This window comes from Pelecanus crispus, chromosome 3 (assembly GCF_030463565.1).
Source record: "Pelecanus crispus isolate bPelCri1 chromosome 3, bPelCri1.pri, whole genome shotgun sequence".
In the NCBI taxonomy this organism is placed as follows: Eukaryota; Metazoa; Chordata; class Aves; order Pelecaniformes; family Pelecanidae; genus Pelecanus; species Pelecanus crispus.
The window spans coordinates 2,436,219-2,506,365 of record NC_134645.1 but is presented as its reverse complement, the minus strand read 5'-3'; the positions used below and the strand labels follow the sequence as shown (position 1 = coordinate 2,506,365).

The 70,147-nt window shown below is 41.0% G+C and overlaps 3 protein-coding genes across 7 annotated transcripts in view; 2 read left to right on the top strand and 1 right to left on the bottom strand.

The window, feature by feature from the left end:
* PNPT1 (polyribonucleotide nucleotidyltransferase 1) overlaps window positions 1-11,351 on the top strand; it is a 22,083-nt gene extending 10,732 nt beyond the window's left edge. Inside the window, exons 16-29 of one of the 2 annotated variants that reach the window (XM_075707373.1) lie at window positions 33-99; window positions 194-283; window positions 1,167-1,220; window positions 1,327-1,433; window positions 2,116-2,187; window positions 2,285-2,348; window positions 4,959-5,042; window positions 5,534-5,617; window positions 7,657-7,763; window positions 7,849-7,904; window positions 8,465-8,543; window positions 8,979-9,026; window positions 9,402-9,560; window positions 10,355-11,351. In XM_075707373.1, the coding sequence (XP_075563488.1) occupies window positions 33-99; window positions 194-283; window positions 1,167-1,220; window positions 1,327-1,433; window positions 2,116-2,187; window positions 2,285-2,348; window positions 4,959-5,042; window positions 5,534-5,617; window positions 7,657-7,763; window positions 7,849-7,904; window positions 8,465-8,543; window positions 8,979-9,026; window positions 9,402-9,557 (1,068 nt within the window). In that variant the 3' untranslated portion in view covers window positions 9,558-9,560; window positions 10,355-11,351. Of the gene's footprint in view, window positions 1-32; window positions 100-193; window positions 284-1,166; window positions 1,221-1,326; window positions 1,434-2,115; window positions 2,188-2,284; window positions 2,349-4,958; window positions 5,043-5,533; window positions 5,618-7,656; window positions 7,764-7,848; window positions 7,905-8,464; window positions 8,544-8,978; window positions 9,027-9,401; window positions 9,562-10,354 lie in introns of those variants that run through there. The other variant, XM_075707374.1, reaches the window with a different exon arrangement.
* Window positions 11,352-15,878: 4,527 nt separating this feature from the next.
* On the top strand, window positions 15,879-41,140 carry PPP4R3B (protein phosphatase 4 regulatory subunit 3B). 4 transcript variants are annotated; one of them, XM_075706804.1, is made up of 16 exons: window positions 15,879-16,020; window positions 17,154-17,209; window positions 23,425-23,523; window positions 25,143-25,763; window positions 29,211-29,288; window positions 30,113-30,229; window positions 31,424-31,540; window positions 31,922-32,053; window positions 32,550-32,652; window positions 33,715-33,756; window positions 34,455-34,613; window positions 35,310-35,479; window positions 36,630-36,769; window positions 37,241-37,425; window positions 37,897-38,099; window positions 38,935-41,140. In XM_075706804.1, the coding sequence occupies exons 1-16, from the start codon at window positions 15,879-15,881 to the stop codon at window positions 39,028-39,030; spliced, it is 2,460 nt and encodes an 819-aa protein (XP_075562919.1). In that variant the 3' UTR covers window positions 39,031-41,140. The 4 variants fall into 4 exon arrangements, with proteins under 4 accessions (XP_075562919.1, XP_075562921.1, XP_075562918.1 ...); XM_075706806.1 differs by having other exon boundaries at window positions 31,922-32,071; window positions 37,975-38,099; XM_075706803.1 differs by having other exon boundaries at window positions 31,922-32,071.
* A 1,357-nt stretch (window positions 41,141-42,497) lies between these two features.
* CFAP36 (cilia and flagella associated protein 36) lies at window positions 42,498-61,842 on the bottom strand. Its single transcript, XM_075708210.1, has 10 exons — window positions 61,725-61,842; window positions 56,576-56,640; window positions 55,545-55,646; window positions 54,521-54,635; window positions 53,445-53,532; window positions 52,435-52,486; window positions 50,401-50,527; window positions 45,419-45,588; window positions 44,799-44,954; window positions 42,498-42,584 (listed from the first exon to the last, which is right to left on the bottom strand). Exons 1-10 carry the CDS (start codon window positions 61,840-61,842, stop codon window positions 42,498-42,500), a joined length of 1,080 nt encoding a protein of 359 aa, XP_075564325.1.
* Window positions 61,843-70,147: the final 8,305 nt, after the last annotated feature.

The following is a 70,147-nucleotide window of genomic DNA, read 5'->3' as shown; positions in this document are numbered from 1 at the left end:
GATTTTCTATATACACATTTTTTACTTCATAGTTTCCTCCTTATGCAACTAATGAGATTGGCAAAGTTACTGGTATGAACAGAAGAGAACTTGGACATGGTAAGTTCAGACTAGAGAAGTCCCATGCTGTAAGTTTCAATATTTTGTCTGATTGTTATTACTTATGGATCACTTGGTGTTTGTTTTTAAACAGGTGCACTGGCAGAAAGAGCTTTAAAACCAATTATTCCCCAGGATTTCCCATTCACGATACGAGTTACTTCTGAAGTCTTAGAGTCAAATGGTATTATGACTTTCTTATTTTTAACCTAGTGCTAGAGACTAAATTTGGTTCTTAAAAAAAGCTCGAGTTTGACAAACTTGAGTTGTAGGCATTTTAGGTAATAGATTTCATTTTTAACGTTCTTAATCTTGATAGCTCTATTACCTGAAGTACTTTTAAAAAAAAAAAAAAAAGTGTATGGGCACGAACAATGGACGTTTCTTCCAATTTGTATAGCAGCATGGTATCAGTATGAGATGTAAATATAAATGCTGAGTTTAACAAAATGGTATTTGGGGGCATTTTTATGCTACAGAGTGAGGAAAATAAATCAGCATGTATTGAGACCCATTCTTCAGTGTTTAATCACAACTGCTACCCTCACTGACTTGGAGGTAACTTCTCCTGGCTGGCTGTATTTGTTCTTTCCCATCTCCCCATTTTGGGGGAGAGCTATCTATTTCGCCTTTCTGCACATTCCCCTGTGTGGCAAGGAGCTCCCTGAGGTCCACCTCCTATTTCCTAGCACTGCAGTGAGATTAGGTGGCTGGGAGAAGCGGGTAGCGGAGAAAGGGAAGGAGTCCCCTTTGCAGCTTCCTGCGAAACCCACAGATTCCTTGTCTAGAATATTTAATATTAATCGTGATGCTTGTTGAGCTTTTTTGGTGTCGGTATCATGAAAGATTCAAACTAGATGACCCATTTCTTGTTAAAAATACTTCTGCTACAGAAAATTTCTAATTGCAATTATTTAGTGTAGTATGTGTGGTGCTGCACAGTATTTTCTAGCTAGCAGCAAGTTAAGTTTCAGACTGTCACTGAAGAATATCACTAGCAAGTTTTGTTTCAGATACTTCCGACCAATGTTTAATACATTCTTTTCCCCTGCATTCTAACTCTGTAGGGTCCTCATCAATGGCTTCTGCATGTGGTGGAAGTTTGGCATTAATGGATGCAGGTACAAAAATATGGCACTTAAAACACATTATCATATGTCATTTATCCTTACAGGATTTTGAAATGACTAACAGTTATAAAAATGTGTTTTTATTTACCACTGTTAGGAGTTCCAGTATCAAGTGCAGTGGCAGGTGTAGCAATAGGTCTCATTACCAAATGCAGTCTGGAAAAAGGAGATATTGAGGACTATCGTTTGCTGACAGACATCCTGGTGAGTGTTTCTAGCATTGTTGGTTTTATTGCTGCTTGATTCTGTAAAATGCCTTTTGTGGCCTTCTTTTGTAACATTTTACCCAGTTAATTCTGGAACATATGCTACTGGAAATATTCAATAGTTTTATCTTCCCTGTTCTTTCTCCCAAACTCCTGCCTTATTTAAAAAAAAACCTATGAAATGTCCAGTCACGCTTCTTATTTTTTTGTAATTACTCAGGTTTGGTTTTTTTTAAGGTCTCATAAGCTCTCTCTTTCCAGTGAATTTTGTATTTTTTCTTGGGAGAAAGAGATTAATTCTTGAGTACTTCAATTTATTGAAAAACACAATATATTGGATGGAGAATGAGCACTTGGCAAAGTTGCTGGGGGGGATGCACATTATCATGCTGCTGTTACTTCTTCCTGTGGCAGCCACTGATAGTACAAAGTCAGCTATGGATATGTTGTTCAGAAACTAGTTCACGAAAGCTCTTAGTTTATTAGGAGAGAAAGGAAGAGTGTTAATCCTGAACAACTAAATAAGGCTGCAAGAAAAACATGCGAGTCGCAGAAGTAACTCCCAAGTCTGCAGAACTACTTTGTGGCTTATTGAAACATAGAATGTACTTTTAGTATAATGAGACTTGACACTGGGATAAAGTTACTCCAATTTGCTTTCTTTCTGTCTATGCTGGTAGGGAATTGAAGATTACTATGGTGATATGGATTTCAAGATGGCGGGGACTAATAAAGGAATAACTGCCTTGCAGGTATTGTAACACGAAATCTTCCTGAAATGGAACTCTGAGAACGTATATAAAAAAGCTTTCCTTACATATTGATGCAACTTAACTCTTTTCATATTAGGTTGATCTAAAACTGCCAGGAATACCAGTAAAAATTGTAATGGAAGCTATTCAGCAAGCTACAGGTAAGTCCTTATTTTGTATTTGTACCCATTTTATGGTTTTAAATTCTAAGTTTTATGAAACTAAATAATAGATTATTAAATTTTTTGTTCTCATTGTGGAAAAAAAGCTGCTGTCTTTAAAAAAACTGGTCTGGTTTGGCTGTTGTCTGTTACACTTCAAGATAGGCACTTCATACAAAATAAATAGCTTTTTGTGTCAGAGCAGAGTGTTCAATCTCCAAAAAGCCAGGCCTTTCCCACCACATTTAAGTTTCATGTTATTGTACATAGTGTTGGTGAGCATCTGCTGCTCCTGGAGGTTACTTCTTATTAAAACAGAGCAAAAATGGTGTGATACTAACAGTCACCAGTTTAGTGCAATGGGTAACTTGTTTTGAAAAATTGCAATAAAATTAATGGCATAGCAAAGTAGGGAGGGAGGGAACTTGTATGAGAGCGCAACATCAGGGTGGAGGAATATATTATGAAATATTTACATGCAGTATTCTGGATGTGACTGATGCAACTACAATATTACTAAGCCATGTGAGTTTATAAAATTTTTGTCATAGTGTATTAAAAACCGTATGTGGCTAGTTGGGGAAAAAAAGGTTTGCTCTTTGCTGTGCAATAGATCAGTGAGAAGGGTTGTTAAAAATAAGCTCCAAACTAACTTCAAAGTAACTTCAGACCAGTTTTTAAATGTGTCTTGAGCAGCGAGTTCTTAGAACTTAAGTAGAAGTCTGTGTCATCTCAGCGAGTTCATGGTTAAGATCTAGCAGCTCGATACCCTGTGAATAAAACTGGCTGGATGTCTGGCCCCAAAGAGTTGTGGTGAGCGGAGTTAAATCCAGCTGGCGGTCGGTCACAAGTGGTGTTCCCCAGGGCTCAGTGTTGGGGCCAGCTCTGATTGATATCTTGATCAATGATCTGGACGAGGGGATCGAGCATACCCTCAGTAAGTTTGCAGGCGACACCGAGTTGGGCAGGAATGTTGATCTGCTTGAGGGTAGGAAGGCTCTACAGAGGGACTGGACAGGCTGGATCGATGGGCTGAGGCCAGCTGTATGAGGTTCAGCAAATGCCGGGTCCTGCACTTGGGTCACAACAACCCCATGCAACGCTCCAGGCTTGGGGAAGAGTGGCTGGAAAGCTGCCTGGCAGGAAAGGATGAGGGGTGTTGGTGGACAGCCGGGTGAATATGAGCCAGCAGTGTGCCCAGGTGGCCAAGAAGGCCAACAGCATCCTGGCTTGTGTCAGGAATAGTGTGGCCAGCAGGAGCAGGGAGGTGATTGTCCCCCTGTACTGGGCGCTGGTGAGGCCGCACCTGGAATACTGTGTCCAGTTTTGGGTGCCTCACTACAGGAAGGACATTGGGGTGCTGGAGCGTGTCCAGAGAAGGGCAAGGAAGCTGGGGAAGGGTCTGGAGCACAGGGCTGGTGGGGAGCGGCTGAGGGAGCTGGGGGTGTTCAGCCTGGAGAAGAGGAGGCTGAGGGGAGACCTTATCGCTCTCTACCACTACCTGAAAGGAGGGTGTAGTGAGGTGGGTGTTGGTCTCTTTTCCCAAGTAACAAGCGATAGGACGAGAGGAAATGGCCTCAAGTTGGGAAAGGGTTGTCAAGCATTGGAACAGGCTGCCCAGGGAAGTGGTTGAGTCGCCGTCCCTGGAGGTATTTAAAAGATGTGTAGATGTGGTGCTTAGGGACATGGTTTAGTGGTGGACTTGGCAGTGCTAGGTGATGGTTGGACTGGATGATCTTAAAGGTCTTTTCCAACCTAAACAATTCTGTGATTCTCTAACACAGGTAATAAAGGCTGAAGTGCAGCTTTGTGCACCGAAACTCTGGATTGCTTTTGATTGGTGAAAGTTGGGCGAGGGAGGAGGCGTCTGTTGCTAGTTAAATATGTAAAGTGTTACCATAACACCAAAATGGTTTTGGACTAACACACAAACATCCTATTACATGACGTTTTTTAAATCCAACAGAACAATGTTACAAAAAGAACAGCAAACTATTTCTCATTTACCATAAATTCGGCTATATTTACTATCGAAATTTCCTGCTGTCTGTATTCTGACGTGTACAGCTAAAATATTCCTCAGCCATACGACAAACTGAAGTTACAAGCTTTAATAAGGATTTAACTAGTTGTAAGGGAAAACTTTCAACTTGATTGTAATAGCAAGATTTTAGTAAGAAAACCCTTACAAAAATGTAAGAACTTGTAATTCCTGTTCGATGGTGTGTCACTTCAAGCAGCTCAGCTAAAGTTCCAGGCCAGTGTATCACAACTTAACTAATCAAAGCTACACCCTGTTGCTCTTATCAGCACTCTGATTTATTTAAATAATATACCAAAACAGAACTGTATGTGATGTGCTAGGCTGCATAAAATCAATAAATGTGCTGAAGGTGTAAGTTTTGTATACACAGAGCAGAATGCTGTACTGCAACAAACATGCACTACCTGGAATGTGTTAAGTTACCATAATAAATTCTCAAGTTAGGCAGGAAGCAGATTTTATGAATGGATGTTTATCTACTTTATAACAAAAACTGTATAAATTTACTTTAATCTTATACCAAACTATTTTCTTTCCTCCTCCTTTCCCCCCTCTAACCCCCACAGCTGCAAAGAGGGAGATTTTACAGATTATGAACGAAACGCTGGCAAAACCCAGACCTAACAGAAAAGAAAGTGGACCAGTTGTAGGTAATGTTAGTTATATGTTGATAAGAATGCGTATCTTCTATAGTTAGCTTTTTAACAATAAGCTGCTGCTTAAACCAGCTCTTTTTAATGAATGTTTGTTATATGTTTCTGCCCCTGCCTCTTGGGGTTATTTTTTTTCTTTGGGTTTTTAGAGGTGAATTTTTGTTTTTTATTGCCATGTGGGGCAGCACTGTATTATTTCATTGCACACCAGAAAACAGAATTAAACTGAAGTTATGTGAAACTCTCACAAAATCAGAATGGATACCGATGTCAGTATTGGTATGGTTTAAGGTAATTTACACTCATCAAAGTATTTGTATTCTGTGTTTTCATTTATTTCAATTCTCAAATGTAATTACATCGATGTTCAGCAAATAATACAAGTAGCTATAGAAGATTAAAACCTAAATGAATGTGACTTATTTTTTGTGATAGCTTTCAAGATTATTATATTTAGCATTTCAAAGTATTTTTAAATGTTCTTTCAGAAACTATCCACGTTCCATTATCAAAAAGGTTAAGATTCATTGGTCCTGGGGCCTATAATTTGAAAAAACTTCAAGCACAGACTGGTAAGACATTCTTGCTTCCTGTGATAATTTATCCTAATGTGTTATTAGCTTCTCTTCTCTATATGAAAATTACTAGTGTGGAGTTTTAATTAGTGGATCTTGGTAGCACAGGTATTACTAGCACAGCTATTGCTGAATCTTAATGCTATCTTTATGCCCTTTCAGAAACTGTAAGTAACTAAACTGAAACTTCCCAAATTGTTCAGTAGACCGCCTCCATAAAACTGGCTTTTGTGCTGCAGCAGCCACAGCCTACTAAATAGGCAGGAAGAGCTATTAAGAGAAAAGGGTACTCTTTGATTTGTACTTTATGCTGCAGACTGTGAAACAGTATTTGGCTTTGTTTGCAGACTTGTACGTTTAGCTGTTCCGATGCTCAGCACAAACTGAGTCTGCACTCAGATGCATGTGTTTTGAAGAGCTAGGTGAAGCTCATTTCAGCTACACCAAGTTGTATAGATTTCCCCTGTAAAAGTGCTTGCAGTTTGTCTTGCAGCAGGAATTCCCAGAAGTTTGGTGTACATGTGATGGTATTTTTCAGGGCTTATGGAAGAGGCAATTAAAGGTTCATTTAGGGACAGTATCGCAGATAATGTTGAATGAAAGATGTGAAGTCAAGCAAGTCTGGTCGTGAATATGCAGAAGTGTAGATCAGACCTATGCAGCTTCTCTTCCTGTAACGTAAAGCTTTTTTTGCTGTGGTTACAAGGGAACACTGAGCTCTTTCCTACAGTGCTCACCAGCTGTTTTCCTAGGATTCTGTGAAGAGCTTGTATACACTATTAACATGCTGGCATATGTTAGAAATCCAACTCGCTATCACATTGTAGGAGCGACCTGTACTGGGGCTTAAACTGGTAGTGAGTAGCGTGACAAAACTTTCCTGACCTTGTTATATTTCTTGGAATAAATTAATTTTATTTATTTACACAGTGGTTTGTCCTGCCTGGCCTTAAGTGCCAAATTCAAAGTTGATGCCTTTTTCACTACCATTTCCTAAATGGGGCAATTGATGCTTTGGTTGAGAAGTGCAGACTGACAGGTCACTTAGAAGTAGGCCTATAGCTTGATGTTGTGGTTGCCCTCGGAAGTGAATGAATGGAATTCGCCAAGTGTTCAGTGTTTCTGAGATGCTACGCTACTAAAAACCTTTGTTCGGACGATTCAAAGCAGTGAAAGTAGACATAGCCCACCCTTACCATGTCTCCAACATGATGAAGGTAATATTCAACCAATAGTCAGCCATGGTAGCAGAGGTTTCTGCTGTGATATTGTTAAATACATCAGATTTCTCTTATGAGCGCTTCTTTGTAAATGCAAATTCTTTCCTTTATTGCCTAATATAGTAAAACTTGTTGACTACTTTGAGAAAGCTAACGTTTTAAAAAAGGCTGATGTCTGTAGTGTATCAAGTAGATGTTCTGCTTTAGCTGCTTTGGACTCGAAACTCTTTCAATGCTCTAGCTAGCTTGATGAGTGCTTCTCAGGGGTTTGGGGTGGAGAAAAGGAGGAAGAAAATCATACTTCTCTTTGGTTGCAAGCCTATGTAGTCTGTTGGCCAGAAAACTAGTCTAGAGGTGCAAAGAATTTTACCATGCAATCTTACTGTGTTCTGGCTCTGAAACACTTTAATTTCCATCAGCTATTAATGAAAGCTATAGTTTTATTAAAAAATCTCTTATGAAACTCATTTGTAGAAGCCGAGATTTATTCATAAAACCAAAATTATTTCAAGAATTTTTTCCTGGCATAAAAGGATTATAATAATAATTTTGCAAATGTGAATGGTGCCATATGGAGCACAAGTTTGTCCAGGTATTTGGCAAGCATATCTGTAACACGGTTGCTATTCAGTTGCATGTAAAGCTGTCCAATGCCTAATCTGAAGAAGAATATTTGAAATGATTAGGACTCTTGAGATCTTAATGAGTCTGTGCAAAATAATTTTGCTCTACGCAAGTCTTTACTGAGTGTAAATTTTCTGCTTGCTGAAACAGTAGCAACGTTCACCTAAATCCTCATTAAATTCTGTTTCCAAGGCGTAACTGTAAGTCAGCTGGATGAAGAGACGTATTCTGTGTTTGCCCCCACACCTAGTGCTATGCATGAAGCAAGAGAATTTATCCATGAAATCTGCAAAGACGATGTAAGGACAGACTTTTGTTGTTAGCTTTTTCAATTTGCATTTTGTGAATTTGTGACTTAGTGTTTTCTTTTTTTCCCCCCTACAGCAAGAAGTTAATTTGGAATTTGGTGCAGTTTATACAGCCACAATAACTGAAATAAGGTATGAAAAGTGCTGTGGGGTTGAAGTAGGAACTAGTTTTACATAGCTATATTCTTGATACCTAAATATGATGTAAAATAATTGATTTTTCTAAAGGATGCCAAACTTATGTTGGTGACATCGGCACCTGCATCATTCCTGATATTTTTTGTTGAAAATATTCTGTTTCTTAATAAGGCTGTTTATTTTTGCTGCTTTTGTTATTAGAATGTCTTTATAAATCGTAAAACTTAAGGACTTCTTTCATCTTTGTATCTGAAAGAGATGGTAGGAATTTGCTTTTTACTTTTTTGCAAGACAAATATTGGATTGAAATTACATGCACTTTTGGGATGTACTTATTTCAGGACCATATGTTTCAGTAATAAGTAACTTCCACTTTCAATTAAGGAAAAACGACTAGACATGTTATGGTTGATACAAGATTTTTAAAAAGGGAGGAGTAAAATCTTGTGTATGAAAAGTTTACTAATGCTTGCTTTGAGGTCAGTATGCAGTGTAAAACGTATACAGGCTTCTATCAATGTATTTTGAAATAACAACGCTGTTTTCTGTTGCAGAGATTCTGGAGTGATGGTAAAATTGTATCCAAACATGACACCAGTGTTACTTCATAATTCACAGCTTGATCAAAGAAAGGTAATACATGCTTAAACAAGTGTAAAGTAGACACCTGTATTTGTTTTTTATTGATTCTCACTAAACATAGTCTGCAATAGCTGTAATACACAGACTGTTGTTCTAGAGTCCATTTTCATGTTAAAAACTGCGCTAGATTAGTAGGAGCTTTTTCTTTAACCTCTGCTTGCCCTGTACTTAAAGCTGCAAACAATCTAACTATATGCCTGCTACAGTCCTACTGTTTCTGCTTCTGTGCACATCACCAAGTTCTTTCCATCGGCAATACTTTTTTCTATGTAACATTTAGAAACCTGTTTTTCGTAAGGTAGTGTTGAGCCACTATGATTGTCTGAAGGGTAGCATGAAGAATCGCTAAAAGAAGGAACTTTTGTAACTAACCTGACAAGGTTAATCACACTGAAATAATTTTTTCTGAAAAACACTGTGTTCTAGATTAAACATCCTAGTGCCCTGGGATTAGAAGTTGGACAAGAAATTCAGGTAATTTTTTTTAACTTTAAAATGCTAACAAACTGCTGTTCATATTTTAGAATTTGTGTGATTTTTTTTTGTTTGTTTCGTTTTGTTTTATTTTGTGTTTATGAAGAAAATATTTTGCCGTATCAGATTCCCTTTCTGTGCTGGTTAGAGGCCTGATCATTTCAGATTAGGTTTATTTAGTGTCATACTCTTGCTACCTAGACACCACATTAATTTAATAGAGCAATACAGGTTAAACAATGCCTATTGTTTATGGGTTTTCTAGCATCAAATTGGGGGGGAAAAAAAACCAAACCAAAACACCACCTTTTAAGGAAAGTGCTATTTCCAGCTCTTTAAGTTGGTCAGTCTGGAAGTGGTTTGTTTTCTTAACAGGTCAAATACTTTGGACGTGATCCGACTGATGGTAGAATGAGGCTTTCGCGTAAAATTCTACAGTCACCAGCCACAACTGTGCTTAAAACCCTAACTGACAAAAACAGTATTGTCCTGGGAGGTACCGTTCCACAGTCATCTACTTCATCCCAGTGACAGGTAAGGCCATTGGAACAACTTGAAATGACTCGGTACTGCACTTTCTTTACAACTGTTGTAAAGAATTATATCAATCTGGTTTTTATGTCGTACAGTTACCCTTCAGTGGTGTGCAAATACTGCTTGCCAGTTACGGTGCAGCATCTTTTAAGTTAGCAACTGCCCCTTCACGTGCTGCAGTTGTAAAGAGCTTGATATTGTAAAATTGGTTCAAATGCCTTGACAGTTTCAAGCATCCTAGACAGCCTACTTTCTCTAAAACAAACTTATTTGTTAATCTACATCATCTATGTAAGCATTCCCTCTTCTCTACCTTGCCACCATTTTTTTTTAAAGAAAAAAAAAAAATCAGGGCAGGCGAAGAGAATTAAAAATAAGCTGCTTTCTTGAAAGTTTTGAGTCAATTAGTGGAGACTTCTGAGCCAATCTCAGTCAATTAATGGAATACCCAAAGCTCTTCCCTAAAACCGGTTTCCCAGCATGTATTTGACTGTCAATAGACTTGTGCCTAAACTTTTCCCAAAACTGTTGTGTACTTTTTTTTCCTTAGGAAGCTACTAGAACAGGAAGGTGCCTGATTGTAAAATCAAGAGCAGTTACACAGTGAGATTGGCAAATGGAAATGCAACGCCCCAATGATAACTTAAGGCAATCTGTGGCAATCTTGTAGGAATGATTCACAACACTAGAAGAAATTAAAATTCACTGAAGAAATTTTTTTTCTTAAGAAATGTTTTTGAATTTCATGCCTTGATATGATTAGTTGGTTATAGAGTCTTTTCTGTCTCTTTCAGGAAGAAAGGCGTGAGAGTTTGTGGAAATACAAGCGGCCTTTGCTAGAATCTGTAGATGTCTTCGCAAGAATCTGCAGGTGGATGGTAGTGAATCGTATTTTTAAAATAGAGACACTATTTATGCTTAAAGGTGATGTAGAACTTCAAAGTCTTCAAATTGATTAAAAACTCTTTTAAAATAAAAACAGAAACAACCAATGCTCTTATCCTGTGTAGCAAGGGTGAGATGAGAAGCTAAGAACATGGAATTGTATAGACTGAAGAGCAGATTACATTTCAGTGCTTAAGATTCTTCTCGCTATCACCTCAAAATAAAAATGTAAAGATGAGAAGCAAGTATTTAACAATTATTTCCTGGGAGAAGGAATTATCCTGCATACCTGGTTGAGAGGCACACTTGGCCAAAGTTTTACTGGCTTTTCGGTGTACAGGATTGAAACGTTGAGCAAAACATAAAGACTTAGAAGTATCACCTTTAACATGATAGGCGCTGTTTCAGATAAATACATCGATAACTGTCATAGGGTTCAGAGTTGCTGAAATATCTGAGCAGAAGGGGGACAAAACAAAGAACCTGGCTGAAACATCATAGTTTATTATCTGGGTTCGTTAACACTGAATTTTAAAATACATAATTACAACATTAAGATTAAAATAATTGTTTTGGCATAAACAATTGATGTGATAAACCTTTGCCCTAAAACACCCTCATTAAGAGTGTCAGAGTTCCTCTATTGATTATGTTCCATCAGTGCTCTTTTAGTCTTCAAAACATTTCCCAGGGGCTCACGAGAACGACTTGTTTTTCTACTGTGAGGTACAAACTTTGAAAATCAAAGAGGTGTCCCTTCTGATGTTCACCAATTTGTATGTAGCCCTAATAAGAAAATCAGCTTCCCACCTGGTGGCAAGTGGGCTCTGAACCTCCTGAAAGAAAAGACAAAGCACTGGGGAGAGGAGAAATGTGAATGTACAGTAAAAATGGCTCATTCTTTTTTAATTTTAAGTTAAAATATTAAAGAAGAAAGAAATTACTGGCCCGCTTCTTTAGTTGTCTGTCTTTCATCATGTGAGATTGGAAAAAGTCTTCCTTAGCAATCTTTTCTTCTTCTTTGAGGACTGTATTCTGTTATTTCTTAGTAAGAATTCTAAAGTCCTTGCTCGTTATGACTTTATTGACTGATACCTGGTTCATTACATGTCCTGGATAGTGTTAATGAAATAAGAGGCAAATGTTAAAGTCCCTAAACAGGAGCTCAAACATTTCCATTTCTTGTAACTGTTCTCAGAAATTGACCTCCCCAATCAAAGTGGTTTTCCAAAGTTTAGCTTTTCTTATTGTGGAATCATTTACGTGAGGCTCCTTTTCACAGTGGAACAGATGGATGCTCTGGTTACTAAAACACTACGTAAAATACTGACTTTAGATGTTTTGGGGTTTTTTAGCTAGCACATTACCAGTAGGATGTTTGCATTTGAATCTGTGAGAATTAATGATTTAGGAGCCAAAAGAATCCCATTCTTTCCTCTAAAGGTATTTTCTTGCCTGCAGTAACAGGAGTATTAAAGATTTGTGTGATAGGTGGTGGTCTTAGGAAATCACCTGTTGGAGTGCTGGGGGATCTTCTGTTTGTTAGATGATAAAGCAGGAAAAAAGACTTTTATGTTCTTGTGGCAGAACCTGTACAGTCAGCCTGACTTTCTGCACTTGTAACAAGTTTTAGGCCCTATGGGAAGGGGAGGGAAAAAAAAATACGCTTGGGAACTGTCTGGGAGGAGCACAAACCAGCTGCTCTTACCTGAGGAGAGAAGCTTGATGGGAGCCAAGAATTGAGTAAGCGTGTGCTAGGCTGAACCTTCCTGGAGGGAAAGCAGCCTGGCTTCAGACATCCCGGGTTCACCTGAGAGCCGTCAGTAGCGGCAGGTTGGACCATGGCAGGGGACACTTGACTCTCGGGTGATATCAGCTATGATCAGAGAGCAGGTAGGTTAAGAGTGCTTGAGAGAGCAAGCTCAGCCCTATTGCAGTAGCTGTTTTTTCATGTTTGAAATAGTGATTTTTGTCTCTACTGCCCTAGATAATTAGCTTCCGTAATGACCCATCTTGAATGGAGCCATTGAAAGGAATTGCTTTGGAAAGGGAAGCTGGGCAGTTGCAGCATTACACCAGGTCATAGAGGGCCAGAAATGTGTTTATTTGACAAAGCTGAAATTTTCACACAGGTGCGAAGCGTCAGGAGCTGGGATGTCTTTAAATGCCAGCAATAAATATTACAAGTACTGTAATAAAAGCATAAGAGCTGGCCTAATTGTACTTCTGGGATTACATGCCAGAGGCAATGATAGTCTCTTAATTTCACTCCAAGAAATTTTAAGTGATTTAAGAATGAGTTGTCTGTCTAGCTTTTGAAAACAAAAAAAAAAATTAGAGCTCCCTGCTGCTCCATGTTGTGATGCTTGATGACTTGCTCTGTCTTCAGCCTACCCTAACAAAATTCCTTGTTTTGATGAAGAACAGAGAACTCTGTCCAACAGCCATAGCTTGTCGCTTTGTGATAATGGGGAGAGATGAGCTACTGGCAGGTGCAGTGCCATAATGAAAAAGCGCTGCTTCGCGTTCTCTGAATTTTCCAAGGCAGAGATTCAGATGTATTGCTTTCCTGGTCTTGCATTTACCCTGGTTTTAAATTGGATGTGTAAGAGCTGCTGGGGCAAGTCTTGCATTATCTTCTTCAGGCAAAGCCGCCCAAAATGGACTTTTTATTGGTATAGATGACAAGATCATGCTGCGGTTTCTAACACTCCGGGCTGTGGAATCCTGGATGCTGTTCTGTGCAAAAAGGAGCCCCGTGTGCAAGGGAATGCAATATGGGTGTGTTCTGGAGTGGGATTTTTTTCTACAAAGGTCATAGATTTCATGCCTGGAGAGGTCATGGATTTATTTCACAGCTTAAGCAGAGTAATAGTTTTTCATGCTAGTTCTGGCTTGTGTGTCTCCTACTCCTTCTGTAGCTGTTCACTATGATAGTTAAGAAACTGCTCCAGAATATTCTGCTGCGTTTTCTTGTTATTCTGCATATCTGGAGAAGTACTGCATTTAATCTTCAGTAGGAGAGGTCATACTTAGTTTTATGCACTTGGTTTGAAGAGCTAAAAGAGCATGCGTAAAAGTCTTGCAGAGGGGAGAGAGAGTTTGCGAGTGGTGGACGTCCTGAAGCAGCAATGTGCTGTGGCTCTTGGGTTTTGCATTTCTTTTTGTGTGTTTTCTTTTTATGGAGCTTTCGCCGAGGCAGAAATATGCCTGATGTGTAAAAACCTTGAAGGGATCAGGCCATGTAATGCAGAAAAGGCCACCAGCATGCAGCGGGGAAGGCTTGTGTGGAACCCAACTGTAAACCACTTAATGTGACTCTCAAACCATGGTTGGTGAAACCGCTAACATAACGTGGCCTTTTGTACAGTTACTGACTTATTTATCTGTAATGATGTGATGCACATATCCTACAGCATGTTCCTATACTGTATACAGCTAAAGATAAGCGTGTGTGATGGTTCTCAGAGGTGTATCTTACAGTTGCCATCTTCTGCAAAGAAAACTCATGATTGTGTGTCTTCAATGTCCCGTTAAAGATGAAAATAAGGGCTTGACTGGGCTTGAACCCTAGTTCCACAGAACCCCATTAATGGTGCTTCTCATCACCTTTCTTAGAGGTGGGTTGTTTTGTAGATGTTAAATAAGCAGGCTGACTGGTCCTCAGATGCATGAGGCTGCCTCTTGAGGAATGCAAAAGACTTTTCAGCTCTTGAGCTACACCAGTGCAGCTGATTGAAAACTGCACCAAGCAATGATCAGTGGCTGTCAGCGTGCTGAATGGCAGTAAGTCCTACAGAGGTCTGTTACAATGATTGTCAGAGCAAAAGGTGAGGCTTAAATGTTTACATAGATGTAAATTTTCTGAATCTGCCTAGAGAACCTTTTTCTGACGTATGGAAAAGTTGCACGTAGTTACTTACAGTGGCGTATTCTGTAGTAAACTTTTTCTTTCCCTTCATCTGGAACAAGATTGAACTTACACCAGAGAAATGCCAGTCCTGTAAGTAAGAGCTATACCGGTGTAACTGCTTTTGCCATTAAGCAAGAGCTAGAAAAGTCTCGCTTTGTCTGGGAATGAGACACACCCTGGCCTGGGGAGCACTTGCCCTCCCATCTCCCTTACCCTTCCTAGCCTGAAAGATTTTGTTCCGAGACGCTTTCAAGCTTCCCCTCCTCCCCAAACTCCCTGCTGTTTCACACAGCTTGACTGCTCGCATGCTTTTGTGTCCTTTTCCCCTATTCCCATGCGAACGCTGAAATGTAATTATTTTTTACTATTATTCTTAGTACAGAGGAAATGTGTAGCTGGTTTTTGGTATGGAAAATACAGATTTATAGGCTCCACAATGCCTGGCAAGTGGTCTGTCTTCAATTGTAGCGTCTGTAAGGACTAATTAAGCATTTTTTCTCACTGAGAAGCTTCATAGAATGGCTTCAACTTTAGTTTAGCTTTTGAGCCTTCTGTGCATCTGTACAAAGCGCGGGAAAGCGCAACAAAATGCGTATTATGGGATAGGCGTTACCGTGTGCCCTGCTGTGGTCAAGTGGAGTGGCTAAAGGAGATGCCACAGAGTAACCTGGCCCCTATTTTGTGATGCGAGGGGGAAACCTTTTCTTCCAAAACGTTAACTCTAGGCCCTGGGTGTGCTGCAGGGTGTGCTGTATTCCAGCACGGGCTGGTCCTGGAACTTACCTTGGTGCGGGCGCGGATCTTGCCCGTCATTTTGTGTCATGGCGGCGGCCCTGCGCAGGCACATAGTCCTTTCCCCCTGCGTGAAAGGAGGGAGCTTTTAGGATCGATTTAAGAAACAAAAAGGGGGGTGGGGTGGGGAATTTTAAGCTGGTTTTGGGGGTTTTTTAACGGGTGAAACTGTTCACGCGGCGACCAGAAGGCTGCAGGCGCCGCACGGCCCAGGCGTTCGCTGCAGGCGCGCCGCCGCCGCGGCTCCCCGCTTCCCCCTGTGCGCCCAAACGCTACGGGCGGCTGCGGGCGGGCCCTGCCCTCCCCTCCCGGCCCGCCCCGCCTCGCCTCGGCCCGCCCCGCCCGCGGCCGCCGTCCCGTCGGCGGCGCGGCGGCAGCTGCCGGCCGCCGTAGCCCCTGCGAGGGGGAGCCCGTGGCCGGGCGGGGAGGAAGAGAAAGGCGGCGAGAGTCGGGTTACAAGATGGCGGCGGCGCTGCGGTAGCTGCTGAGGCGGCGGAGCGGCGCCAGCGAGGGCCCGAGCCGGGGCGCCGCGTCGCTCTCTCGCCGTCGGGGAGCCATGAAAAGCGGCGCGTTAAAGGCCCCGCCGTGCCCCTGAGCGGCCCGCCGGCCCCGCTTCCTCGTCCCCGTGTGTCCCCCCCCCCCGCCCTCGCTCCATCGCCCCCCGGAGGCGGAGCGGGCCCGGGCCTGGGCCAGGGGCCGGCGCGGAGGCCCGAGGCCGGGGCTGCACCATGTCGGACACCCGTCGGCGGGTGAAGGTCTACACCCTCAACGAGGATCGGCAATGGGACGACAGGGGCACCGGGCACGTCTCCTCCACCTACGTGGAGCGGCTCAAGGGGATGTCGCTGCTGGTGCGCGCCGAGTCGGACGGTGAGAGCGTGGCCGGGGCTGCGCGGAGGCCTAGGCCGCCCGCTGCCGCCGCCCGGGCCCGGGCCTCCCCCCCCGCTCCCCGCCGCGCCGGCCCTGCCCGGCTCCGGCCGCCCCGCTCGCCCGCGCTGACACCCGCCGCCGCCCGGCTCGGCTGCTGGCGGCTCCCCTCCCCGCCTTCCCCGGGGAAGCCGCCGGAGGACGATTGCTTTTCTTCCCCCCCTTTCTCTCCTTTGGCTTGCGGCTCCGTTCGAAGTTTCCTTCCCCCGATAAGCCGCGTTTGCCGCCGCGGCCCTCGGCTTTCCCCCGTGCAGTCACCCTGGCCGGCTGCATCTCCTTTGGACTCCATAGAGATGAACTTGTTAGGCGTGTCGACATCTTGTTCGCTTTCAGAATAATTCTCTTCGCTTTTGAAGTGCTCTTTCCCTCCCTTTTCTTGCGACTGTAAAAAGTTGTTTGGCTGGCTGGTTTTTTCCTCTAGAAATTCCCCGATTCTCTTCGAGTTGTGTGGCATCCCTCGTGTTTTATTGCACTTTAAAGTCACCTTAAGGGTCTCTTTTCGAGGGGGGAGGGTACATGCTAGCCACTTTGTCAGCCGACAGGTGCTAATGTGCTAAATAAACCACCTAAGACCGATATAAATTACTCTGGAGCTGTTGCCAGGCTACATACACTACTTGCATACACAAGATAAAGTCCCGGGGTTTATAGTATCTAGATGATTCACTTCTGAAGGGCAGTTGAAGGAAATAAAAATGTTTTTGCCCGCAGAAGCCACGTGGGCCAGTTGCTTTTATGCTGGGCAGCGTGTTACCTGGTGCAAATTTGTATAGGTTTCCTAAACGGCCTTTAAACAAGCTAGTTGTCGCACCAGGTTTCAGGAGGAAAAACAGTGCCACAGAGAATTCTGGTCTAAATTAGAAGAGAAAAATATATTTTAAAGTGGATATTTATGTTGAATTCCGTCTTACCTGGTTTATTTTAGGGAATTACGTTTAAAGAAGGTGGTTCTGGACTTTCTGGAAGATACGGATTAAGCTGAGCATATGTTGGCTGGCACATGGGCGGTTGCTGTAAGATGCATGGAGATGTTTATTTTGTTAAACTCAGTCAATATCTCTTCATACCTTTTTCAGGTTCACTACTGTTAGAATCGAAGATAAATCCAAATACTGCGTATCAAAAACAGCAGGCAAGTATTACTGCTAGGCTTCATTTTTTCTGATTACTGGTGCTAAGGAATTGTTTTATGCTCAAACTGATTGCGTTTTTCAGAAAAAAAACAAAGCGGCATGACGTGCGCTTGTCGATGGTGTTTTTCATAGAGGTGAAAAACTCACTTAGAAGCCTGTAGGTGCTGTAATACTTTACAATCTAGAAATTGAAACGTTGGTCTCCTAAAAAACCGATTTGGACTTAAGTCTTTGAAGAGAATATATGCAATTTGGAAAATACTGAATTGTTACAGGAAAAATAGTTAGGAACACGTATGCGTAACTTTTGTCTCTCATCCCAGGCCGTATGAAATAATTGCCGAACTAGGAAGGCAAAACGTTGGCTAGCTCTGTTAGAGTGTATTTACTTCTTGAGTTCTTTTTCTGGAAATAACACAAAGGAATTTGTCTTTGTGGGGCTTCTTTCATTTGTTGCTGTTTAGTTTTTGGTTTAAGCCTTGAAAACTTCTGCTAACGTAAGTGAAGTGACCAGCCATGGTGAAGCTTACTTGCATGATTGCCTTTCCCGTGTGTAAGCCTTCTGCAAAACAAAGTAGTAAACCAGCTGAGAGCTATGTTAAGAGGTCATTTTTGTTTAATCCACTAAAAAAATTAGATTACTAAATCTCTTTTGCTTTTTCCTTTTTTCTGCATTCATTTTTGGTGTCTCTGCCTACATTGTTCTCGTGGTTATTACTGGGTTTTTTTTCTGTCTGCTCCTTTGTTCTACAGTAGATTCTCTGTTCCTTTTGTTCAGTGTTTTATACTGCTCTTCACCGTTACGGTATCTAGAAGCGTTTCAGCACTAGAAAACAGTAATTTTGTTCTTCCTAGATCATGAAGAGACAAACCTTCAAGGATGTTGTTTGTTTTGATTTTTTTTCTCCCCCCCCCCAACGGAAAGGTGACAAGTTATGTTACGATAATTTGAGGAAAGAGACTGTGTTAGCTCTTGAGCACAGGTTGGCTGCCTTTAGCTTAGGAGTGAGTCAGAGTCTCGGGCCTAGCTTTTCAGAAGGCTCTGTTTTCTGTGGTTTCCACTTTTCACTCATTAGATATTGGTGGTTTTAGTCAGGTGGATGACGGTCGTAGGCTTTCCTTGGGCGGGCCATGCTGAGGAAGGAGGACGGTCTTTATGGAGCTCTGCAGGGTTCTTAAAGTCAAGAGCCTTGAACTGCTTCCTGTTTAGTAAAGTAATACATAATGAAATACGAATGCAGATTATGTTGCTGTAAAGTTTTAAATAGCTTCCTTTTGCAGCATGTTTTCTGAAACTTCATACAACTGATTATTTGAAAGCCGCCTTTACTTAATCGGTAGTAAAATTTCAAGGGACTTGCGTAGCTTTTGTTGTCATTTTTATTGTGGAAGTCTTTGTAGGTTGTTGTTTTGAAAAACGCGGGCTGAGGTTTATTTTGGTTGGCTTTTGTTACTGATTCCAATGCTTTTGTGTCCTCGTGGCTGAAAGTGTTTGCTTCCCTGTTCGTGCTTTTGAGGAAGTTTGGGTTTGGGTTGGTTTTTTTTGAAGAGGAATAATGATTGATGATTTCCAGAGACAGGTTCTAGGTTTGTCTGACCTCTGAAATCATACAGCTTTTAGTTCACAGAGCTTTGTCCTCAAGTTTTACATGCTTCTTTCTGAGTAGAGTAGCAAAAAAGCAGACCTTAATGTAGCATTCCCATGCTTCTCAGTTTGTGCGATTTCAGTCTCACCTGACATTGTAGTATTCAAACCTGGGCATCTTGGGAACAGATCCTTTTTTAAAATGGTGGAAAGGTTTAGGCAAAATGTTTTGGTTAACCAGAGATGAAGAGAGGTGGTCTTTCCTCAGTGTCCTTATTTTAGTGTTACAGTCTGTTACGTAGATAGCATGAAGACTCGAGGCTGTACTAATCTGCCCAGGGCAGGTGCTTGTAGGCGAATGGCAGTGTGGAGGAGAGCTCTCTCTTCCACTTGCCAGAGTTCAGTTGCAGATTTTCATTAAGGTGCTGATCATCTTGGGTTTGGGGAAAGCTGCAAGATGGTGCAGCTTGGTGGAAAGGGTACACACCCTGCCTACACATCTGTCTTCATAGAAATTACTTGAATGGACTTATAGGATAGCAGTCACTTAAGTTGTGACTTGCATACCATCATTCTGCAGAAAAAAAACCCACCCTGATTTTTAGTTGCGTAGTACTATAAATATTGACTAACCGTAAACAGGGCAGGCCTGTTATCTGCCTCCTCGAATCGTGTTTGTGGTCACTAGCTTTCGTGCAGAATTCAACTCTGTCGAGGTGTTAGGTGTACTATAATCGTCACCTCTTTCTCAAGAGAAATAGGACTTGGATTGGACATGTATGCTTAGCAGCCTGGTAGCTAACATGAAAAAATCTCTAATTCCACGTATGCAAAGAACATGAGAGCCTAAAGAGCTTTAGATCTCCCTGGATTTTGGGGCATAGGCTTTGAGAGATACATATCTCCACTGGACACCCCATATGGGCCAAAGGGCAGGGTCAGATGTGTTCTGGAGGCTCTAGCAGGAGCAGTTTAAAAAGTTGTTACCACACCCATTTGTTGTTCCACCCTCTGCTTGAGGTTACTGTTCCCTGGCAAAACTGGCAGAAGAGCGCGTCTTCAGTGAGAAATCAGATGGATCCGTTTGTGTGCTTTGTTCTTCCAGCTGGGTTACGAAGGCGGTAATTTTCAGTTCCATGGCTGTAAGACTTTAAACTGCTACAGAAATCCTTACTGTGAACGCTGCCTTCTGATGTTAACTCTTCTTTAGGTGCCATCTATCCGTTTTCAGATCCGAGGTGAAGAACGCATGCAAATGCTGTCCTTTGCACAGAGTTGCCATCACTCATGTGACAACAGCACAGTTTGCTTGAGGCAAAAGCGGACTTGCTTGAGGCCGGGATTTAATGCATTTGCAGGGGTGCTGTTAAAGCCAGCTTGAGCAGTTGCCAGGGGGCTGCTTCACTCCTCTTTCATGCCAGCATGAGTATTCGTGTTACTGTGTGCCGGGTTAGATGTAGGAACTGATTCAGTTGAAATACCTCTTTTTGCTGGAATAATTTTTATCGGCGTGTGTTCCCCCGTCTGCGCGCTTGTGCTGGCGTAGGTGGGGTTGAGGGGCCAGCGCAGGAACAAGGAGAGGTGGAGTGGCAGACGTTGTACAAACCAGTACCAACACTGAGGAGGGATTTGAACTACTCTCTCTGTTTAAAATTGTTGTTCTGAATTAATCTCTTCTGTTCGTCTTTACATTGTGTTTGAGTGAATTGAGGAACGTTGCTGTTGCTCGTCGACGGAGCAGCATTGCGGGTGCTCATGTAGTCTGTCGCAGCAGCTAGGAAGATGTCTGCCTGTGGTCCTCGTGGGTTGTCGTAGGTCATGCAGGGAGCGTACGCCACATGAGTAGATTTTACATTGGTATTGGGCAATGGTTTTCTGATGAAACTATCATTTAGTCTTTCAGAAGTATTTCTGGAGAAGCTTACATAACTTCTGCTTTGTGTGGGCAGTACAGATTGAAACGAGTACCGTTCAGGAACTGGAGAATTCTCACAAAATTTTTGAGTGCAGTCTCTATGGATGCATGCAGTCATTTTAAGTTACTGTATCTCGTATTTGAATCATTCTGGGCTGTGAATAGGACCTCTTTATGTATGTGTCCTTCGTTCATTGAGGCACCTCTGAGTCTCAGCTCACCTGGAAGTGTATTGATTTTGAGTGTCAGGGCATCAGTAAGTTCACAGAACATCTCAAGATAAACATTCCACATTCTGAGTTCTGTAACAGCCATAAAATTGTCCTTAAGAATTCTTTTTTTTTTTTTTTATTAATCTCTAAAAGAGAACCAGATCAGGGAGCTGATCAGACTTTCCAGTGCCTGCAGTTGACAATTATTATTTTTTCCTTGAAGCCCAGTTCAACTGCTCACTCTAAAATGGCACACTGTAAACATGGAGACTCCGCTGTCCGAGCTGGAGATGGGGGTGGACAGCTGTAAGCAAAAACCAGATCAGCTCTATGAAGCTGTACCATTTGCCCACGTGAATCGGAGCCCGAAAGCAGGGAGACTACCTATTAATATTTGTGACTGTAGCACACAAGTGCAATACAGGGCACTGTAGTATAAACAGATGACTCTCATGAACAGCAGTAAAACTGTAGTGCAATGAGCTGAGTTCTTTCCAGAGTGGGAAAACTTTTATTTTTACATATTCCTTTAAAGAAACAGAAGGGAAAACAAAACAAAAAACCCCTGAGCCTGTGCAAGTGCTGTTGTTTTTAGTGTGGCTTGTGATTATGTTTTGGGAGAGGGAAGCCGATCTGTTGGTAGGCACTTGTCAACAGTCTTCCTGTAAGAAAAAGATGTTATGCTAGGCTTTTTTTTTTTTTAAAGAAAAAAAAGCAAAGACAAAACCCTCAAAACACGCAGCTATGCATGGATATTGAGAGATTAAGATTACTGTAGAAATGAAGAATTATTGCTGTGTCAGCGATGCTGATCTTCATTCATGTTCCAGAGTGATATTTGTAGCAGCTGGTAAGTTGTGTGCGTTGAGACAGACGTGTGTTTCTCAGGTAGTTGTGCTGATGGAAGAGTTTGCCTGCTGTCCCATGCCAGCTGCTTGCCAGCAGTCCTGTCCCAAACATTAGTCCCCTCACATCTGCCAGTGGAAGTAACTTAGGAGTGCTCCCTGAGCTGTGTAAGCCCAGATAACTGCGTTAAAGGTCTGTTTAAACCACCTCAACTAACCGGATTTTGATCGAAAACAATTAAGGAATGCTGATTGACTGTAGGTTCAAGAGTAGCGATGATCGCTTGGTACTCGTTACGTTTTTGTCCGTCTGTCTTTGGTGGATCCGTGAAGGATGGTGACTGGGTAGTTGTATGATACTGTGTCATGGATTGGCCTTTTAGCATAGTGAACACCTTACAGATAGTAATTAATCAGCTTCATCGTTTCCTGTCAAGAAGTACTTTTGGGGTAAAGACGTGAGGGGGCAACGGCAGCGTCTGTTTCTTGTTGCCCCTGAAGTTTCTTAAGGTATATCAGGTATCTGTAAGCCAGTCAGATATTTGTTTGCGTTTGGTTGCTAAGCTTAAAGATATCACTCTGAATATTTTGTTTACAATAGAAGTGATGCATAAGGTAAAGACTTAACAAGCCTTGATAAGTTGTGCGGTGAATAATGACCTTTGTAAATGTGGGAAGTAAATTACCTAACTGACCATTAAGCAAGGGCTCGCTGGTGTTTGGGGAAAAAAAAAAAAAAAGGTGAAATAGGTGCAGTAACAGTTCAGGAAGTCAATAAATTTGGCGGAATGTTGACCCATTTTGCTGGAGCTTGTAAAATGTACTGCAGAGTTAACAGAGAACCATTCAGTTTGAACGTTTTAACGTGAAGATGAGTTTACTGTAGAAATCTGAACTGTATATTTGAATGTCGAAGCACAGGCTTACATTCCTTACAGTACAGCAGCAAGTATCCTAATAAAACCTCATAAAAAAAACCCCTTTTTAGTCAATTCAAAAATTCTAGCGAATCTTCCAGATACACTGTGCAAGTGCACAAATTGCATTGATGGAGACAGTAGTAACAGAGGAAAAAAAACTTGTTCAAATGAAAATACCTGCTGGCAAGATGTTTGTAACTTTAGTAAGAACTTAAGAGTTTTATATTATTCAGGCTGTATGTCTCTTAATTCAGAAAAGAGTATTTTAACGTTAGTTAGGCATTATTTCTCACATTGCTAAGGCTGTATTAAACCCTTTCTGAGGAGGAAACGCTGTAGTCTTGGGGGTTTGTTTCTACTTCATTAAATATGAAAAGGCTTAAATTATATTGCAGGTTTGCTTAATCTCCTACAATGTGTGCATTCCCTTTTCAAGACTGTTGGCTCAGAAGTATGTTGCAGGAAAAATGCCGTTGTAAGTGTTTTGGATATGAAAAATAGTGTATTTAAATATATAACATGTAAGGTAGTGGTCATAAAATAGCAAAAAAGAAAGGTGATGTCCCTTATGGCAGAACAGGTGATTTAATATTTTAGTGTCTTATGTTCTTTTTTGACAAGTGTAACTTTAATTAAAATTATTTCTTCTTTAGACACATGACTTAACGGAATACAGATTAATATGCAGTGTAAACCTGTTTCAGAAACAAATGTGGTTTTGTGTTTGTCTTAAACAGGACACCCTGATTGTTTGGTCAGAAGCAGAAAACTATGATTTAGCACTGAGTTTTCAAGAAAAAGCCGGCTGTGATGAAATTTGGGAAAAAATCTGCCAGGTACAGTTAACTTTACATATTCTGTTTCTTCCAGATGTTTTAGTGTCTCCTGTGACTTCATGTATTTGTGCTGTAATTTTTAAACCTACTTGTAAAATAAGCACATACTCGGCATTATTTTCTTTGGCTTTTCTGTGTAAGATCTTAAGCTGCCCCTATTTAGAACAGTATTTACTGTTTTCGTAATTGAATTTCGCGCTTTTGAAAAATCAATGTAATGATGAAACTCAGGTGCTAGGCATTTTAGGGGCTTTTTGTTGTCTGTTTTTATTAAAAAGGGGAATGCCAGAATACCATGTTTTAAGTGTCCTTCTCCCAGGCAGCCTTAGGAAGCTGGCTTGTTGGAGCGCGGTGGAACTGAAAACGTGTTGTAATGCATAAGGGGCTAGATATTTCACTGTGACAGACAAAGAGGTGCCATTGCTGTATGAGCTCAAAAATGTCAGTGATACTTTTTTCCATAAAGATGTACGTCTTACTGTCTGTCTTATGGATATTTTGATCTTCATTGTTTTATGAAGAAACAGTTTAGATTTTATACTTTCAACCCTGGAAGTAACAAGTCAGAGGAGTTGCACCGATGTGTACTTAAGAGAAGAAACCTGGGCTTTCGTGTTGGAATTTATCATAACCTTTTCAGATTTTGAAATGCTGCAATGTAAAGCTGTTAACTAAAGAACCATGGAACTTGGATTTCCTAGAAGTTTCCTTTGAACAAACTAGGCAATTTAGATGCATTCTTAATCTTAGCGTGTTTTGGGGTATAATGTCTTCTCAGCCAGTTCTGAAGTCCTGTTGTTGAAAGGAACTGATTGTAGTAACTGCAATTACATGCGTCTAATAAACAGTCCAGGGTTTAAAGTGGGGCTGACCTGATGACCAGTCTGAGAGGGAGGTCTTCGTGTGATCAGACAATGTAAACCCTAAGGCTAATCTTAGGCTCTTTCATCAGACTCCAGAACTCTTCCCACTTTGTCCTTTGAGACTCCTGCGTGAGATGTGACCCTTTGCGAGGGAGTTAACAGCAGGAGGTTACACGCTCTAGAACTGGACCAACGTGGGGAACGAGAAGTGTAGGATGTACCAGAAGACCGGGGAAAGGAGTTAGAGGGGCAGACAAAGCGGAAGGCAAGCGCAGAGTGGGACACAGTTGCTTCCCTCTTTTCTTGTTCAGTTTTGGTATTTGTGACGTTTTCCTGCCTTTGTTCTTGGTCTTTTTGTTAGGTTTTGCTTAATGTTGGTATAGCTGTGGGCTCTTGCTACGAGTTTAAGGCTTCATACCCTTCTGTTTGAGACACTGGAAGAAGGTTTTGTTACGCCCTCCTTTTTCTTTTTAGATTTTGTGCTTGCCTCTAAGGTGCTTCAGACTTCTTGATTGCACAGATGCTGTTAGGGATTGGTTTTGGTTGATTTGATTTTTTGACAAGTGTACTATTGAGGATAACAGTAGTGACTTTGTGGAATTTAGAGGCCACAAACTTACTCTTCTGCACAGCTAGACACTTTCCAGGCAACTGATGGTATAAAAATGCTTACACACATGTTATTTCAGTTATTGACTTGATAATTTTTATGCCTACTTTGGGATGAGACGGTAATTGTGCGCGCTCTCTTCTTAGGTTCAAGGCAAGGATCCTTCAGTGGAAGTCACGCAGGACCTTATTGAGTCAGAAGAGGAACACATAGAAGAAATGCCTGAAACTAGTCCTTTGATCGACCTTCCTACTTGTGAACTCAACAAACTTGAAGAGATTGCTGACCTAGTTACCTCTGTTCTCTCCTCACCCATCCGCAGAGAAAAGCTAGCGCTGGCCTTGGAGAATGAAGGCTATATTAAAAAACTATTACAGCTTTTCCAAGTCTGCGAGAATTTAGAGAACACCGAAGGCTTACATCATTTGTATGAAATTATTAGAGGAATTTTGTTCCTCAACAAAGCAACTCTGTTTGAGGTGATGTTTTCTGATGAGTGTATTATGGATGTTGTTGGATGCCTTGAGTATGATCCTTCTTTGGCTCAGCCAAAACGGCACAGGGAGTTCTTGACCAAAACAGCAAAATTTAAGGAAGTTATTCCTATAACAGACTCTGAACTCAGGCAAAAAATCCACCAGACTTACAGGGTACAGTATATTCAGGACATCATCTTGCCGACACCATCTGTTTTTGAAGAGAATTTTCTTTCTACTCTCACTTCCTTTATTTTCTTCAACAAAGTTGAGATTGTCAGTATGTTGCAGGTAAGTGGTTTTTAATATGGTATGGATGGATTATGTATAGATACCTCTAGCTGTAGTTTTGAAATTGATTACAGCTCTTTAACGCTGTGTAAGTTAATCATACACACTTTCATTTCCATAATGTTTTGAATGCTTCCCCTTATTTCTGATACCTTTTATTTTTTATTTTTAAAATGGTGGCTTTCAGGTGAGTATATAAATATGTTTTTAATGGGTTGTAAACAGTTAAAGGTTCTTCTTGATTCACAAGCAACATACACATTTTGAGCTGGTTTTGTATAGGTATTTAGGGAACAAGCAACTTTTTGTATTGTATATCAGGGACATTTGTGATGTCTTTATAAAAAATTCTGAATTTGTGATTCAAAAAGAGCACGTTCGGAACCGTTCCTTTTATACTACTATTACTTTATGGTACTAATAAAGTAATTCGTTGGGGTTTTTTCTTCATACTGATATCCAAAAGTAATACTTAACAATAAGCCAACATGTTACTGTATGAAAAAACTTACTGCATACTTTGTAGTCAGAAGCAGGCTTAAAAGTAGTTGGGTGTGACAACCAAGCTGGAGCGTGGAAGGAGCCTTGGTAAAGAGCTGTGTGTGAACTTCATGACACTTTGGGTGCTTTCAGTTCATATTTTGTTGTGCAAACTAATGGGTACCAAAGTGGTTTCATTCTGTTTCTGATCCGCGTCCTTAGACAAATGGTACATTTGTGTAGATCAGAACGTGACAAACCTGTTGGTTTTGAGTGCGGATAGTCTCTGTGAAATAGGAAGGTGTATCGAGGAGAAGAGGAGGGTAGTTAAAATTGTGGCAAGAGAAGGGCACTGGAGAAATAACATTGCCATAAGGAATATTTCTAAAGAATGCAATAGAGGACTGGGGAAAAAAGTCAAAACTAAAGAATTGTGGAGAAGTGCATGAATAAGCTTTTGGGCTGTTTGAATAGCAGAAAGAAACTAAAAAGTAAATCTCACTTGCAAAATTAATGACTTTGTGTTAAATAAAGATTTCCCTTTTTATTCTTTTGCGTATATTACTTTCCTAAAACAAAAAATAAATTCGGTATTCTTCTCCTGAGGCCACAGTCCTGTTTCCATTTAGAGATTTTTAACTGTGTAAAGGTCGGCGGTTTTTTCATTTTAAGTTTTACTGTACTGAATGTTGAATTGTGCCTTAACAGAAAACTGTTATTTCCTGTTACCTCTAGTACTCTTTGAAGAAAGTTCTGAAATCGTCTGACAGTTCTTTGCTACTCTCAGTCACTGCCGTCTTTGCTGTAGTAGGGAGTACGTAGCACGTAGGTTTACCTGTCTGTTTTTAAAGACTCTAATTGAGACATGCGTGTTGATTTACAAATAATGTTGATGCCTACATCATTTGACCTGCCTTGGGAATTGCAAACTGAGAAGAAAGCACGCATGGAAGAGATGTTATTGATAAGACGCTTGAGGAAAATTGCATGGTAGTATGGACCTCAGGTTCAGGACTGTTTTCGCAGTCCCATGGTGTAAATCAGCTTTTTGTTGTGGCACAAGAACTCTAAAGCTCCTTGGGGTTTGGTGAACAACTTAGAAGTCTTGTTACCCTAAATACGCTGGCAAAGCTCCCTAGGAGAACGCAGTTTATAGGAGCAGCAGATTGTGTTTGCTGCGGCAGTAAAGCTCCTTTCTGCGTGCTGCGAAGCAGTAGATCCCAGCGCTGCTGTAGAGGAAGGGCAGCCGCGTGGGAAACCGAGAGCATGGAAAACAAACCCAGATCCATCCCGTGCTTTCGGACATCAGGCCTACGCTGCAGCAGCCTTACACGAGCGAGAGATATTTCTGTTGCCAAGTGTTCTGTAGCGGGGATTTTCTAGCCTATCTGTTGTTGATTGTGGTACCTTTTTTTTTTCTTTTTTTTTTTAAACAGGCTTAATTAAGCTGTTAAAGCCAGCAAAGCTTAGAATAAACTACTAAGTCTGTGTATGTTGCAACTCTCTCTGATGTTGATTCCAGGTATCGTTTGTAAAGCACTTCTTCTTCCACGTCTTAAAATTTTCAGGAAAAAAATTATGTGAGCCTTTGGCTGGCATTTCTGTAACTGTAAAAATTCTGTGTTACGTTAGCCTAATAAAGCACCTCGATTTTTAGCGGCAGCACACAGAAAAACAGAGAAGCAAGCACCCTCTACATTATGCAATGTAATGTTTATATATATTTATTAGACAGCTGCTATTCTGTTTGTGTTTATTCAGTGCATAAGTAAGGTTTATAATCAGTACAGTGATCCATAATTTTGTAATGCTGTAGCATAACGTTATTACTTGCTTTAAGATTTTACTACTTGCTTTAAGATTTATGTTGTATTTAAAAGATAACAGAGACATTTGATTTGAGAGAATGCTACCACTCTGGCCCATGTGAAGGAGCACAGGGAGAAATCGATGTATGGAGAGGGCAGAAAGCGCCCGAACAGTTGAGAGATGATGATGTTCACTCTGTTTTTCTTGCGCCTCTTGAGTATTAAGCAGTGGTGCAACTGAAATGCTTAACGAGAAGTGAAATGTTGTCCTACATATACTTGAAAATAAGTATCTCTTGGCAGTAGAGGATCTGCATATGAAAAGCAAATAATACTCAAAAGAGTTTCCCAGATTGGAAAAGCTGAGATTCTGCAATTTTTTTTTTATTGAGAGTAAGGTTTAATGGGGACATGGCTGCAGCAAACGTGTTGCAGGTGAATTTAATCACCCTTGCATAGGTGGACTGAAAAAATGTTTGCAATGCTGCAGCTCCGAAATAGGGTAACTGATAACGCGTGCGATGTTAACAGTGCAGTGGGAACAGCAGAGGTGCAGCACGGTAAAATTGTATCTTGATTGGCAATTTCTGGTGTAGAAGCGTCTAGGCTGCCTTCCTGGAAGGTTACACGCGCAGTGCGGGGAGGGAGCCTGGAACAAAGACTGCCATTTTCTGTAATTTTGATGTGTGGGGGTGTGTGGCAAATCCTACGGTGAGTATGTGGGGTAGGGCAGAGCTGTAAACCGCAGGGGGTGGCGTGGCACAGAGGGAAAGGAACCGGCACGTTCTTCGGAGACTGGTGGCTCAGAAGGCAGCCTTCAGCAGCCCTCACCTGTGCTCAGCGCAACGTCTGGTTCTGGTCTCCTGGACCTGCTTCCGCTGCACAGAATCAGTACTGGAGCAGTACGCTGGAAATGATCCTCCTGAATGTGTACTCTTGCATTTCCCTTTTTTGTGATAAAATAATGCAGGTGTGGAGAAAAAAACCCGACCAACCTTATCTACCAAATCTACTAATGCATGCGTTTCTGTCCATAATTAAGCATCGTAGTTAAGCTTAAATTAAGTTTGACTTTCTACAGTGTGGGATCCAAAAAAGATCAATGTTTTAATTTTCAAGATGCATTGTGTAAGTTGTGTTCTCCTTATGTGTTACGCAGGAAGACGAGAAATTTTTGTCTGAAGTTTTTGCACAATTAACAGATGAAGCTACAGATGATGACAAACGATGTGAATTGGTAAGCCAGTGGTCTTAGTAGTTCTTTGAATGCTTTAACTGTGAGATTAAGTAGAAATATTGAACTGTTCTGCTAGATCTGCAGTCATTGAGGTGTTTCTGTAACCCCAGAATCGTTTCCAGTGTAGCTCAGTCTTCGTTTGGGTACTTACTAGAAAAATATTTCTTGCAAGGTAAGCTCCAATTTATTTGTTCTAAATAATTATTTTATTGTTGAGAAAGTGCTAGCACTAAGCTGACATCCTAGACTTAAAGGTATGCTTTCTCCCAAGTACTCTTCAGCGTACCGTATCACTTACATTTGTCATCTAAACACTGCTTTTTTCACTGTACTTGACTCATTCAAAAAGATCTTTTAAGTCCTATGACTGAGGATTAGCCGTAGTCCCTTAATATATCTACTACAAACATTATTTATCCTTGAACACGTTTATCAGCGTAAATTGCCTTGTGAAAATCTCACTTTCAGCAAGGGAAGCATCTTTGTTCTGTCCAACAAAAGGCGTGCCAGACAGGAGTATAAATCCTTCATACGCTAGGTGTGATAAGATAGCTACAAGGTGACTGTATCTCTTTCCAAGGTAAACTTCAACCTCTTAAATTTGTTTGGTTTTACTTTCTTTTGCTTTCCTTTGTTGTTGAAGGTTGGAGGAGAAAGGGCTAGAGTAATATCGTTTTCCAGGGCAGCACGTAACTGGCCAGTACACAAACTCTGATACAAATTATAACAGTTTCCTACTTTCAGAGAGTAGAAATCTCTGAATCAAATGAATCAGATCTACCTTGAATCAAATATACCTTAAATTATTTTTTCCTATTCGATAGGTTAACTTTTTCAAGGAATTCTGCGCGTTTTCTCAGACGTTACAACCTCAGAACAGAGATGCATTTTTCAAAACTTTGGCGAAGTTGGGAATTCTTCCAGCTCTTGAAATTGTAATGGTAAGTGAAAACTTCAAGCGGATTTTTATAAAAGGAACAAAAAAAACCCAGCCCACAGCTATTCAACCAGTTTTTCAGATCGGCTCAGCACCTTTGTGTAAGTTTGATTGAACAGCTTTGTTCTGCTGAAAGTTGACGTTTATTGTAACGTTCAGAATCCAAAAGATGTCCACTGTTTCCTGAAGTAGCCTAACTTTATTGCTGTTTCTATTTTTACTTCGCATGATGAAGTCCGTGGTAAATGCAGTCCTTTTGACGATGTAGTGTAACAATTGAAAGATGCTCTTTTCTCATGTGGCGGCAACTTTCTCCCCCCCCTTGTTGTTGCTGCTGTTGGAACAGTGCCAGAGAAGTATTTTTAGATAATCTTGAGCTGCTAGCGTGTTGCTATCCAAAAGAGCACGTAATCCTGTCTTTTCAGAGGTACAAAGCAGATTAATCTATCTTAATCAGCAATGTGAAAACATTTTTTTTTTTCTTACACTCCTTTGGTTGAAGCAGCTGTTGCTGCCTCACCATTGCAATTCATATGTCAGTGCTGCTGTTACTCAGAAACTTTGAATTCAAGGTTTTTCCTATTCTTAGAGTAACAACTGGTGAATTTACCAAAGGACATTGACTGTTACGAAAACGTAGAAGCCATATGGATGTTCAATGATTAGATGAACCCTAATCTTATTATTCTTTTCCAGGGCTAGACCAGTCCAGATATTTCCTGTTACATTAATATTTTAGGCTTAGAAATTGTACAGTTATCAGAGAAGATCGCATACCTTAAGGAAAATTACTAATTCTTGTTGCCTATAAATGAGTACAGAAACTTTTGTACAAACTGATTTGTACAGTTGGTCTTTTGTACAAAATCAAACTGTGGGTAATGGGTACAGAATATTAGCATCTTAAATATTATAGCAAGTAGCACGATATAAGTGTTTCCTACCTAAATTAGGGCTATCAAATTCACAGAAACCCTTGCATTCTTTCTAAAGGAGGGAAGTCATGGGGAAAAGATTTTGCTGTTGTGGTTTTTTTGGGTGGTTTTTTTGTCCTGTAACTGTCTTACTCTCTCTATCGTAGAAATTTTTGTACTAAAATGTTCTCAAAACATGTAACTTTCTTTGCAGTTTTTCTTGATAATAAGTGCCAAACTTGATTTACTCTTAATAAATCAATCTTTTTTTTTTTTTTAATTAGGGAATGGATGATCTGCAAGTTAGATCTGCTGCTACAGATATATTTTCTTATCTAGTAGAATTTAGTCCATCCATGGTCCGAGAATTTGTAATGCAAGAGGCCCAGCAGAGTGATGATGTAAGTAAAAATGTTGTGAAGTTTGTGGAATATACTAGTTCTAGAGCAAACGGGGTGGGGAACAGCAAAACAACAAACCTCTCCAGAACTTGGGATATAGTTAGACCAAAAATGTAGATACTGGAAACATAGGAAAAAGTAGATTTAAGGTACAAAAATTTCTGAGCGTATTGGTGTTCCATGTGTTTACAGTAACAAGGTTGTAGGTCTGCCTGACAGTGGGTTTAGGTGAGGAGGGTTGTGCTTGACAGAACTCCAGTGCGGCTCAATTTTTCTGTTTCACTTAAATTTAAAAAAAAAAAAAAACTAATACAGAAACTAGGGAGGTCATTCCACTTTGAAACTGTGTCTAATTATTTTGGTTGGTTGGTTTATTTGCAGGATATCCTCCTCATCAACGTGGTCATTGAGCAGATGATCTGCGATACCGATCCTGAACTTGGGGGAGCTGTTCAGTTAATGGGGCTCTTGCGTACTCTGATAGATCCAGAGAATATGTTGGCCACAGCTAATGTAAGAAAATACAAAGGGGTAAAGACACTTTACTGTCTCAGCAAAACTAAAAGCCTGATATTTATTGCTGCTATTGTGGTTGGAGGATAAAAAAAGAGAGTTTTATTCTTTTTTGACAGTGTTGTGTATGGTTGATAATATAAACAAGCTAAAAAACAAGCTGAAATGTCCATTAACTGTTGGTAATGAAAGGTATGTCTGTGCAGTATTGTGCAAGCGTTTATTAAACTAAGCAGTCCCGTGCTTCCGGGACTGAAATAGCGTATTTGCATCCATGGTGGGGATTTTTGGTGGTAGCTAGGTCAGATCTTTTCCCAAAATACAGAAATATGTCTTACTTGAGTGAAGATGATGGTGCAGGACCAATCAAAGAGATACAGGCAGACCTGAGGGAGCTGACAGAATTATTTGTAGGCTGTCTTTTATGCTGCTACTCTTTCTTATTTGAAAGGAAGTATACAAATGCGAGTATTTAATAAAGTTATATTTGTTTTAGAAAACAGAAAAAAGTGAATTTCTCAATTTCTTCTACAACCATTGTATGCATGTTCTTACTGCACCGCTTCTGGCTAATACATCAGAAGATAAATGTGAAAAAGGTAATGGGGTTGTTTTTTTCACCTTTAAATCTTGCAATCCTGGTAACAGCACTGAGCCTCTGAGGCAAGCCGGGGATACGCTTGCCGAAAGCTGCTGTTCCCTCAGTGACAGGGGTTCTGTGGGCAGAAGTCGTAATAGCCCTTTAGCGCAGCTTTGAATGAGAACGTGTCTGTAGGCTGTGCTCTGTAAAACACGTATCTCCTTGATGTGTATTGTTAATTGTACGCTAGTTCTGCTAGTGTAATTTTAGAGAGTATTTGCTGTAAAGCAGTGTCTTTAGTTCACAGGTACTTTTTCCTAAAAGTTCACAGAAATGCTGTGACACTCATCAGTGGTTACGTGATTCCAGGCATCAGGTGTGCTCAGGTGATACACTCCAAAGTCTAGTTTTCACTTGGCTATCGTGTAGAAATGCTGAAAGAAATCTATTCAAAGACAAACAACTTGGAGCTCCTTTATCTTGTTTCTTTTTTTATTTTTCCTGATAACAGTAGATGAATGGGAAATGCTCCGTTTGGCGCACGCAAATAACGCTCACTAGTTTGTCTCTAGTGCTTTACAAACAGAAATTTAACATCATTACAGCCTCTCGAGTCAGACTTCCTTCAAGAGATTAAATCAAACCAATACCTATTTGGTAAAAAACATTTCTTTCCTCTTACCCATCTCCTCATATTAAGTGTTAAGTCAAAAGAGAAATGTTTTATGCATTTTATGCAAAAGTGAAACTCCTAGAGTATCTGTAGTACTCATTTTATAATATTATTTGAAAAATTTAGAACAGGCGCTTTCTTTTTGGCTAGGTAGGAATAATATTCCTAAGTATTAGATTAGGTATTTTCGCCTAGTTGAGTTTGAAACTTTGTAATGTAAATTGAACATGGAAACCTCATCCAGCATGTGTCCTGCTGTGTGTTTATTTCCATGTAGCTTACAGAAACTTTTGATTTGATGAAAAGTTTGAACAGCTGGTAGAATTGATTGTTTATTCCCTTCTTTTAAATATTTACAGTGCCTTCAAAACCTTCTTCTGATTTTTGTTTTTATTTTCTATTTATCAGATGCAGTAGTTGGGTCAACTAAGAGTAATACAATTTGTCCTGGTAAGTTTTAATTGATCTTGAGTTTTAAAATTTGCTGTGTATGGTGGTTTTAGTCTTAAAAACAAAACAAAAAAAAATTAGGTATGTCCATATTTTATTTTTTTTAAATACTTCTTGTTGAAATAGATATAGGTGCTTTGCTTCATTTGAGATGACAGGAAGCTGAAGGAACATTTTCATCTGCTTTTGAGTTACCAGGTTTCACTTTTTTTTTTTTTCCCCGCTCTAGTCTACCTTGCTACTGAAAGTTTCAGTCAATGTTAGTAGAATATGTACTAAAGAGACATAGCTGAGCTTTTACAATTTGGATTTTTATCTGTGCAGGCTTCTTTTTTGAGCATTATGAAAAGACATTGCTAATGAGGTTCACATGAGCACAGGGCTGATTGGCTTTCCTCTTTTAAGTACATAGCGTTCATCTGGATTGCCGTAGCCGGTAACTTGCTGATCCCTGGAAGAAGTTCCACTGCCAGTTCCGGGTGATTTTTGTGGCTTGGCGGGGAAAAAAAAAAGGCAAATTTGTGTGTGATGTTTTGTTCTGATGCAATGTCCCGTTTCCTAAAGCGATCCAGTGTGCCACTAAAAACATGTCAGGGACTGTAGTGGTGACTGAGCTTGGTGAGGATTTGGTGTATGACAGTGCTTTTTGGTTTTGGGGGTTTTTTTAGTATAACTTAAGGCATTAATTTTTCTTGTAGATAATTACCAAACGGCACAACTACTTGCCTTAATTTTGGAGCTGCTTACTTTTTGTGTGGAACACCACACGTATCACATCAAGAATTACATTATGAACAAAGATTTGCTAAGAAGAGTACTGGTCTTGATGAATTCAAAACACACATTTCTGGCCTTGTGTGAGTATGGAGCTGTTGTGATTTCCTTCTTGGAGGCTTTGTATGTACCGTGTGGAATGCGTACAAGTAAAAGTGTATGCTTAAAATCAAAATTCACGTTAATTTCCTATTTATTACTGGCTAGCTGTTAAGTAATTTTGAAAAACAGGTAGCAGATGTCTGTTAATGTAGACCAATGCAGTTCATGGTGGGAGGAGAATTGTTGTATCTTTTGAAGCCCACGGTGATCCTTTCAAGTCTTTATGACAGTAAGGATCATTTGTGATCAACTGTCTTACCTCATTTAAATGGAAATACTGTCATTTCTTAATAACATCATAAATCTAGCGCTCCTTGTGGAGGGTGAATGAAATTTTGTGAGCCGTATTTAAAGAATAGGGGCTGGTTCTGGGAGGTGAACGCACAGGAAGGAGCTAACAATTTCACTTCATATGTGCTGAAGTTTATTGCTGCTGTATTTCAAAAAGGAATTAATGGACCCCGATCACATTGAAATACCCAGGAAAGTCAGTGCAAGAAAGGCTACCTGTCAGCAAATGTTTTTTCTGAACTTTCAGAAAGTGCTTTTTAATGTTCTTGGTTTGGGGGTGCATCTTCCTCTCAGCAATATCAGGGGGTTTTTCAGCTCTTTGCCAGAGAAGCAGATGGAGCCCTGGTGTGTTGTTGCTAAATTCTTGAATTTCTTTCTTCGTATAGGTGCTCTCCGCTTTATGAGGAGGATAATTGGCCTAAAAGATGAATTCTATAACCGTTATATCACCAAGGGAAATCTGTTTGAACCAGTTATAAATGCTCTTTTGGATAATGGAACTAGGTACAACCTGCTCAACTCTGCTGTGATTGAGCTGTTCGAATTCATCAGAGTGGTAAGTTCAGCAGCTTCTTCAGCTCTTACACGTATGTGGCATCTCGGGTCGAAATACAAAATGCGAACCTTGCCCTTGAAATAGTGTTACTACTACTTAAAATCGCAAAGGAAAAATCCCATAGATAAATATCTAACTAGAAAGGAGCCAGTAAGCCGCTTCGTGCTGTTCTACTTCATGGTCCCTTCAGAGAGTGTGCGTAGGGCCTTGTTTACATATAAGTTGGTGTTAAAAGACTGTATCCTGCAGATAAAATTCTTTTTAAGTGGTCGACAGCACTTCTGGACTAAACTTTGAAGTGAGGAGTTAACTGAAATTTTATGTGAGTAAGTCTAGGTATTACTGGCTATAAATGAGATTGATTTGACTATAAATTCGGATGATCGTTGTCCTTTAAAATCCTACACACCTGCTTTCTTAGACAGTGTCAGCTCTCAGTCAGTAGCTTTTCCAACAGCAGCGTTTGTGAGAAGGATGCGTACGTGGACAGGACAGACGGGACAAGCAGGAGCGCCCAGTTTGTTGTATTGCTGGGGTAGAAAACAAGGGCTTGCAACAGCTCCTGAGCTACTCACTGTGAATGCCTTGATGCGTGGGAGTCTTCTCGGGGAATCTCTGTGGTCTGCGAAAGTGAAGGGCAGTTTTTAGTCGCAGGATGTCGTAGCTGCTGTCTTTTCTGGCAAGAAAAGGTGACTTTGGCCAGCGTGGTCTGAAAGTTAAGATTTGCTTGATGCGGTGAGACTTGTTAGAGGGTGACTGACCAAAAGGTGCCTCATCCCACGCGTGCCGCTGTAGTTAGTGAGGACTAGAAAGAGTGCTAAAACGCGTGGGCAGAGCAGGGCACAGCTAAACTCCTGTTTTTCTCCAGAAGGTTTAATCCTGGATAGCAAGCATCATGGTTTAATCAAACTATCACAAATAGAATTGGGACAGTACTGAGTATGTTGTTCATTTATATGGGAAATTTAATAATTATTTCCAGATTGCAGCTTTTTTATCAAGGAAAAATCTGATTACTTCACATTTGTTCTTTGCAATAATGTTTTGACTCTGGACAACGAATCGCTTACTTTTCAGACTGAACTGTAAAGCGTTCTGAACTTCTGCCTGTTAATATTTGAGACTGAAACCCTGTTTTCTTCTTATGCAGGAAGATATTAAGTCCCTTATTGCACATATAGTTGAAAACTTTTATAATGCACTTGAATCTATCGAATATGTTCAGACATTCAAGGGACTGAAGACAAAATACGAGCAAGAAAAAGACCGACAAAACCAGAAACTGAACAGGTACAACCCAGTTCATGTTTTCTGAGACTTACTGAATGCAGTTATGTAGTCTCTTCTTACTTGCTGGTTGGTTCTTTTCTTTCCTAGAGGGCAGAAAAAGCAGAAGGCTGGGGTTGGGGTTGGTTTTCATTCTTGGTGAAAACTTCAATTAGAGTAAACCCCTGTCTGACTTTCCTTGTGGCCTACCGTAGTACGGTTCATATTTGTCGGTATAGTAAATGTTACATTTGGAAAACTCTCAGCTTATGAAGAGGAGAATCTTCTTCTGTCATTCAGAGTTAGGATTCAGTCTGCCTCACTGTCAGCGGGGGTTTTGGTGAAGCTTGCGTTGACGGTAGACGCGGCGACGGAGCTGGACTGCCGTCTCAAACGCGCTGAATTCACTTTAAAGCCTCAGAAGCCATTTCTGATCCCTGGCCGAGGCTGAAAGGGCAGGCAGAACTTGAATCGCTTGTCGTGTGTCTCCTACAGTGTTCCATCCATATTGCGTAGCAATAGATTTCGCAGAGATGCAAGAGCCTTAGAGGAGGATGAAGAAATGTGGTTCAATGAAGATGAAGAGGAAGAAGGTGAAGCTGTTGTCCCTCCGGTTGAGAAGTCAAAACAGGAGGATGATTTTCCAGATAGCTATGAAAAATTTATGGAAACTAAAAAAGGTATTTACTCAATTTCAGCTTGTCAGCACTGGAAGTGCTCTTTAGCAGATATGTGGAGTGTTGTGGAAACAAAGCAGTTGCTTGTGCTCTCTATCGTAAGCGGGAGTAAGGGACTTCCACGTAATTAAGTAATGAATTCCTAACATGTCTTTGCAAGCTAGTTTAGGATTAAAATAATGAGTTAAATTGCTCCAAGTGTGCATCTAGTTTCAATGACATTCGAAAGCAAAACTTTGCATGTACTTGTGTGCGCTGAGCGAGCCGTGTCTCCACGTCCACAGCACCCGTGCCGCTCTCGGTTTGAATGCTGGCGTGCTTTGGATGAGGTCCGCAGGTGAGCTGTTGATTCAAACCGAATTTAAAAACAAAAAAAAAAAAGGTGGCAGCTCTTGCCCTGTGATTATGCTGTGATGTGGATTGTACTCCATGGTGTACAGCTGATACTTAAGTATGAAAATGTTTGTCCCTCAGCTAAGGAGAGTGAAGACAAAGAGAATCTTCCAAAAAGGACTTCAGCTGGGGGATTCAAATTCACTTTTTCCCACTCAGCCAGCGCAGCCAATGGTGCAAACGGTGCAAACAGTAAATCCGTGGCAGCTCAGACGTCACCAGCAAGCTCCAACGGCTCCTCTTCAAAGAACGCAACCCTGACCACAGCGGTGACGGCCACGAAGGTGGGAGACCTTGTTACAAAAGCTGCTGTCCTCGCTTGGGACAGCGGGGCAGCGTAATGAGGCTTTACCGGTTGTAATGTGGTAAGGCTAGCGTTAGCCTTGAGGCAGGGTATCTTATTTATGTACAAATTCATCCAGAGCCCTGTCTAGTTAAACCCTTGCTGGTTTTGGGGAAGGTTTAAGCAAATAGTGGATGGGTGGGACTGGAGTCTGTTGGTGATCTGGTTGGCACAGTTTAACCTCGTGTCTTCTGCCTAGTTTAACTGCTCCCGCTCCTTGGCTTTATCTGTCCAGCTGCTGCGTGTGTGCACAGATTGCTTTTTCTGAATTACATTAGTGCCCCCCCACCCCCCGTCAGGGAATTAGTAAGTGTTTATAAGCAGACAAAATACAGTAAGTGATACCCCCATTACGTCTTGCACAGGCATGCGTTATTTCAGTCTTTAGCCTGCAAGCTCCTGAGAGGCTACAGAAAAGCCTGGCAAAAATCTTACTGCACACACGTAAGCCTTACCAGCAAAATGGATGCACGCTGTACACGTTAGATTTTTGTGACTGTCCGCTTGGGAGCTTCAAAAGTGATTTTTTTTTAAATAATTCTGAGGCCAGATCCAGAGGAGCAGGGAAGTTCCAGTACTTTTTTAACCTTGAGGTTCAAAAACATTCTCAAGACAAATGGGTCTTTGAATGGAAAAGGCATCACCAAGAAACTTTCCGCAGGCTTGTGTGTCCCAGACAGGTTGGTTGGGGATTATGTACTGAAATTACACATTCCTCTGTGTTTTTTTTTTTTTTTTAATGTGAGATTTTCTTTTTTTTCTTTTTAAATTGGCAGGGAAGTCTAGTTGGCCTAGTGGATTATCCTGACGATGAAGATGATGATGAAGAGGAGGAGACATCTCCAAGGAAAAGACCTCGTCTGGGTTCATAAATGAAACCAAAACTTTGGAATAAAAACTTTTATTATGGGGTTTCAAATGCTGCAACTGTTTTAAGAGCTAAAAAGAATCTGATTCAGAAAGCTTTCTCCCATGGGTACATAAGATAATACAAGGAGTAGCAAAAGAAACTCAGTATATCAGCTAGAAAGGGTTAGTTCTGTAAACACAAAGCTTCCAAGGAACTTATCTTTCTAGTAAGGAAGGAGTCTGCCATTCAGGCTGTCAAAAAAATTAAAAATGTTTTAAAAAAAAAAAAAAAAGTGGGTTAGTATTCACAGAACCTGGATGATGGCTTCTCAGCAAGGAAAGTCTCAGGTGTCGGGAGGGCAGGGGGAGGGAAAGGTATGGTAAACACTTTTTAAAAAATATTGCAGGGTTTCCCCAGTGTTTAACGGAACTAGGAGAGAAAAAAAAAAACAAAAAAAGCTTAAATTTTGAACCCAGTAATCTTAATTTTGTAATGGTGCTGTCAGTTGTGTTCTTTTGGCAATGCCTCTTTTAAACAAATTTTAAGGGAGAACTAACTCTGCATAAGAACAATCCAGATTTTGGGACCATTTATTACCATTAAATCGCATTTCTCGTGGTTGGAGGGAGGGACGCTGCCGTTATAGTGCATGTTGAGTTGTTTAAAACAGTTTAAAAATAAGTTTTAATTTGTATTTTTCAAGAGGAGAAAAGCTGGATTCAAAATGGATGGGTTTGCTTGTTTTTTCGATTAGACAGCCGGTAATATCTATGCCAAGGAACGATCGCTTCCAAAATATCTCCAGGAGCTGCTTGGGTCCAAGCGGTGCTGTACGCGGCACCCCCGAATAGCTGTCAGCTTCACGTTGTGGAAGATCCCGAATTCGAGTTGCTTTCTGTCTCGTTAAACGAGCTGTCTCTTCTCGGAGCAGCAAGCCAGTTCCCCGTTTGCGAGTTCAAATTGCGTAATTGAGGTGGCGAGAGGAAACACTAACAGGTTTTTCATAGCGATGAATTTAGCGGCGTTATAACACCAAAGTCACTTTGGACCAAGACGGAATTATTACTGACAGAACACTGGTCTTTGAGGCAGAATCAACAAGCAGCACCTGAGTCCAGGTGTAATCCGAAAGCTGCTTTTTTTTTAAAAAACAAAAGCACATTCCACGTAGTAGGTAAGCCAACTGCGACAAAAATAGGCGAGTTGATGGCGAGTCAAGAGAGGCAAACGGTCCAGGTTTTATTTTCAAGAGCAGCGAGTGAACTGTAAATATTTTAATGTTAGTTTGCCCGTATGTGATCTGAGATCATGATGAAGTGAGAGGAGATTGCCCGACAACAATGTGTCAGAAATGTTAAAACATGAAACCAGCTGCAATCCACCGCATAGATCGCTCTTGTAATATGTGTTATGGGTCCATTTCTCCTGGAATAGTTTAAACTGAAGCAGTTTCTCTGTTTTGGAGATTTTTTTTGTAGTTAATTTTAATTTTAGCTATTGTTTGGAAAAAGATGGGCTGTCTGTGTAGATATGAAGTATAGTTTTTTCCATAAAACAGAAGTTTATTTTGTATTAAAAATACCACTGTACTTGTTTTACACCATTTGTATACATGTGGTGATATTAATGCTGAACTGTAAAATTCAGGAATTAAAAAGTGACCCTGTAATTCCATAATTATTGCTTTGGTTTGGTTTGTTGTACACGGTAAGTTAACCCAGAGTTTTAAATGTGGCCATTTTAGACTATTTTTTAAGATTAGTTATCCGTGCGGTTTTAAAAGTAACTCTATACCACTAGATGCTATCCCAAAGGGAACGTGCGAGTTCTTCGCGACGCGTAAGCTAGACGCGAGCGTTCCGACGGATGACGGTTCCTGTGCGTGGACCCGGGGACAGCGGCGTTGCCCTTCGTGGGCTCTGGGCAGCCGAGAACGGGACTCCTTTCTTTTTCACCTGTGCAATGAAACATCCCGTCAGCTCCGGACGCAGAGGATCCGTGGAAGTGTTCGCTGGTAAAGCGTAGCTGCAGTCTCGGCGCCGTGTGCTCGCTCTCCCGCCGCCGATCGTCTGGTTTTCTTCCCGATGAGTCTTTTCTCTCTGTCGGTAACGATGATTAACTTCCTCCAGCGCCGCACACGCGCCTCCCAGGGTGACGTGCTGTGTGCCTTTGCTAACCTGAGGCTGAAAAACGGCGTCGCCTGGGCTGCGGACCCGAGTTGTCCCCACTAACAGCTACCCACAAGTTCTCTGAGCGTCTCCGCCTGAAGCGTGTTAGTTCCTGCTCCGTTCCCCACCGCCCCAGCTCTTCCCTGAAGTACTGTCAGGAGCTTTAAAAAAAAATATGTTCAGACCAACAGGAGGGGGGTTTTTTAAACAGCAAAAACAAGAATGTCATGAATTTTTATAGTTACTAGAAAAAGACTGTGTAAAGTGGCATTAGATGTCCCGTTTTCAAAAAAATAAAATTTAAATCCCTGTAGAAGGTGACACGCAGCACTCTTTAACTGGCTTTGGTCTGGGGCTGTTGTCAATGCCGTTCCCCAGCCTGCCCTGGTCGGTGCTGCCTGCGGGCAGCCGCGTGCCCCTGCCTGGGGTCCTTCCGCTACCACTCTTTTTTGGAAAAGAACAGAACATCTGCCAACATGTATCAGTTATAAATGCTATTTTAATAAAAAGTTACATGGAACTTGAATTGGTCGGGTGGTTTCTTTGAACGCGAGTTACTGTTGCAGTCAGCTACAACCCACCTCCCTTCCCCGCTTCATTTTAGGTCTGTCAAAGCCAAACGAGTACACAAGATTTTTCAAAGATTTCTACTTTGGATTGCTCGTGACAGCCCTAGCTTTGCAACTCAAGCAATTGTTTTTCACTTACAGTTGCATTTATAGCTAAATTGGACTTAAGGACTGATAAACTGCCCCAAAAGTATGTAAAAAGATGTAATCCAGAGTTAAGATGTGAACCTCTCGACCTCAAGCTGTGTTACTCTCAAAAGTAAGACGGTCATAGTTGCGCTTCCTCGTGAAATTAGACTTTATTACATTGCACAGCTGAAAAACAGTAATTTGTTTGTAACAGTCTAATAAAAGGAACAAAGTTCTCTAAAATTAAAAAAAAGTTAGAAATGAACTCATTCAGAACTGTTCATGTAGGAATTATTTTAACAGATCTCAAGCTCTGCTTTTGTTCTATATAACATGAAATGGCTGAGGCCAGTAGTTCGGAACGTCTGCATGCTGCAGTGATGTTAAATGGCCTCGCCATGAACACGTTCCAGTGAAAGTCGGTGAGTTTCCAGCATTCTGGAAAATAAATTGTTAGTGTATATCAGTGTAATTTTAAGTATTTATATATAATGTAGTGAGTGGCTTGTCTGAAAGTTGTATAAAACTAAGTGTAACATTGGAAAACAACTCCAATTATTATTTATAGAATTTATTCTACAAACATACTTATGCTCTTGGGTTCTGCAATGAGCTGCTCAAAATTACCGCTTATTAATAACTTCTTCTTTTAGTTTCTCTGCAAGCATCTTCCTCTTCTGTAGTAATCTTTGCTTCTCTTCTGACATTTCCTAAAAACAAAGTGAAAAGAAAAACCACTGTGGTAAACTGCCCGGCGTTCCTGGTGGGTACCCTGCCTTCTAACGCTAACCACTAGCCGCTTCCTCTACCAGGAGCAGCAAAACAAAACAAAACCCCAAATTATTACTCCATTTCTTGAGAAGTGGATCCCAGGATGTGGACAACTGGCTTTTTACTTCGATCTGCCTTTTTTTTTTTTTTTTTTTTCCTTTCCCCTCAACTGCACTGTACTGATCTTTCTGGGAGGACTGACCTCAAATTCAGCTGGTGCTGCTTAATTGCTTTGGAAGTTCCCCCAGTCAACAGTATTTTGGGCACATTCTGAGCGTACTAAAATGCTCAGCAACGCTGAAAAATACCTGAGGCAATAGGTGATCTGTGGTCTTAAGTAGATGCTCTGTAAAGAAGAGTAGTGCTCTTTTTTATTATTATTATTATTATTATTATTTTTAAAACATAAAACTTAGCACATTGTTTTAAGGTCTTCTGCTATAGTGTCCTGGTTTTGGCTGGGATGGAGTTAATTTTCTTCCTAGTAGCAGGCACAGTGCTGTGTTTTGGATTTAGTAGGAGAATAACGCTGATAACACGCTGATGTTTTAGTTGTTGCTCAGCACTGCTCATGCCAGTCAAGGACTTTCCAGCTTCCCATGCTCTGCCAGGGGCACAAGAAGCTGGGAGGGGGCACAGCCAGGAGAGTTGATCCCAACTGCCCCAAGGGCCGTTCCATCCCATACGGCGTCATGGGCAGTATGGAAACTGGGGGGGTTGGCCGGGGAGCAGCGATCGCTGCTGGGAACTGGCTGGGCATCGGTCGGCGGGTGGGGAGCAATTGCATTGGGCATCACTTGCTTTGTATAGCGTTATTATTATTATCATTATTATACTGTTACTATTAGCATTACTATTTTACTTTATTTCAATTATTAAACTGTTCCTATCTCAGCCCAGGAGTGTTTCTCACTCTCACTCCTCCGATTCTCTCCCCCATCCCATCGGGGCAGGGGCAGTGCACAAGCAGCTGCGTGGTGCTGAGCTGCTGCCTGGGGCTAAACCCCAACATATAGTTTCCTCATTTGTGTTGAGAGTTTCCAAGTGTTTCTTGTCATATAAATGTAGACCTGTTTATTGTAAATGCATTGTCATATAACAATGATTAACACAAAATAAGTTTGGGTTGGTTGGGTTTTGTGGGGTTGTGGTTTGTTTGTTTTTTTTTTTTTCTTCCCCCCCTGCTAAAGACCTCTATAGTGGTAAGGCTTCATCCTGTCATAGGACTCTGGGTTTGTTTTTTTTTTTGTCTGTACTTTCTTTCCCTGACAAGATTTACTTCTTTTTTTTACCCAAGTCAGGTTTTCTATCAGCCCCATGGTGCAAGGATTTTTGTGATTTTGGGTTTGTTTTGTTTTGTTTTTTTTTTTCCCCTAGCGCTTGTTTTAAGTCATGGAATGTATCAGTTAATTCACTAAGTAACTTCATGCACCTCTCTCTGAACAGAGAGCAGCCTTCGGACAAAAAACCCCCACGACCTTGAAGACCAGGCTAACTGCCAGCTGTACCTCTTCCAGTAATGCACCGTTCTCATTCTGCCCCAGGCTTCCAACCCTCCCGCAGCCTTGGTTTTTTGTTTTTTGTTTTTTTTCCCCCCCTATTGGAGGCAACTGGCACCCATCCCTCAGAGCGCCTTGTCGTTCTAAACTGCATCTTCATCATGTTGCTTCTATTCCTGCGCCTGATGGATAGAAATCAAGGATTTCTTCATTTGAAATAGGCACAGAATTTTCAAAAGAGATTAAAAAGAACAGAGCAAATTTGTTACCTCTGTAAAATAAGACTTTGCAAAAGAAAAATGTTTTTTCTCCATTTGAGCTGGGGGGGTGGGGGTGGGGAATAAATCCCAGGGGTTTAAGGCAGCCCAAACAGTAGGTCACGGATTAGGAGAAAACCAGCATTTTAGCCCTTCATAAACTTAAATTAATCATTAGGAGTTGATGATACTGAAGCCAAATAATGCTAACTTAATCACTGAAACGCCTAGCCTATAAGCTTCTGCAAAAACAATAACTTGAAAATACTTCCTCTCGGCTTCCCCCACTTGTTGCTTTTATCCTGCTACAATATTCAGCGGCAACGTTTACGTCTTCGCTGAAATCATATGTTTTTTATAAAGCGGTCAGGACAATTAAAATGTTTGAATCCTTCACCTCCGTAGGAGACGATTCTTCTTCTTTCTGGCCAGTGTTTGTTGGTAACAGTACGTTATTTCTTGACTCCTTCTTTGCAGCCATCAGCATATCTCGTTTTTTCTTTAGGTACTCCTCTCGTTGCTTCAGCTGCTGTTCTTCAAATTCTGATAAATGCTGGAAATTTTTTTTTTTATTAAGAACACATTTTGAAATTAATTTTTGGTGTGCATGTAATGTATTTGTGAGATAAAAGCATTTACAGTGCATTTACCTCCAAAATGACTAGCTGAAAAAAAAAAAAATTCCAAGTTGAAGTTTCAAGCCAGAGCTGTCTACAAAGAAATTATCACAGGACAAAGGCCGAATACTGAGTTCTGTTCTAAAACTAGAATGATGATCTGAACTTTATGCAAATTCAACTTGTGAATACCATAAAACAGTGTTTGCATGCGGGTTTAAAAAAAAAAAAAAAAAAAAGAACAAAAAAAGCCCACACCAAACCCACCTGATGACAAGAATAGAAAAGATACATTTAAATGCGATACTGTCTTAAATATATATTCTAAATGTAATGCTGTCTTTCTGCATTCTTGTTCTATGTTTGGGGTGTTTTTCTTGTTTGTTTGTTTTAAACTTACAGGTCCTTTCATCCCGGCTTTTTGCGCTGTGTTTTCTGAACATTTTCCAGCTGAACTTTTCTTAATGTCGTCTTTCCCTTTGGTACAAGATGGCTGAGGTAAGCCTTCTGTTCCTTTCTGTAACGGGCGTACTGGTTTTAAGTTTTCCCTCGCAGATTTCCGAGATGCCTCTAGGCAGCAATTTTACATAGAAAACAATTAGAAAGAATAGAAATAGATCACATAAATAAATAGGTGTTCCTTCCAATAGCCAGATGTCTAGTCTGATGAAATGGAAAGCTTAAAAAAAAACCCCAAACCCCACATTTCTCCCCTTTTTATTAATAAAGCTTTCTTTTAAAAAACATAAATACTGTATTTGCAGTATGAAAGCAATTAGATAATGCTTTACGTCATAAGCACCTCTATTGCAGTGAGTTATAAGGTGTCAAATGCTTGGAATGTAATTCCATATTCAGCGTTCCAACAGTCAGTTCATATTGAGACTGTACTTCCCATTTCTGTCTCGGCAAGCCGAGACAGTCATCGGCAGCTTCCAAGGTGCGCCGTAGCCAACTCTAAGTACAGGCGTACTGGTTCAGCTTTCAGCTTCAGAGAAAAGAACCAGAAAATACTGTATTTAAGTGAACTTGTATGGGAGAGGGGGGAAGCGAAGCGAAGCTCAAGGCGTAAAGCGTTACAGTGACGTGGCTCGGGGACTCCCCGTCAGAGCTCACCTCGCCGCAGGCGGAGGATTCCCAGTCGGGAACCCGGTGGATTTGTGACCCTGACAGGGCTGGGTGCCGGGGCAGCTCGGGGCAGCCACGGTGCAAACAGGGCTCCGGCAACTTCTGCTGTCTCCTGCTCCCTATCAAGTCCCTCACCTTGGGCAAGGTAACAGGCCTGCACGATACCCCGTTCGCCTCCTGCTTTTTTCCTGGACAAATGCTGCCCGTGCTGACAAATAACCCTGTTCTGATCCCAGCTGCGCCTTTCATATCCCTGCAGGTACCCAGGTGAGTTTTGCCTTGTGTCCCACTGAACTCCACGGTGTCCGAGCTGGCATCACAGTCACTGACATCAAAGCCTCTCCAGTCACTGGACTGTAGAGCAGGGTATGTTTTCGGAATACCAAGACATCTCTTGACTTCACCTACAACTACTCCCAAGTAAGATAAGTCGCTGCTCCTACTATACTTTTATTAAAAATGAAGAGCTTTTTGACTGTTTTAAGATATGCCTGAAAATATCCATGAAGATACAAGAATACAGGTAGTGAAACGCAAATGTTACTGTGTTCAGTTTGAGCCTATCCGTAATAGCCGAGTTGATACACTAACTGAACGTAGCTGATGATAATTCTACAGTGCTGGACTGTGGATTTTTGCTGTAACGCTGAGAAATAACTTGCATGAGTATTAAGGTCCGAGTAGTCTCCTTGGTGCCTACCGGACAGATGGCAAAGCTAGCTCTGCTGAAGCTAGTGCAGGCTGAACGCCACTCAGTTCTTTAAGTTAGAGCAAGGATTTTACATTTAGCACTTCAACATTGCTGCTTTCTTTAGTACAGAAAATTACAAGATACACAATTGTGAAAAGGTAGGGAGAAAAGCAAAGGAGAGGAAGTGTTATTCAAAGTATGGAAAACAAACCAGGACAGAAGCGTACAACAAAGGTCAAGTTGAAGAATTTGCATTTCCCTGAAATACGACTGCTGGAAGTCTTGGTGCTCCAACGAATTTCTTCTTGTGATGGATAAAAGTTCTTAGAGGCACTGGGAGAGGTCGGAGTTAAAACTACTCGAAAAAATCCTCACGCTATAGCTGTCCTATTAAAAGGCGCGGACAGGGGGAAGCAAAACCCACACACTGCATGCCAAATACCTACCCCATCACCAACACGATGATTAAGGAAAACTACTAATCAGAAACGGGTTCTTTGAAATGTGTGTGTGTGGGGGTGTAAATTTACTGGGGGGGGGGTGGTGTAAATTTACAGTGTTGCTGTCCGTATCGCAAACACTCAAGCCGGAGATGTTTGTGTCTTAGCAGTACCTGCAGATGTGATCAGAGGACCCTCAAGTGTCACTTAACCCACGAACCTGAAAAGATACTGAGAAGGGAAGGAGGGTGGATAGCGAACCTCCAGCTAGACAACGCAGCCCAAAGAATTACAGTTACTGGTACATAACAGTTTTTCTCCTTTGAGAACTATATGTACATTCACGCTGTCGGTGACTAAGCAACAGTCTTTTCCATAATTACATTGGAATCATCTCAACAGACAAGCACCCAGGACCACGCCAGCAGATGCTGCATCCTTCTTATCCGCATGATACACGCGGCTCGGTGCAAACACGAGCGCAGCTTTTGAAGTAGCTGCCCTGCAGGTATCCGGGAAGGGAAGTGTTCTCCAAAAATGCTGGAAAGGTCACTTGCACTCCAAGGTGTTGAACATGACCTTTACTATGAAATTCACCCTTCCGATCTCACCATACTGCAACAAGTTGGGTGGGCAAAGTACAGGAGGAATGATTTTGCAAGCTCTATTCTGTAAACTATTTGTAAGGGGCTCACCAAAATGAAATTAAGACAATTAAGGCAACTACCATTAAATCTGAATTCATTATGCAGTGGAAAACTTTTAAGGGGTCCACAAACTGAAATCTTGGGTCTCAAGGTAAAGGGAACATAGCAAAAGATAATAAAACCACTGTGTATCTGAAGGAAGAGGAACATATGCCAGACTGGAGGGAATGAAAAACAAAGAAAAAAAAAAAAAAGTTCTTCCTTTTCCTGACTCCGAGAACGGGTTCCTGCAAGGGCTCTGTTGCCGAGGCAGCCGATACTCCCTAGGTATGGGATTCCTCCCCGTGCTCAGGTCGAGAAAGGCGAGCTGTCCTGTTCCTCAGTAGCGCAACCCTAAGAGTGAGAACACGCAGCCAGGACCTGAGCCCAGGTCTGGTGGGCGGTGAGGGTCAGGGACCAAACAAGGTGAGCGAAGAGCAGCTCTTCTGGCACCCCCGCGGGGCACAAACTGATAGTGAAAAGTTCACGCTGTTTCCGTTCCTGGAGTTGTAGCGGGCACCAAGAGGAACTGAGTCAAGCAGAGGATATGATCCCATTATCCGAGATGAACCTTTAGCTGGGAGCCCGTGTTTTGGAAGCAGGCAACAACAGGCTGGACTGGAGGCCGGTCCTCGGTTCTGCATCAGAAAGGAGTCTGGAAGACAATTCCCAGTACGGATTCTTCTTGATTTTTGCTGCCACTACCCAAACCCACTTTTCTAAATGGTGATACTGGAGGATAAACCGTGACAAGCTTTCTCAGTAGCCTCTTTGGACAGCTCTGCTGCCACAAGATGCCAGCTCTACAAGGATGAAGATTTCCAAGGAGCTAAACTTCTTGTAGCCCTGTCTCTTCTTTGGCACTTAGAGTATGGGAATGCTCAGCACCAGCTCAGCGGGCACCTGGACAGCACAGAAGGGCTGTGCTCCGTGCTGAGAATTCTTGACTCCTGAGCTCCAAGATCTCACAAGCACAGGATTAAGTCCCGCAGACAGAGTATTTGCTAGGAATGTGCCTTCCTCCTGAAGCAGGGAAAGAGCCACAGCACACCATTGCAAGGTGGCACAACTTTGCAAAAATAAGAGTAAAAGGAGGCTGGGAGAAGAGAAGACTCTGAGTATACCTGCAGGCCTTCTGCATACTTCCAAGGGTAGAAGGGAGAGAAGAAGAGTGCAAAGAAATGTAACAAAACCTCAGAAGAAGGACAGAAGGGATAAAAGGGGAAAAAGAAAAAAAAAATTATTTAAAAGGTCAGTGACACAATTTATTCTTTAAGTTTCCTGATGTGGAAGACACTAACTCAGTTTAAAAAAGAGAGGGTCGTACAACCACTTCATCTGTTAACAGCCATCAAATGAAAAAGCAAGGAGCAAGTGTGCCCCAGAGGTACTGCCAAGGCTGAAAGTGTCCAGCTCAGGTGTCTGCGATATGGAAACTTCCAGCGTGAATGCATACAAAGACAAGTACTAGACACAAGAAAAATGCAACTCAAGACAGCCCAGACTATTATTTCCCAAAGTTGGAATTATATTCTTGGAAGTGATCTTAGAATATTAAGTTACAAATTTTTCACAAACTAAGAGAGCAAATCCCACTGTGATGCAACCTGGTTTTGAAGATCACCTATGTATAGCTATATACACAGCACCCGTGTGCCTTAGCTGCAACACAACCATACCAAGAGCACCTCCATCACAACCAGTGATGCCTTTTTTTCTCCTCCCTGTAAAAGCACTGGCTTGGTCGTGCTCTCCAGTAAATAATCAACTACAAAACAATTGAGATGATTTTCACTACATAACTTGGGTAAAGTTCAAGACTACTTGAAAGAGCTCTCCTTGGTGTTGTAAGTTGGTTAAGCATCACAATCCCACTCAGAAACAAAAAATGTAAAACTGAAAAGGTTAAAATGAGTAACAAAAATCTGAACCAAAGGCAAAAAGAATCAGTTTGGTGGGTGGTCTGACAATTCAGCTTGAATGAATCTTAACAGTTTAAGGTTGGTTCCTTCAGAAATATTTGATTGCTATCAAGAGACATTATACAATTATAAATTAATCTATAATGGCCGCACACAGGGAGAGAAAGTGGAGCTTTTTAAGTAAATGATTCATAGCTGCTTACAGGGAACATACTGTTCTTAATAGTAATGGCGGCAGAAGCACAGTAAATTGAAAGACTAAAACTGCTGCTAGACTCCCGTGTTTCTCCTCCAGTTGGAGATATCTTATAACATCACCGAATAATAAAACAGCTCGGGTTGGAAGGCTTTTCTGCAGGCCACCTAGCACAAATACCCTGCACAAAGCAGGGCTAACTTCAAAGCTAAGATGGTTGACTCGCAGCCTTATCCACCCAAGTTCTTAAAATCCTCATACGAGTGGACTCTTCAATAATTTGAAAACAGTATCATATTGCATTTTCCCTTAAAATTACCTAATGGAAATCTTGGAGTTTCTTCGGAATCAGCAGCTCCCTCAGTGGATTCCTTAACTGTTACAGCTTCTCTCAAATCTCCTGGAACACTGTAGGTAACATCTGGTGATTTAAGTTTATCACCTGCCTTAAATTAAAAAACAAACAAACCAACCTGAGCATTACATTTCCTGGCACTGCAAGCATTAAACTGTCAACACAAAGAAAGCTCCCAAAAGAAAATTGTCTTGTTTACACTACATACTACATTGTCAAAGTGAACAAAAGCAAACTACTTATTTTGCTTTACTAATAGGAAGGTTCTTACTGGCTTATAGTTGTAAATCACCGTTTTTTATTTTAGTTTCAAACCTGTTGCCTAATCAACAATCAGAATTTAGAATATTAGGTAATTTGGTATCTTGTTTCCCAGCTCCAACTAGACAACGTAGGGGTTTTTTTTGCCACGCTTTGCCTGTGACTTTCAAGCAGACCTCTGTCCACCAGAAAAATACAATACGCTAAGAGAACCAGGAACATATACCGAAGTTACCACAGAAATGGAGAAGTAATCAGCTGAATGGGAACAACAGGTCTGGATAATCTCCGATGCTACCGTTTCACTGCTACACTTGTCTGGGAAATCTTGACAACGCAACCCACTTCTCAAAACAGTAAAGCCAGCTGGGATTTGCCCAGGAAATGTCTATGCTGTTCATCAACCACCAAATTCATGTCAGAACCTCCCAGCATTCATCAAAATACTCAATTATTTTGTGTTAAAACATTCTCTAACAAAAACATATTATTGAACAACAACTGTCACCTTCTCTGTCCAGGTGAACTTGACTGGGGCCTCTGTAATCTGGCTTGTTTGTCAAGAATATTGATATTCTTGGCTGGTCTATAAAGATTTGGATAAGCCTGCATCTTCATACAACTTGAATTCTTAAAATGAGCCAAAGCTTGAGTTTCCAGGTTGTTTTGTAAGAAATCTAATAGAACAGGTGACTCATTTCCTGGAATCTATCTTTGTAATAGGGGAAAGAAGAGTTTTGTCACCACTCTTCTACAGTGTCAGACATGGGGAGAGAGGTTTAATTTGGTAGAGTATCCCGGCTGTTTAGGGCTTCCATTCAATGGCACAGCTATCATCTGCACCTACCATGGGTTTGAACTGGGGAGTCGGATCGGAAATAAAGCACCGACCTCTGTAGTAGCTATATTTGGGCTCCAGGTGGTTTCCTTTGTCAGTTCAGGCTGAAGAAACAGTGCTTTCTCTTTTCAAATTTAGTATGCTCAATTTCCTAATGACAGAAAAGAATAAAGAGCGATTCCGCTCGCTTTTGAAACAGCCTACAATTCCAGCTATTTGTATCTTTTTTCCCAGTGAAGGGGAGGTCTATTGCCACAATTTCACTGTAGTTGATTTCAGTTTCAATTTGCTTCTCAGTTGCTGAACGATTGGCAATTTAGCCAGTCCCCACTGACATTCAGTTACCTTTCTACGTGCTTTACACTGATGGAGACCAAGTGATGGTCTAACCTGGAGAGGATTTCTGTTTGCTGGTGATTAGGTTCTGGCAGTATTGTGCAGACTTAATGAATAACTGTACTGTCTATGAAGCGATCCTTAAAATTCCTGAAGGATTATGAATGCTGTAATCTCTAAGCAGCTTATATTTTGAAGTGTCTTTGATCTTGACAATATTACTAATTCAGATGGCCTCTGGATCTGAAAGGTTGACATCTGTTACCAGGATTTTAGAATTCAGATACTGAAGAGGGAATATGCTTATCATATGAGCTCCACCAAATGGCTGATGGTTAACGGTATCGTGTACAGCACCAGTGTCAACGATACCATCAAGAAGAACCTAAACAACAGAACAGACCTTTCAAAAAGAAGTGTCAGTAAGACCTTCCGGACAGATCTTTTGTTTGCTTAGGATGGTACGCATTGCCTTAAAAGTGATACAGTTGACACCCAGGACAGGAATACCAGAGTATTTCTTAATCATCAATGTAACTCATCTGGAAAGGTAAGATACTCACTTCTTCAGTCCTCTTTCTTTCTTGCTCTATTTCATATTCTTCCTTAGATTTTCTGTAAAACAAAATACAAGTAAATACTCAAAACTGCTTTAGTATTACTGACTTCTAGGTAAATTTAGCACTGCTTAAATATTCGAGGACTATCAAAACAATTACAAGATAACATGAATGTGTTAGTATCCAAAATACTTCCATGACTTAAATCAAAATGCACTCTTAATAGAAATAATTATGATAAACACACAGAACCCACCATCCTCAGTCTATCTTTCCCTCTGCAAAAATAATTGTGTAAGAATTTCCAGGCCTTATCTACCCCTTCTTTCATTTGCTCATTTAAAGACGGGAAGGGAAGCATTTCCAGAATACAGAGGGAAAATAGCATAATTTAATGTAACATGAATGGATTAATCTGCTATTATTTGTTTAGGATTAGGGTTTGGTTTTTTATATATATATATATGTGAACTAGGAGTGGAGGAGAATCTATAGAAGTTGTATCAGTCCTCCCACATCTTCTTTGATGATGGCAACAGCCCTTGAACACAACTAAGAAGGAAGCTGCAGAAAGGATTTATTCCTTGCCTACTGCAAAAGCAGAATTTGCCTTTCCAAGGCGTTAATGTGTAGGGTGTTCCCTGAAAGGGAACAGCTGGTGTCCTCCTATTGTCCAGAGACATCTAGCCCACGTCTAACTTCAGGTCTACCTGGAGGTTCCGGGGGAGAATAGAAATGATGGGGCTCTTAAAGTTGCACATCATTCCATGTATCACCAAGACAGTTTGTCATGGCGAAGCAGTTATCTCCTAGTCTTTAAATAGTCCTGGTCACACCCACTGTCTACCACCATTCCTTTGCTCTTAGGTAGGATTTCGACAAGAGCGTTCATGTCATCTGTAAGATGAAGGTGGTTTCCTGGAAAAGGCTGGAAGAGTTAGGACCAACATACCTTTTTTTTTTTTTTTTTATTTTAAAATAATGTATGAAGTAGGACTGAATTCATTTTTTACCTTAGAACCTCCCTCAGTATTTTCATTTCTTCTTGTTCAATTTCACTGAAGACATCAGAACCTTCTGTCAAACAGTCAGGCAACACACCTATTAAAAAAAATGCAAAATTTATGCATTACTCTAAAGAAAATTATTTCATACTTCATTTGGCATCATTCTTCAGGCAGAGAGGAGAAAGGAAAACTAAAACAAAGAAACAAACAAACCAAAAAAACCACAACCCCGTCTAATTCTTCCCCTCTGACTGTTTCCAAAAAGATTCTAGATCCTGGGCATCAAGTTGCTAGTAGCAAAAAGTTTTGACGTCTAAGGGTAAAGCATAAGCCATACTCTGTATTGACCATTATACGGCATTTCCTATAGACTGCAATTCACCCATGGCTCACTGAACCATTTTCAAGTTTAGCTGTTATATGAAAGTTGAAATTCAAAAATTCCTCTCTGAAAAAAAAACATGCATGCAGTAAGAAGACAAAACAAAATGGTAAAACTAAAGACATGGAAGACAGGAGTGGGTAGATGAAAATCCTTTCAGAAACATCAGCGGAGCAGCAAAGTTGGGTGTAAATTATTTTCTCGTCTTCAAAAGCATGCCTGTATTAGCATGATGAAGGCTGTAACTTCTGCTTTCTATATGGATTTTTCATACACAACTGTACAGTGTGAATTGCAAAGTAAGCACGGCAGATAGTACAGCATTGTTGCTATGCACGTAGTGTAATTCCAACTATCAATACTGTCAGTGTTGATGAATTGATATAATTGCTTTAACACTCAAAATTATCACCAAAATTCTTTAACAAAAAAACTAAGTCAGGTTTCACAGAAAAACTTAGACAAACAGAATTGAAAAATCTGTTAATTAAAAAAGGAATAAAGACAGCTGTCACTGAGCATACAAGCCAAGGAGTGAGTATTGAACTCGTAGTCAAAGTAAAATCAACTGAATGTTTTCCATTAACTTGACCTGGAACTGAACCCGTGTTTGATACTCATTTATGAACAGATTACACAGTCATCAAAAGAACACTAAAAAGATGGAGAGAACCGAAACCCCGCATTTACCACTTCTTACCATTTCTTTCTTTAATGATTCTAATAGCTTGCAATTGCATTTCAATATTTTTCTGTACCATCATTTTTTTAAATAGTCGAAAATCTTCTGCTGCCAACACTGTTTGCAAAATGGCCTGTGGGAAGGAAAATAGGCACAAAATTAAAAACCCTAGAGAAATCATAACCATCTCAGTCTGCTTGAAATTATATTGCAATTTAAATTCTGTGGAGCATGTTTTTAATAATTATACTGAATTCTCCTATCTGTCTCTTTTTCCAGCCGTACAAGTTGAGCTAGTAGTCAAGAAAGGAATTTGATGGTTTATGTCTTTAGATCAACACATCTACAATAATATTATCACAAAACCTGGAGGGTTTCCCAGTGTAAGTTCACAACTGCAATTCCTTGGACTTCCTGAAGAAACGCGTAAGCTTGAGCAAGGAATGTGCGCTCTGAAGAAGCTTGTGACACATCTAGGAGGAGCTGTGTCCACAAAGCCCAACTTAAACTGCCCGCAGAAGCTCCCACTCCTCTGCCCAATCCACCTGGGACAATTCTGAAAGGTATCTTTGAGGAGGTGAAGGGCTGCCTAACCGTGCCGTGTCTTCTCAAGGCCAATGTTTGCCTTACAGATTTTACTGTTTTATTATAAAATCAGAGGAAAACATCTTTTATTTTATGGATTATGTCTATTGTTTTAATCTTTGTCTGCTACTCTAAATGGACCGAAGACTGACATAAAGCTGACAAATATGCAAATAAAGGTGGCAGAAACACCCTAAGCTTAGAGGTTTGTTTTAGAAAATACAAAGCATAGAAGATGAATCTCAAAAGGTATCTGACACCACACAAACATCTGTCATTATTTTCAAGATGTGCATTCTTCTGGTCCAAGTTTGTAATATAAACAAACACATTATGTTTTAGAAAATTACAGTTTTAACAAGAAAACTTTTCAAAGTTTCATCTCCACCCTGCTATATTAGTGAAAATATAAAGCTAAAAATTAAATCTATATATTCCTAAACAAAGGAAAATTTACCTGTGAAGTGTGTGTCTTTGCAAGAGGAGATGAGAAAGCTTCTTGAAATTTCTCTTCGTTAATTCCAACTTCTTCAAGATAGTCTGCTAATAATTTTTCAACCTGTAAGAAAGAATAAGCCTTACTTTTTAAGAGGTTTTTCCCTAAGAATCATATGAATTTTTTTCATAATTGTATGTTCTTTTCTACTGACATTGTATTTTTTAAACTCAAAGGAAAATCATTGCAATACTATAACGGATTTTTCTGATATGTCAGGCTTTGTTCACTTTCATGAACTGTTCAAAATAAGCATTTTTATTGCTAAATTGGATTATTACTTAATTTAGCTTCTCCAATTTCCCAGAATCTCACTTCTCTACCTTTTCTCCAGACTGCTGGCTAGCATTCCTCATCGGTTTTTTGCCCTGTAGGTAAAAGGCTCTTTACCAGCCTGTGTGCCTGAAACCCTTCAGGGTCAGAGCAAAAATGGATGTTGATGTGTATTTATTCAGCTGGTGCTTTTTAACATCAAGTATTACCCACCCTTGTTACAAAAAAAATATTTTAGAAATCTGCATGCACTGGTGTGTAGGCATTTTAAGCATGCTCCAAAAATCTCCTGTTGTTTTTTTCTGATAATTGAAAGTTAATTCAAAATATTTACCAGGCTCATTAGCGAACAAAACACAAGTTATATGTGTTCTCAGACATCGTGCTGTTTGTCACTTTAACTTGACAGAAAATATGAGCATTATCAAGCTTCTAAGTACAGTATTTTAGCTAGCGGATATACTAATTTTAATGAAAAATATGTAATGCAGCATAAGACATATGACTGTGTGTTAAAGTTTTTTCTATATATCTGGTGTTTAAGCATAAAAATGCATAGGACAACTATGACTCAGGATTTCTAAATAAGACTTATAACAGGCAGTATTAGAAAATTCTAAATAACACAGATAACACAATTAGAAGTTCATCTAAATACTACTTTAACATTTTAAATTGTATTTCTTAGAAGTCTACCACAAATAGGGAATAATGCTCACCAGAGCTTGGTACTCCTGATAAATTTCTGTATAAGACAACTTGCTTTCTTCTTCATCATCAAAAACTGTGAGGGAAAAAGAAAAAAAAAAAACCACCAAAACACACATTTTGGAGTTAGTGTACACACCACAAATTAACTTACGCCTTAAAGAGAAAGATTAACCTTTACAAGGTAATATATTTAATCATATGAAAATATAGGCCGTGATTGATAATAATAATAATATATTTTTCCACACATTCAGACTAAGTGTGTACTTTCCGTAATTTAAGGTAATTTTTCCACACATTCAGACTAAGTGTGTACTTTCAGTAATTTAAGGTAATTAAATTTCATAATTTCATACTGGGAAAATGTTATCTTCACAAGAAGCAGATTTCTAAGCAAGTTGAGGATTCAGCAGGTATGTACACTAAAAAGATTTATTAAAAGAACTACCTTATGAACTTGTGTAAGGTTGTTCTAAGATGGCAGATGACGTACATAAAGCAGGAAATTTCTCTCCCTCTCCCCATGTATTTACATGGAAGAAGTATTAATGACTTAAACCAAGTTTTTTTTAAATGTCATTCATTTAGCAAGAAGCCAAGGTGAGGCAGGAAAATGAGACCCTGCCTGCATAAAAACAGATAACCCCAAAGAGGAAAATCTGCTGCAGGTAAGTTATTTTTTAATTATATCTATCCTGATTTAGACAAAATGGGCATCTGTATAGTATAGGCCATGTTAATCATATTCATGTAAGTTCCTTTTAAGAACTCCTGACTGGAAATACCATGCTAATGATCTCTACGCTGCAGAAAAGATGGAATAAGCAGAAAATCAGAGAAACTGAAAACTAGGGTTTGGGGTTTTTTTAATTTACATTTTTATCATGTCAACAATGAACAGAGGTAATGTAAAACCTAGCAATTAAAGCAGAGGCTTAGAAATAAGACTTCCTCAATCCCCTTCAAGATTAGCCACTGTACGTTGGACAAATCACTTCCCACATGCATGCTCTGAAGTCATTTGAAGAATGGGAATTCTGCTTAAATTGGTGAACGAGTGCGATTTATTCTTCATGTATATATGACAACTCCGAGGGAGGACGGTGCTGATGTGCATAGAATTAGTATAACTTTCACACAAATTCAGAATGACTGTTAGAAAGCATTGTTTCCCAGCTGTGACAGCCCTGAGGCAATGTCGCTCTGAACCTTGATAAGGCATGATGCAAGGTGGCTGTTCCTAAAATGGAAAGTACTTGCATCACTTTCTAACAACTTACAGCAATGCACTGGTAGAAATCTAATCAAATAGTTCAGGCTCTCTAAAGAAGCAAGGGAAACTTGCTTTTTAAATGACATAATCTGGAAAACCAACATGTGCTTTTGTTTCATTTTTGCACAAGGGAAAATTTTTTAATGAAGGGATTTAAAAAAAAAAAAAAGGAAAAGAAAAGCTTTAAAAATATCTAGGAATAAATTCAAATGGTAGGAAAAAATACTATAAATCTTACAATAAAACAAATTTGGCTCCTACAGCAACCACCATATTGCCAAACCCAGGAGGGTGAAGACCCTTAAGTGCCTCTATTGTCTTCTGCATCTCCTCCGCTCAGGGCGATCTCCCTTACAGCTCCTGCAGACCCCAACTTTTGTCTTAGTTTCTCTGTTCCCTCCTACCTCCTACTGTTCCTTCCCACCCTGGGCACCCGAAGGAGGGGTGACACAGGGATGTCACGCCTCAGTCGGTGTCCGTGCCAACAGCTAGGCTCACGCTGCCAAGGGGATGCTTCCAAGTCCTCCTCCTCCTTCCACAGCTGCAGGACAACATGGAAAGCAGAGTGGAAAGCCTGCACAAACTGCTCTCTGTTCTCAGGCTCTGAACAAAAAGAGGATGAAGTTAAGTGCCAAGTAAAGCAAGCTGCAGTCAGCATCTCCTCCGAGTTAAGTGGCATTAAGGAGTTCTTTGGATGGAGACCTTGGATTTTCCTGAGTCAGGGCTCCTAAACCACGTAGTCATTATTTTCCTTAAGATTTTGGCACAGAGTCTTTGGTCGCCCGACAGGAACAAAGGTCTGAAGAACCACCGTTACCGAGATAAGCCAGGGGACCCAGATATCCTGGGAGACAAACTTGTCATTTTCCTGTTAAAACTGAAAATCTTTGCTAGGACCCCTCAAATGGGATGAGCATTAAGTCAAGTTTGAGTTCTCCCTGCTAGACTGAGCCACTGACTCATCTGACCTCGCAGACAAGAGCCGGTAAGCAAACCTGAGGGAAGCCTTTATTTCTCCCCCAGTCCTCGCTGACTGGTGAGGTGGCTCTGTGCTGGGAAGGAAGGCAGTCACAGGCAACAATATCTGTTTATTCCCTTTGCACTTTGTCTTTATCTTCTGGTGCTCAAAATTATGATCAAGCTTATCATAGAATCGTTTAGGTTGGAAAAGACCTTTAAGATCATCCAGTCCAACCATTATCGATATGTAAAGTGATGTTTCAATTAATACCTGGAACATCTGAATAAAACTGAAAAGTCCTCTCGCCTTATATACGTACCCACAGGTTTAACTTGAGTTTCACAGCCACATAAAAGGAAATTAATCAAGCCCCCAGAAAGAGGGAGAGAGAAAAAGCCAACAACTAAAACCAGCTAGAAAACCATTAGGATCATTTATAAGTTGAAGTGCAAGGACTTGGCCTAACTGACTACAGTTTCAAAATAAAATTCCTTAAGTACCAATTACCAAAACTCAAATTCTGTTTTTGAATAATCACAAACTACTGTCGGTTAATCAAAATGTTGCCAATTTGCTTGTTCATCCCCAAGACTAAATGTTTTGAGAACAAAAAGAATTCTGTCCTGACAGCATATCCCAGTAACAAGAACAGCAATGGAATGAGCACAGTACGTTTCTAGAGAGGAAAAGCAAATAGCACAAATATCTGCAAGTAAAACTTGGCATTTCTTTAACTGTGCTCCTTAGCAACCCTAGCATTGCAGTGGCACTTCTTTAGCCTTGTTTCTGAATAGCTTCGGAGAGTTGTCCAGCAGCACTCCATACCACAAATGATACCTTGGAAGATTGTTTACTGCAAGTGGTTTCTCTCCTTTGTTCCTCTAATTTCTTATGCAGAAACAAACAGCGGGAAGCGACCCTTATATAAGCTTGCCTCCCACTACATGGAAATTTACAGAGGTTCCATAAATCTTCTTACTGCCAGTAAATTCCCCTCAACCTTCTAAAAAGAGATCATTGCTCCAGAGAGGGATAATCAATTCCCCCGATTCCTTAGACCCTTTGCATGATAATCAAAATGCCTGACCGGCCTCAAGTTTAGGCAGACTTTCCAAGAGAAAACTTCTAGCCTAGACTTCTCTATTGCTTTCTAGCTGTGAAGAGCCTAGCAGCTTTACCTTTCTCATTTCCCAGTACACTAGGGAAAGATGTACGTACTCACAACAATCCTGCCTCATGCAAAGCTTGGGAAGGGTAGAAACAATTCAAGAGAACGGAGAAGCAACTTGTTTGGAAGCTGTGATCTGAATCAGAGGTGCATCTGATTCACCGAATACGAAATAAAAATTCTTCATGGACCCTAACAAGAGTGACTGCACAGCAAAAGACGCAGCCAGCCCCGCGGAGGCCAGCTACTACAGAAGCTGTTCTGGAGCTCACAGCAGGCTGGAGCAGGGGAAGGAGTAGGCGCAAGCACGTAGAGTATTTTAATAGCAAGAACCAGTCTACTTTGAGCTTGGTGTTAGTAAGTCCCTAGAAATAAACTGTATTTGGAAGCCTTAGTTTCATGACTTCAGTATTTTAAAGTTATTAATGAATCCTACCTCCTGTCAGGTGATACTAAAGGAACAGATTTTATTCATAGCAGCCACACAAAGTCATCCTAAATTAGTCTGCAGCAACATGCTTTAATGCTTCTCATGTGTGAATGTCTGCAGGCTGGGTAGGATCACAGGCCATCATGCTCTCAAACATGCGCTATTTTTTTCCCCCAATAATCACAAAAGAAAACTTTCTTTTTTCTAAAGGACTTAAGCAATGCTTTCAACTTGCCCAAACTGTAATTATTTTGCTACCGTAAGGATCCAGGCATTCTTTGGCAGCAGAGAATTTGTTCTCTAAGGAGGGGAACTAATTCAGCCAAACCTCTACTGCAGAAAGCCCATTTCCTCCTTTCCTCACTACGCAGGTACACCTACACGGGTCTCCTCAGGCACCGTTGCCTAGAGCTACAGGCCTATCCCAGACCCCCCCACACTGCCTATGCTTCCACTTTACCCAGGGCATTCCCCAAATTATTCCATGATTCCCTCAGCTCTTTCTTGAGGAAGAAAAGGAAGTTTAGTTAGTAGAGTTGCTTCCGAGCTAAACTTGTGCACAGGACCACCTACAAAATGTAAGTGATAACCGGTGACTTTTTAGTGCTGACTATCGTTTTTTGAGAGGTACTAACCCATGGTTTCTCATCTCTTAACTGCCAACATTCACAAAATTGCAGGAAATTAACTTCGGGCCTTCTGCTCGTCAGTCCTGCCGACCAGACAGCTATTTTAATTGTACTGTCCAGTTTCCTAGGGAAGAATCTCTAGCCGTGGAAAAGTATTAAAGGCCTCCGACCGCTGTCCAGCCGCGTCAGGGTATTACGCGCAGCGGAACGAAGAACGCGCTCGGGTGCCATGCCATAAGCTCGTGCCATAATCCCCCGCACGAGCTAACGAACGCCAACCGAGCTAACAAACGCCAACCGAGCTAACGAACGCCAGTCGCCACATCTGGCAAAACGGGGATAGACCGACTTGCCGAGGGAGGGCGAGGCACCCGCTCCCTAAAAACCGGTGCCAAAGCGCAGACCAGGGCTAGGCAAAGCCCGGCCAGCCGTCAGCGGCGCCGGCTGTGGAAGGCCGCCGGCGGGCACCCCCGCGGCCCCCGGCCCGCTGCCCGCACACGCCCAGGGCGCTGGTGCCGCCGCCGCCGCGCAGGGAGAGCCCTGACCGGTGCCCGCAGCGGCGGCGAGGGGCCGGGGCCGCGGAGGCGGCGGGGCCCGGCGCGTCCCCCCGCCCCGGGAGCCCCCCGGCGCCCCGCAGCCTCTCCCTGAGGGGTCTGGGGGGGGCCGAGGGGAGGCCGCCCGGGCCCCGCCGCTCACCCTCGCACTTCTGCTCCATGAACTCCAGGATGGGGACGGACCAGGCGGGCCCCCGCAGGAACCCGGCGATGGTGTCCACCACCCACTCCACGTCCCCCTCCTCCTCCTCCGCCGCCATGGCCAGGGCCGGGCCCGCCGCGGGAGGGCGGGGAGAGCTGGGGGGGGTGGGTGGGCGCGCCCGCCCGTCGCTATAGCAACGGCGTCACGGGGCGCGCGCCCCGCCCCGGCCATGGCGGCGGCGGCGGAGGCCGGGCCGCCGCTCGGGAAGGGCAAGGCGGAGGGCCCGCGTCTTTTAATCCCTCTTCCGTCAGGCCCAGCGTCCCAGCTGGCGTTTGGATTCCGCTCCTGGACGATCGCGGACGGCGGAGAGGTCTCGCTAACGCTGCTCCGTCACGCACGGAGCGCCGTGGCGTTGCGTGCAGGCCCCTCGGTGGCTGCTGGACCTGGTGCCCCAATGCCGGGTGCCTGAACTTAAACCGCTCATCGGGCCTTCGGGGGAACCAGCATAACTCGTAATTTAGTAATTCTGCAAGCACTCCAAGGGGTAAGAATTAAGAAGGAACTCACAAGGCTCTATGTAAGAAGATTTACACTCAAACTTAATCGCTTGGGTATTTTTTCTTAGGGCTGGTATTTGTGGACACGTTCCTTTTCTCTACTAAAATTGATGTAATTTCTCTCATTGCCCTCACCTGTTACACTGCAGAAAGACTTAAAAGTTTTTCCTTATGTTTCAATTTATTTCCCTCCTAATATTGGATGACTGCTTGCTTTACTTGTGTGTGTTACTGGTAAGTAAAAAAAAAACCCAACTGAAACACTCTCAAATCTGTTTGTCCTCTTTTAACTCTGTCCTTGTTAGAGGGGGTTTTAATGCACGCAAGGAACAAGTGGTGCAGTGGTCATTCCACTGAGTTACATCAGGCTCTATTCTTGCTGCTCAACAAAAACTTGTAGGCATCAATGAGATTTTACCTGCTTAAAGATTCAATGCTAAGTGTAGACCAACTTCTTTTCATCTCAAAGGTAACAATTCTGTGCTCTCTTCGCTGCAGAGAAACACCTGATCAGCTGTGCGTAACCGAATCATTTTAATAACATACAGCGCTGGCAAGCCTTCAGTTTTTCCTTTAACTCCCTTTACGCCATTGTCCTGGTTTCGGCTGGGATAGAGTTAATTTTCTTCCTAGCAGCAGGCACAGTGCTGTGTTTTGGATTTAGTAGGAGAAGAATGTTGATAACACCCTGATGTTTTTAGTTGTTGCTGAGTACTGCTTATGCTAGTCAAGGACTTTTTCAGCTTCCCATGCTCTGCCAGGCGCACAAGAAACTGGGAGGGGGCACAGCCAGGAGAGTTGATCCAAACTGACCAAAGGGCTATTCCATACCATATGACGTCATGCTCAGTATATAAACTGGGGGGGTTGGCCGGGGAGCAGCGACCGCTGCTCGGGAACTGTCTGGGTATCGGTCGGCGGGTGGTGAGCAATTGCATTGTGCATCACTTGCTTTGTATATTATTATTACTATTATTATTATATTGTTATTATTATTATTTGACTTTATTTCAATTATTAACCTGTTCTTATCTCACCCCAGGAGTGTTTCTCACTCTTACTCCTCCGATTCTCTCCCCCATCCCATCAGGGTAGGGGGAGTGAGCGAGCGGCTGCGTGGTACTGAGTTGCTGGCTGGGACTAAACCACCACAGCCATGCGCGCTTCCATTTCTCCAGCCGGTTTTGTGGTCTGAGACCATTAGTAGTATGAAGGTATTACTTGTCTACTGTAGAACAGCTACCTCGGAGTTGATTGTTCACATAATTTAATTACTAATTCAGGCTTACATGATTGTAAAGTATGGTCACCTCTTGCATACGCAATCGGCTATAAGTTATTGTACAGAGGTAGGTAGCATCATTTTAAGCTTGCTCGGTAGCTGCCAGCAGTCGCTCTGCGTTATGTCAGGTTATGCTAGCTCTGCTTGCACTGGCAAAAAACCAATGCTTATATCTTGCTTATTTTTCCAAAATCTGTCCTGCTTTCTCTAAAGCCTGCTTCTTGTAACATTGAACAATTAATGGCTTTAGAAAATAAGTTGCTTTGTGAGAAGCGTGTTGCACCTTACGTATACCACAGTAATCTCTTCTCCCCGTAGCACCCCCGCCAAGCGTGGTGCCCCTTGCGCACGGCCGCAAGTAAGGGGTGCCTTCCCGCTGGCCGCAGGGACGTCAAAAGCCTGTGCGAAGTGGGAGGACGGAGGACGTGCAGCCACATCCCCTCGCTGCCCCGGCACCCCTGTGCTGGCAAATCCCTGATGGCGACAACTGTGCACGAGAGAGGCAACAAACACCCAACGTGAAAGGAAACTGGAAAACCTGGGAAAGCAATCAGGCAGGGCTCAGACCAGAAAATGCTGGGGTTTTATATGTTTCTCCTCCTCTGAATGAAGTAGGTAAAAACCCGTAACAGAAACGTATGCTTGGAAACCAGAGAGCATCTAAGATTCAGATGTGCCTTCTCAAAAAGCGTAGCATGTATTTCAAGACACAGGGTGTTCTGCACGTCGTACCCGAGAGCTCACAATGTGTACCTCACTTAGTAGAATTAATTTGAAATCTTAAGAGTCTCAATTTCTCTAATCGTTATTGATACTGAGATTACTCGTGATAAAGAGGTCATCGTGCAAAACCAATTCTGTTCTTTGCATCACACGCTTGTATGCACGTAGGTCTGTTATAGGACACGCCAAAAGCATCTGACTCGCCTCGCTTCTGCTGGCAATATGCTTGTCTCTGTCGAGGTCCGCTGAGATGTCTCTAACACAGCTCTGACGCTGAGAAAAATCCGCTTATTCTTTCAGCACGGGTAATCTTATTTTTCACCTTTTATTGCTTGCACAAAATTGAAAGCATTTCATCATAGTTACAAGAAAAATTGCTAGAGTAATGAGTATGAGGGAATTCTGTCCACTATAACCAAAAGCATTTTGTCACCTCATATGAAAGTGCCCAATATTACTATGTTCTGTTCTTAGATGTCGGGGGGACACTTGAGTTAGTGGTTTTGTTGTTAATAACACAAAAGATGGAGCAGGAAACGCTCTGCTGTCTGACTCACAAAAGAGCTATTATTGCTTAATTTTCCATCTTCTCTGTACAAGTTACTGTATCAGACATTTTGACATACCCTCGGTTCATTGCTTTATATATATACTGACAAGCAAATTTTGTCAAGCCTTTCCAGTCTCTGCATACCACTGAATTCTTTATGTCAGTACGCAATTCTTTTCACCTCCAATAGGTCCCACTCATATGCATAATGCGGCAAATCACTAAGCCCAAAATATCTTTTCTTCAATCTCTCTTTTGTGAAATAATTCTAGATTATCTTTTCATTTCCCACAATGGGAAAATATGCTAGTATATAATTTATATTACTTTATTAATGCCTCCTAAAAGTTATTTCTTATCCTAATGCATTAAGTATAAAATCAAGCTTATAAATGACTCATTTTGTGTGTGTCTTTAGAACAGAAATATTGAACAGTTACAGTCCAGGTGTAGCCCTATATCTGAACATAGTTTGTCAATCCAGAAACGCTTTACGGGATTGCATCTCATCAGTCTAACTGAAGCCTGCATTAAGGGGCGAGCCTAACTCCTCTCTGGCATCAAAATGCAAAATTATAGTAACAGCACAACTTGTAAATATTTTCCTCCAGAGAAAACAGTCTTGAAAAAAGCATGTAAGATCAAGAGGAAAGCAATTCTGTTAACTGTTGTGATTGATTTGTCTAATGCTGTCTGTCCTTCTGTCTGCACTTACACCTATAGCACAATAATAAGGAAGTCTGAAATTCCAAAATCTTGAAAGTATCTGACTTCTTATTGGTGAATGCCATTGTTGATCTGTTACTGCATTTTTAAATTTATTTATCTTCAGGTAAAAAAAAAAAAAAAGAAAATTCAATCTCCCCTCTTTTTTTTTGGCACCGTTTCACAGTATTTGTTTCACTATTGTATATATATTCAGGCCCTAAGGATATTTATAGGATAGGCAGTCCAGGTGTTATCTGTGTGAGTTCTGGTATTTGAAAAAGTTAAAGTATACCCATGCACCTAATTTTTAGTTTATTGGAGATGGTCAAAACTAATGAATTTGAAAAATAAAATAAAAAAGAGGCAAAAAGTGAGGCAGATGAGCTTTTAGCTATGGGCAAAGCAAAGCTAGTTTTTCCATCGCCTTTAATTTCTTCCTTTTAGTCTTTTCGATGTGGATAATTTTGTTGATGTTTGAGCGATTTTGAGGATATTGGCAAAGGTGCAATACCTAGATTTACAGTTACAGTAAACAGTCTTTAATTCTTCTCTCCAGTTAATTTGTAATGCCTAATAAATAGTTTTACAACTGTAACAACTGTAAATATTTTCATCTTAGTAAACCTAATACAACTTCTCCAATTTGTTTTTACAAATTTTAGTTTGGGAGGGATTCTTTTAGGGAATAATTCTATCCCTGAAAGGAAATTCCAGTCTTGTTTTATAAATCTGGCCTCAAAGAGAACCCTAAACTCAAGTTACTTTCTGGAAAGCTGTGATGCAAAGGTCTTTTTCTTCATGGAAACTAGGGGCCTGCAGAGCGGGAGCGGACCCTGAGAAGCTGTAGTGCACTCCACTTCTTCTGTGTAGCAAAGGTATACTTAGACTGTCCTTGACATATTTTTACCTAACATGTTCTTCAAAACTTCTAATAAAAGAGATTCTATAACCTTCCCTGTACTCAATTTTTCCTACTAGACTCACAAATACAGGGTTATTAAATTTAATAGAAAGGCTACGGGAACACAGTGTAATTGTATATTTAACAGTGGGGGGAAAAAAGGTACATCATACACTCTATTTAAAATGTATAAAGTACTGTGAAGTTCTCCTGTGTTACTTTAAAAAAAATTTAAATAGGTTTCAAGCTCAAATTATGACTTGTTAAGGCCTCTGAATTTGTGCGGTTCATAAATTTTTAAGCTGTTGGGTTTACTCCAGCAAAACACGAACAGTTCTGCAAATTGCAGGCCAGAAGGTTTATTCCTATGAGCATGTCCCAGGAAAACGGGCAGAGCTTCTCACGTCAGCGGGGTAGCTCCCTTGAGCATTAGCTTGTCAGGTTAAGCCTTATGACTACAAGCTTGCTTGCTCAGATTGACGTGCTTACGTGCGTGCGCTTTCTCTTCATCTCCAGCTGACCCCTCCAGAGAGAAGCAGCCTGAAGTCAGTAGCTGGACGGATTAGAGTAGCACATTTCTTTTGGCTGGGAACTCAGTCAAGATTTGTTTCCTGACTACCCAGCTGCAAAATATTTACTATGAGAAAAAAAAGAAACCATAGGAGTCTGCTTTGTGGCAGCAAGACTGCTTTTCCAAAAGAATCTATACTTATATGAAACAGCAGAAAAAACATCTACCAAACCCTATCTTTTCACATGTATTTGGATTCACGGGGCAAACCTGAAGTTCTGTATTCTGTTTATCATACATGGGTCCCACATGAATGTCAACATACGTATTCCCTGGCAATTCCTTCCATGTATTTTTTCATTCTCTTCCCCCCCCACACACACAACAGTACATGCAAAAATATACTAAAAATATAAGTTCATATTTTTATTCTTCTTTGTTTTTCACCAGGAAGAAATTGAGTATGTTCTAGCAAGTGTGGGGGGTTTTATGTGCACAATTTCACATGCACTTAGGAAAGTGCTTTGTACTCAGCAGTCCTTACATAAAATGTTTAATTAAGCTGTTTGCCAATATCGGTAAGTTTGTACAACACAGCGTGCCTCTGGCTCCAGCACCTAATTCAACACATGAACATTCTTGGTTTTTCCCCAGTAATATTCTTCAGTCTAAGAGGCAGAGTTAAATGTGACTTTTGCATAAAAGGTCAAAAGTTAAAATGCTAAATGTTATTTGCAATTACTTACTGATGAGTTTTTGTCAAATATGGTATACTTCAGTGACTTCATTCTACTTTAGTCAAAGCTAAAATAGAAGTGAAATTGGTTCTAAGGAAGGCAAACACATTGAAGAAGTGCTTAAAGTCAAGTAAGGACTCATGAGTTATCTTAATTTTCCTCCCCTTAGGGATGTTGAACTCCTGCAAGAACTTCTAAAGATCTTCCTATTTAGGTGATTTTCTTTCATTTTATAAAGCTTGTCTTTTCTCTTGTGACTTGAATGTTTTATACAAATATAAGACTGTTTCACTGGAACTCATCCTGCGTCAGATGCCATCCCTAGCTCTGCTCTTCCAAGAGCAGGGTGGGTACCAAACAGGTTTGGGAACGTCACTGTCCCGCAAACATTTCCTTTTTGCCCTGCAGCAGAGCAAGCCAACGTGAGAGCCCTGTTACAGGTGCAAGTTCTCCTTTGGTGCTCGCTTATCCACACCTTCCCCTTGTTGGGATGCTGAAGGGGGAACCAAAACTGGTTTCCACCATTAGCATGGGGTTTGGAGTAGCAACTTGGCTCCTTACTTACTCCCTACTAAATCTGTGCATAAGCCCAAAAGAAGGATTTAATAGAGACACAGAAATAACTCTTAACACAGTCCATGTTCTCTTTTATCCTGTCATATTTTTCAACTGTCTTCTCCAATAAAAATGTCAGAAAAGACAATTGAATATTTTTATTAAAAATGAGCAGACTGATTTAGTGCTATGAAACTACCTGACCCCGCTGACTCCAACCCCCCTAACTCTATTTTTAAGAGCCATTATCGTTCATATTTTAAGCTTTTCATACAATTATAATAATGCTTCTTAATTAAATTGTCTAATCTTAAAAGCATCTAAAGTGTCCAACATCTAATGCTTTTACCTTCTAATTTGTGGAAATAAGAGATACTAAAAAGTACAAGATTACTTATTTCTTCCCTCTTAGTTTTTCTCATTTATATACATGCCACAAACTGTAAACCGTGCACATTTTACCCCCACATGTATCCAAAAGTCTATCCATACGTTAGATTTCATATATTTTCCCAAAGCAAATTTTGTTCTTCATTTACCAAAAAGAGGAATTATTCTCATATATACATGTATAGTTTTCATAGGAATTTTCCCTACACATTGACTAAGTATTTTAGTAGCATTCTAGTAATTGCTCTAGTGCTTCTACCATTAATTTTTCTGTGGTGTCTGCAGATCTTGAATTCTAAAAAGCCTTGTAATGCTTTAGGTTTTTCTGTCCAATTTCAGTTGATTGTTATTGAGGGGAAACAAATTAGGGCAAGGTGAATTCTGTGGTTTGATTTGAAGCCTGTGAGCTCTGTTATTCTAATCTCTTCTGGCACCGAGTTCTGCAGCCATAAGCAAGTTAAAAAAAAAGAAAAAGAAAAAGCCCTGTCTCCTCCATCCTGAAGTAGATGGTTTCATTGAACCAGGAAAGGTAGCATGGGAAGTCCTAACTGTGTAGTATGAAATGGCATCAAAAAGGGTATGAGATGGTTAGAAACCCTGAGCAAAATGCTGAAATTCATTGGCCACTGCAGATCATAAGCATGTTAATTATTTTCCCAGTTGTTCCCTGTGTGTGACAGAAATGGAAATCCTCTGAAATAACTAATGCATTCGGTTATTACGGTTCCTGCAGACTTTACCATCTGAATACATGAAATTATTTAATAGGAGACTATACATAAAAAGCAAGTCAGAGAATGATAGCCCCAAAGAAGCCATTTCTCTGGCTATCTCTCCCTTCCCCCTTCCTCCCTATACATAATATCGCAAAGGCAAAATGGCCAAACTGCCATTTTGGGGAATTGTGCAAGTGACAAAAGCTGACATACACATAAATGTACACATTTTTGACGTGCACCAGTGCTGGAAGATTTAAGAATTATAACAAAAAGATTGCTCTAGGCTGCCATTGTAAAACTATTTATGTCACATGTTCAGAAGAACTGAAGGACCTCTAAAGCAGCAATCTTTAGACCACAGATTACAAGGGTACGGTCCTCACTTTCAGCTGATACTTATTTATACAACATAAAATAGGTGTGATAGATAGGTATCTTCTATAGATGTGACTGTTCAAAGTCCCTGGAATAAATCAGGAAAACCATTTTCCTACAGCTTTGGAATAGGTTGTTACCACTAAGATAAGATTTCCCGTAAGAAGAGAAGAACCTGATAATAAACTCCATCCTAAAGCAGAGAAAACTGTGCTGAAGTTTATTCTAAATTGAAGATACGTGTTTTAAACAAATTGGTATCTTCTAGTTGTTTCAACGGAAAATTAAGTAATGGTTCTCTGAATTTTCGAAGGGTTCTTCTGACTGATGCTGGCAGTCACAAGAGTGGAGGGAGAAAGGGGTGGAAGCTGGCACACATGAAATTACAGCCAGCGGCAAAGAATGGAGTAAAAGA

What these genes read in the sequence shown, in the direction of transcription:
- PPP4R3B (XM_075706803.1), top strand. Translation starts at nt 15,879, where the DNA reads ATGTCGGACACCCGTCGGCGGGTGAAGGTCTACACCCTCAACGAGGAT. An exon ending in AGAAGATAAATGTGAAAAAG is followed by an intron (nt 32,653 to 33,714) that starts GTAATGGGGTTG and finishes TCTATTTATCAG; the next exon opens with ATGCAGTAGTTGGGTCAACT. An exon ending in TGTTCGAATTCATCAGAGTG is followed by an intron (nt 35,480 to 36,629) that starts GTAAGTTCAGCA and finishes CTTCTTATGCAG; the next exon opens with GAAGATATTAAGTCCCTTAT.
- CFAP36 (XM_075708210.1), bottom strand. Translation starts at nt 61,842, where the DNA reads ATGGCGGCGGAGGAGGAGGAGGGGGACGTGGAGTGGGTGGTGGACACC. An exon ending in CAAAGACACACACTTCACAG is followed by an intron (nt 54,636 to 55,544) that starts GTAAATTTTCCT and finishes TCCTTCCCACAG; the next exon opens with GCCATTTTGCAAACAGTGTT. An exon ending in ATACTGAGGGAGGTTCTAAG is followed by an intron (nt 52,487 to 53,444) that starts GTAAAAAATGAA and finishes TTTGTTTTACAG; the next exon opens with AAAATCTAAGGAAGAATATG.